The following is a 72089-nucleotide window of genomic DNA, read 5'->3' on the forward strand; positions in this document are numbered from 1 at the left end:
GCTGTTCGTATGGCTGGTAATGCATCTCTTTCCACTGCCTTATCTGTTCTACCTGGTAAGTCTCAAACTTGATTTTTTGATTCTGCCTGCTGCAATCACATGACACCTCACTCATCCCTATTCTCCAAACTTGACCCTGCACCACATCCTCTAAATATTCATATAGCTGATGGTTCCACCATGCATGGGAATAGTCTAGGTTTTGTTTCAACCTCTAATCTTTCTGTTCCTGGAGTCTTCCATGTTCCTGACCTATCCTATAATTTGTGCTTTGTGGGACAATTAGCTGAACTAGGTTATCGCCTTATTTTTTACTATTCTGGGTGTATTGTGCAGGATCCGAGGACGGGGCAGGAGCTTGGGACCGGTCCTAGAGTTGGGCGTATGTTTCCCGTGAGCAATCTTCATCTTCCACCTGTTGCTCCTGTTTCTATTGCTACTACAGCTGCTGCAGTTTCTTCCTTACCTTCTCTTGCACTTTGGCATTCTCGTCTTGGTCATGCATCATCTTCTCGGGTACAACAGTTAGTGTCTAGGGGTCTGTTGGGTTCTGTGTCTAAAGACATTTTTTATTGTACTTCTTGTCAGTTAGGAAAACAGCCAGCTTTGCCTTTTAATAACAGTGAATCCATTTCTAATAGTATTTTTGAGTTAATTCATTCTGATGTTTGGGGACCTTCTCCTGTTGCTAGTATTGGTGGATCTCGATATTTTGTTGTTTTTATTGATGATTATTCTCGTTATAGTTGGATTTTCCCTATGAAATCTCGTTCCGAAATTTTACCAATATATAGCAATTTTGCAAAAATGGTTGAAACACAATTCTCCAAACGTATCAAAACCTTTCGATCTGATAATGCTCTTGAATATACTCAACATGTGTTTCGAGCTCTGTTACATTCCTATGGCACTGTACATCATCTAACTTGTCCAGGTACCTCTCAGCAAAATGGTCGAGTCGAAAGAAAACTTCGTCATATTCTTGACACTGTTCGTGCTCTGCTTCTTTCTGCCAAAATTCCTGCCCCATTTTGGGGTGAAGCGGCTCTTCATGCTGTTCATGCAATTAACCGTATTCCAAGTGTTGTCATCCATAATCAGACTCCGTATGAGCGTCTCTTTGGGTCACCCCCTGTCTATCATCACCTTCGCTCATTTGGATCTGCTTGTTTTGTTCTTCTTCAGTCTCATGAGCACAACAAACTTGAGCCTCGCTCTAGACTCTATTGTTTCCTTGGCTATGGTGAAACTCAAAAGGGGTATAGGTGTTATGATCTTATCTCTCATCGTCTTCGTGTTTCTCGTAATGTTGTCTTTTGGGAACATCGATTGTTTGTTGAACTCTCTCACTTTCGTTCTTCCTTGACTAACTCCTCTGTTTTAGAAATCTTTCCAGATGAGTCTCTTGTTCCTTCTACAAATACTTTGATCCTCCTTTGGACTTCTCTCCAGATATTTTTGATGCTTCTCCTAGACAGGTTGCAGATGAACAGATTGATGACGAGCTACCCCACTTTGAGACTGGGTCCCCTGCTCCTACTCTGCCTGAAGATCCTCCACAAGACATTCCACCTCGCCACTCAACCCGGGTAAGATCCATTCCTCCACACCTACTTGACTATCATTGTTACACTGCCCTTGCTACACTTCACGAGCCTCAAACCTATCGTGAGGCCTCTATTGACCCTTTATGGCAGATTGCTATGAAAGAGGAACTTGATGCATTAACCAAAAACCATACTTGGGACCTAGTTCCTCTCCCTCCTGGACAGTCTGTGGTTGGTTGTAAGTGGATCTATAAGATCAAGACTTGCTCTAATGGATCCGTTGAGCGCTACAAGGCTCGTCTTGTTGCCAAAGGCTTTACACAAGAGTATGGGATTGATTATGAAGAGACTTTTGCTCCAGTTGCTCGTATCTCATCTGTTCGTGCTCTCTTAGCTGTTGCTGCTGCTCGTCAATGGGACCTTTTTCAGATGGATGTTAAAAATGCCTTCCTTAATGGGGATCTGAGTGAAGCAGTCTATATGCAACCTCCTCCTGGTCTCTCTGTTGAATCAAACAAGGTTTGTCATCTTCGACGTGCACTTTATGGTCTTAAACAAGCCCCACGAGCTTGGTTTGCCAAGTTCAGCTCCACTATTTTTCGCTTGGGTTACACTGCCAGTCCGTATGATTCTGCCTTATTTCTTCGTCGTACTGATAAAGGCACTATTTTGCTTCTTCTATATGTGGATGATATGATCATAACTGGTAATGACCTTAGTGGCATTCAAGAACTCAAGGATTTTCTCAGTCAGCAGTTTGAGATGAAAGATCTTGGACATCTCAGCTATTTCCTAGGTCTTGAAATTACTCATTCCACAGATGGTCTTTATATTACTCAAGCCAAGTATGCTTCTGATCTGCTGTCTCAAGCCGGACTCACTGATAGTAAGAATGTTGACACTCCAGTTGAACTTAATGCGCATCTGACACCTTCCGGGGGGAAACCATTGTCTAATCCTTCTCTTTACAGACGATTGGTTGGCAGCTTAGTTTATCTCACAGTTACTCGTCCAGACATCTCCTATGCTGTTCATCAGGTGAGCCAGTATCTGTCTGCTCCACGATCAACTCACTATGTTGTTGGTCTGCGCATTCTTCGATACCTGAAGGGTACCATTTTTCATGGCCTTTTCTACTCAGCTCAATCTCCTCTTGTACTCCGTGCATTCTCTGATGCTGATTGGGCAGGAGATCCTACTGATCGCAGGTCCACTACAGGTTACTGCTTCCTTCTTGGTTCTTCTTTGATTTCTTGGAGAAGTAAGAAACAAACTTTTGTGGCCCGCTCCAGTACTGAAGCAGAATATCGTGCCCTTGCTGATACCACATCTGAGCTCCTTTGGCTAAGATGGCTTCTTAAGGATTTGGATGTGTCCACCTCCTCTGCTACTCCCCTTTATTGTGACAACCAGAGTGCCATTCATATTGCTCACAATGATGTCTTTCATGAACGGACTAAACACATTGAGATTGATTGTCATTTTATCCATTATCATCTTGTCCATGGTGCTCTTAAGCTTTTCTCCGTCTCCTCCAAAGATCAACTTGCAGATATCTTCACCAAGTCACTTCCTACAAGACGCACTCGTGATTTAATTGACAACCTCAAGTTGGTCTCACATCCACCTTGAGTTTGAGGGGGGTTGTTAATGTATATTATGGGTATTTATGTTATGGGCTTTAGGCCCAGTTAGGTTACTTGTACCGCACACATATGCCTCCTATATAAAGGCACTGATGTATATTCTTTCATTCAGGAAATACAATACAATCATTCAGTATTTCTAACAAGGTGATAGTGGGTATGAAAATGTAGAGAGAGAAAAGGGTGGTAAGAAAACAGGTACATGCATGGCGATATGGAGGAATGGGCATAAGAGTGGGAAGAAATGGGTTTTGTGGGTTTGCATGTATTGAATGGGGTTGGGGGTAGTAAAGGTTACCATGCATATGGGAGAGTATGAGATGTGGGTATGAAAAATATGAATGATTTTGGATGAGCATGAAGGGTATAAACGTTATGGATGAAGTGAGTAGTGTGAGGAGTGAACGGTGGTGGATATAGTGGTGGCAGTATGATTCCGATGTATGCATGGGCAAGAAATGAATGTGGTGGGCATGAAAGTGACCATGCGCATGGAGTGGGGTATGAAGGATGGGTATGTGTTGAGTCGAGGGAGATACGCGCATGGGGTGGTGAAGGGTGACCATACAGGTTGAGCTTAGGTGCATATGGAGAATGGAAGGGAAATGAATTAGACTAAGTGCGGGTCAGCGAGGTAATGGATGTATTGTGGCATTCAGATTTGATAAACATGAAGGATGGCAACTTATGGGTGTTTGAAAAGCATGGGTCATGATATGTAGTGAAGCGATAGGCACGTGGGGGGTATTAGTGGGTCTGAAAATGGGTTAGGATGGGAAAGGGATGAGTTGAAGACTTTACAAAAGCTTGGTAGGGTCATGCATGCATAGAGATGGGCGTTGAGAGGAATCCAGAGAGAATAAAACCCAGAGTGCCATTGCATCTTTTCTACTAACAGTCCATCTTCCACTGAACTGGGGCTGGCTATCCAATGTGCTGCACCAACAATTGATTGGAATTATTCCCAAGCACCTTTCAAACGCTTTCTCTGTAGGCCCCATACGTCCCATGAGACTAAAATGGGCAACGGGAGTCTTGGCATTAACTGCGCTGGGGTTAAACTCAGGTGATACAGCCTTGGAATATGTTATATCCATCTCTCAAGGCATTTTGTGTACGCGTTCCAAACTATTCTCTGCTCAAGCATCTTCAACATTCCTCACTGCAGGTTCATATTCAGCTGGATTAGACGGAAACGTATTCATTTCTGCTGGTGTTTTCTCCAGCAAACCTTTACCATTAGCTGAGTTTCTTTCCACATGACCTTGCCCAAACAGCTTCCAAACCTGATTTGAACCCATACATTAGAACCTTAACTCAAACATTGTGATAGGCTCTCAAACAGGACACCATGGAAGCTTCTGCATGGTGATGGCTACGGCACTTTGCTGGCTAGATGAACTTTAGCTCACCGAATAGACGACAGGACACATGATTCCCGGAGGCTTTGCTACTGAACTCTTTCAAGAGCATCCCAATGCAGGCAACCAACTCAAAGATGATACTCACTCTAAAAATATCGGAGACATGCAAAACAGTGCATGCGGAAAAGAAAGTAATATGGTCAAATTTGACTCTCTTCCATGAAAATCAATGAGAGTTAAGGACTGGTGGGAGGTTTTCAAATCATTTTAACACTCAAACAAATAGCATAATCGTAATGCAACTCATATAGGGGACAATAGAGACCAAGCAAACAGAAGCTGAGAAACAATTTTAACACATTAGATAGCCAAGACAAACATCCAAATATCAGAAAGAAGCATGGTGTGACCGAAGATAAAATGAAATAAGATAAGAGTGGAGAACCTAAAGTGTGAAATGATCGAATCTGAGCAATTCCTCCCCTATTCCTTTCTTGCCGTCTTTAAAATGCTCACTCTGTTGTTTCCTCTCAAATGTTCTTTCCTCTCAAAGCAACAGCCACCAAAGATCCTCCTTAGTCCTTCCTCCTTGAGCTATCTCTCCAACAGGCAACGAAAATCCTCTCCCTCCCTCAAGCTAAAGGAAGAAAAAAAAAACCAACCTCCATAAATCCGTCTGCCTCTCCTTCCAACCCAAAACTGCTTCCTCAGAAAGATGAACCTCAAAACTCAAGAAAACTTCCTCTGTATATACAGGGTACCCTCATTTCTCAGGCCACCATTCCGTCCCCCTCTCTAGCTTGCTACCCAACCTAAAAACTCTCTCAAAAATATCTCCCTCCTAAAACTTGACCCCCCAAGCCAGAGGATCTCCTCTGATATTTTTCTGAAAGATGGCAATGAAGACCTCACCACCTCTGCAAATCTCCTTGAAAAACAGCCCCTGGAGACCTCCCTCTAGCTTGATGCCCAAGCTAGAAACTCTCTAAAAAATATCTCCCTCCTAAAACTTGACCCCCCAAGCCAGAGGATCTCCTCTAATATTTTTCTGAAAGATGGCAATGAAGACCTCACCACCTCTGCAAATCTCCCTGAAAAACAGCCCCTGGAGACCTCTCTCTAGCTTGATGCCCAAGCTAGAAACTCTCTAAAAAATCCTTCACAATCGTCAATGGAGACCTCTGCTCTCCAAAATATCTCGCTGAAGAACCCCCCCTCAAAAAATGTCTCACCACAAATGGCAATGAAAAACCTGCCCTCCTAGCTCTCTCTGGCTTGCTTCCCCAGCTCAAAACTACCCTCACAAAAAAATCCTCCTCCCAGACGGCCACTCTCAAAAAGCACCTCACCCCCCTCCTCTGGAAGCTTGTTCCTCAAGCTAAAAAGAAGAAAAACCTCCCAAAATATCTCCTGCAGCTGACTAGAAGACGCTCCTCCCCCAACTCACTAACGGCCCGCAGTTTTTGCTGGAATATTCTTGACACGTGTTGAGCTTCCATTGGTTCCTCAAAGCAACTACTCTGATTCTTCAGCAGCCAATCAGGAGGCACCACGTGGCCTCCCATAGCTGCTCCACCTGGCCAAATAAGCTGCAGCAAATGTGAGAAAAAACAAACGAGCCCCCAAAATGGGAATCTACAAATATATTTTGTAAATATATAGTTGAAAATAGAATACCAACACCTTGTATGTTGTTAATCGCTTAAAACATCTATTGGGACTCCTAGTATATTTTTTTTCTCAATAAAAAGCAATTTAGTAATAATAATAATAATAGTAATAATAATAATAATAATAATAATAATAATAATAATAATAATTATAGATTTAAAAAAAATGTTTTTAAAAAAATGCAGTTTATAATTTATTTGTTTGTATGATATGTATATCTTGATTAAAATGGTTTTAGTTGGCTTACAAAAACTATCATCTAAAAAAAAGGAAAATAAGAAATAATTCAAACTTCTGGTTTATTGTATCATATACAAAGAAAAATCATTATATAAAAAAATTATGGAAAGATTTATATATTTTAAAATTATTTATAAACATAAAAAATGATGAATAAATTTTAAGTCGTGTAAAATTTGATCAAGTTAATTCAAACTTTTTTTTTTTTAACTTTTTTATCACATTTTCTTTTAAAATTTTGGAATAAATTCCCTACTATTTGTGGAGCTTTAATATAATTTTTTTCTCCGTATGATACATATTTAAGCAATATTTGGTTCAATTATTTTGAATGTATATTTTTACCTTAACAAGAAACTTTTCTTGAAAATGAAGATTATTTTTTCCTTATTTTCAAAATTGTGTTTCTATTTTTTAAATATGAAAATTACTATTTTGATTTCAAAACAACGAGCAATTTATAAAAGATATTTTAGAAAATAGTTTTTCAAATATATTAATTGTGACACTCGAATATCAAAGACGCCATGATCATTTCACTTGTCAAACCCAAGAGTTCAACATGTGAATGACATTAACTAATAAACCCAACAAGTAATTAGTTCACAAGTTCCTCCAATTGATTCATAACAATGATTAGAGCATAAATAAATAAAAAATTATAAATTTCTAACCCAAAACTAATTAAAAATATCTAAATAATAAATTTAAAGATCATCCCAAAGAATTTAAAGAGTTTTAGAAATCAATACTAAGTTCAATCTTAATTTAAAACTCTTAAATAATTAATTGTAAAGCAAATTTCAAAAGAAACACCTTTCTTATCTCGATTTCCCCTCATTAATATCACTTGTACCTAAAAAGTGAAATAATAGAGAAGAGTGAACTTAAAACTCAGTTAGGAAAAATAGTTCAATAAGGAGGATCAAGTATAGTACAAACTTAAATCCTACGAGCTATCGCATCTTTATAAAAAAAAAATGGTAACTAGGAGTTCATTTAATTCAATAATTAAATTTACTTTCTTCAAAAAATTAGGCACTTTCAATTTAAAGATAGAACTAAATAATATACTTTGCATACTTAAATTATATTTTTTAAAAATATAAGCAAACATTTTACTTTGACTTATATAATAATAACATTGTGCCCAAATAGTAGAAATTGCTTTAGGTGGCTATATGATCAAACCAACTTTTATTATTCAGTAAAAAAAACTCTCAAATATTTTTTTTTAAATAAAAATAAAAAATATTTCAAAGCATGTATAGTTTGAGAGTTTTTTTTTTTAATGAAAATAAAAAATTATTTAAAGTTATGTGTATAGTTATTATTATCAATTTTATTTTCCATTCTCATTCTCATTATTACCTAAAATTGAAATGGAAACAAACATTCATTTTGACTTTACAGTCTTTGGTGCTTTCAAACATAAGAATTGGAATGGACATATTTATTACTAATCAAGGAAAAATAGGAATAAAAATAAAGGTCATGTTTGGTAATTGCTTTTAAAAATAATTTTGAAAAACAATTTTTGAGAATTTTTTTTTTTAAATTGTTCAATATCTTGTAAAAAAAAAAGTCTATTTAGGAACTTGAAATGTTTTTAACCTGCTTTATATGTTTTTACATATGTTTTAAATTTTTTTTATTTGTAGTGCTTTATTTTTTATCATTCCCCATATTTGTATAATTATTTTTTAAAATAGCCCTCAAAAAACAACTTAAAATAATTTTAAAATGTTATCTCAAGACATCCTACTAATAGTTTTTAAAAGCAAAAACTATTTTCTATTTTTTGATTGTCAAATATGGTTTCTTGTTTTTTTGTTTCGAAGAATAGGAAATTGTTTTAAAAAATGGTTACCAAAAATATCTATTCATTCTCATTCCCCATTCCTATGTATCAAACATGACCTTAATGACTTATATTTTAGTCAGTTATATATTGATATACAAAGAAAAATCAAGCTTCAACTAAATGCATATGAACTAATATTAGAAAAATCACTTTTAATAGGGTTGAAAGAAAATAATTTAATATTAAGTAGTTGTACATTTGCTCAGTTGAGAAATGTTCCTAAATTTCAAAAGTAATATTTGTAGGAAAACTTCGGATTACCTTTTTGGAATACCCAAGATCCGAAAAAATAGTTGTTTCACCGTTTAATTACTCCAAGTCATGAATGGAATCACACTAAAATCGAGAATCACTCTTCTCCACAACACAAAGTCTTTCACTTTTTTTTTTCAGAGAACTTTTTTTCCCTAGTTCTCTCGGTCATTAATTTCACTATCTTCATTTTATTTATGCTATTCTTCTTTATCCAATGGATTTAATTATTTGTTGTAAAATGAACAAGGACCTCTATAGTTATAATCTCACCTAAAAAGTTGGGGAAGCTATCTCTACATTTGTGGTTCATGCATGAAATAAACTGTTTTTGTACTTCCATCATCAAAGATGCATGTATGTCTAAGAATGGCAAAAGAATCTATGATGTTGGGAAAATAATGAAAAAAAAAATTTATGTTTTGTTTAATTCATTTCATTTATTTTTCCTATTCTATATAAAAATTCAATATATATAACTTTTTAACTAATTTTATTATATTTTTCTTTCCTATTTTTTATAATAAATAAAAAAACATTTTTTAATATTTCAACTATAACAAGGTGGGCATAATTAATTTATAATGCTAGGATATCTTAACAACCTAACCTTAAAATTTTCTTAAATAAATAATCACTTAACTAGTTATATATTTTCTTATTCCACCATATTGTGATTGACACCATGGTATTTGTTATACTTTGAAGCATTTTGGTATGATTCTCATCTCATAATAAGTCATTTTTGAAGTAAACCCAACATGCTTGAGTGTTCTAGTGCTCTAGAGAGTGCTTAAGTGCTCCTTGGAGCACTTAGGTGTGATAGAATTCTCTACAATTTCGAAGTTTTGATTTTTCAACTTTTAAAAGCTTTATTTTGGGAAAATTCTAAATCCGATCCACCAGGATCTTGACCTTATAAATACCTTGCCTAAAGAGGATTTTCTCTTTTTGATGCAAATGTTTAAAAAAACCTAATTTGCCTTCTTGTTCCCAAAACTTTGAAAAATGATTGTCTTCGCTTTTACTAGGTTGAGAGATTTTCATCTCCACAAACACTAAAGTAAGATTCACTAGGAGCACAAGCGGTGTTGTACTACAAATGTGAAGTATAGTAGAGGTGATGGGGAGTAAGACTTAGGGATGGCTTCCACTGAATAAAACTATGTACTATACTTTTGTATAGTGGATTTGTAATTAGATGTTTTTGACCCCATGGATTTTACATCCGCATGTTGTATATGTGGTTTTCCATATAAAAAATCTTGCATTCTTGTATTGAATATTTTTAGGCTCTCCTAAATCAAATAGATTAATTAAAAAAAATAAAAATTTGAGTGTAAGAGGGTCAAACACCTATTCACCCCTTTGAGATGTTACCTAAACTAGATCAACTAACTTTCAATGTGGAAAACTCAAATTACAGAATTTACACTTTCAGCCAACACAGCTAGGCTTAGACAAATTGAAGAGTAACTTCAAATCAATTAACTAGCCTTTCATCCATGGAGGCCTTCTCCAATTTAAAGATCTTGAAAACCTCTCAAAGCATATCTAAAGAAAAATAAGAGCATTGGCTCACCCTAAGGGTTCCTTGGAGAGGCTTTGATCTTAATATTCTCCATGAGTTGTTGAAAGGGTCTTTAACAACTTGGATTGGATGGAGCACTTATATGAACTAAAAATGATAAATATTATAACTACTCAAAAGACATTTTCACAAAATTGCCAACCTGCAGATCATTTTTAGTTAACCAAATCTTAAAACATTAGTCACATCCATGGCCAAAATTAAGTGAAGGCTAAGCACAGATAGAAGAGAATCATCGGGACGCCCTCCTTAGTTCTAGCAAGCTAGCTAACAACCTTGAACAGAATATTGCTCGAGCAGTCCATGACTACTATTAAAAGGAAAAACCTATAAAAAATATGAAGAACAAGAAGCATAAAATGAAAATATAGGCTAAAATAAAATGGTTCAATTTGGGAATCAACTGCTACGCAATATATGACTAAATTCTCAACTAGATTCTTACGAGTTCTAATCCCCAAAAGCATCAAATGCATAAGAAAACCCTGCAAAAGAGAAACCAGTAAGACAATAACAATATGATAGTTTCATCTCTACCTTTCAAGTTTGAGCATCTTGTGCCGATGCATCCTCTCAATGTAGAAGTGGCTTGCTTCATTATATCAATATTGTAAAAAGAAGAGGTGTAAGCTCACCATAATCTTTAATAGTGAAGAAACTTGAATTCTCATCGGTAGTGCTGCATTGAAATTCTGGTTGATTGTCTTCTTTCTCATCTTGTTAATATAGTAGATGAACCCCACACTTCTTCACCCCATAAGATGGGCCATAGACTTGGAATGAAGCCTGAATTTGACTCAGTTTATTTAGCCAATTGGTGTGGCCAATCCCAATTCAAGAAATTGGTTGATACCCAAGCCACATCTGATCTGATTTAATGAATCTGTGCCCTTCATCCGAAGAATTTCGGTGTTCTGGATTGATGGGAGCAAAAAGGTGACCAGTTTTACCTTGAGTCAAATTCAAATGACAATATATTACCAGGGCAATCATGGACAGCACCCTTAACTACAAAAATAGCGCTCACGGGCCAATCTCATTAGGAATGGCAACGGGGCGGGTTCAGGAGGGGTCGCCCCCATCCCAACCCCTCCCCGTTTATTTAAAATAATTCTCATCCCCGTCCCATCCCCGTCCCATCCCCGCCTGGTTTATTTAAAATAATTCTCATTCCCGTCCAATTTAAAAAATTAAATGGGACGGAGAGGGTATAATAAATTCCCATACCCGCCCCACCCTGCTTAACTTTTTTTTTTTTAATTTTAATTTTTTTTTAAAAAAATTACTTTTAAAATTTTTTACTTGGATATTCGGCGAATGTTTTCTCACTTTCCTCTGTTTTCCCTATGAAATTTGAATATGACGAATTGGTCCATTTTCCTTCGTCCCCACAACAGCTCGCCACTATTGCTTTTGCTCTATCACTGATCCATGTCCTAACGTTCATCTAATCTTTTGATTCCCAAACTGGCCCTCTATTTGAAGCTAATTTTTGGATTTTATCATGGGCAGAAACTTAATTTTTGGGGGCAAGATTGGGGTTCAGTTCGGTTTCTTCATCATCGTCATCACTGAAATTGAAGCAGTTGAGGACTGATCTCAAGGATGCTTCTGTGATGTAATTGGGGGATGAAGATGATATAAATGGGTATTGCAGCAGCTGATTGTAGCTCCACCTTTCAGTGGGCTCTCTCCTTAAGCATTTCTAGAGAAAATCGCAGCCCAAGTTCGATAACTGAGCTGGGGACTTCGACAGCTCATCGGAGAACCCAATTCGAAAGAGAGTATCAGCGCCGCAATCTTCCCACAATGGTTTTTCGGAGACCATCTCAATGACTGTGCAACCCAGACACTAGATCGACCAATGATCAGCCTCTTTATCTAACATAAAAGCTGCATAAGAGGAGGCTTTTTGCTCCTCAGAGCAATCTTTTACACCAAAGAATTTCTCCATCTTAAGGATCCAAGCCTTTGCCTCTATGGGATATGTAGCACCAGAAAAGTAAGGAGGACCCAATTTCTTGAAGTCATCAAAAGAGCTACCCCTAGAAGATGAAGACTGTCCCTGAACATTAGTCCCAGCAGCTCGAGCTTGGCGTTCAACTAAACCAGCTAATGTCCCAAGATACCTATAGATCCCTTCTGCACTCATAGGAGGCAAACCCTCAACTGGAGGTACATCATCATTAGCCTGACTGTTTTGTGAAGAAGCTGCTCTTCTTGGTGGCATGATGTCCTAAAATAATAAGGCATAACTAAATTAGTCACTAAAGAACCAATTAGAAAATTTCCAAATAAAGAAAGAATTGGAATTTATACTAAATGAAACTAAAACTTAAACAAATGCGTCACTCATCTATCCCCAATCTAAACCAATTCAAATTCCCATCAAGATCAAAACCTAGTGCTCTGATACCACTCTGTCACGCCCCAAGACCCACTCCAAGGGCGTGACGGTCAATTCACACTTTAAACGCGAAGGCTTACAGTGTAACCTGACCCAAACAATTATCTTGTAATTGGAAGTTACCAATTACGAAATACCTGTTCAGAGTAGCGGAACAAAATCTAAAATTCTCAAAATTCAATTTCAAAACTAAAACATCCACTATCCAAAATCCATTGTCGAAATATTTGCAAACTTAAACAATTCAAGTACTAGAACAAATTTCAAAATCTCCAAAACTCAACTTTGATCTAACATAAAATTTGAAGGATCAATATCCAAATAACTTCCAAATACTAAAGGATCCAAATGAACATAACTAACAGTTAAACAAAATCCAACATAAAATCCTAAGTCAAATCCTAATGATGACCATTCCTCAGCCTAGCCATCACTCCTTACCTGAACTAATAGTACTTGAAAAAATTTCAACAATTGGGAATGAGCTCACAGCCCAATAAGGAATATTAATGCAGTTCATGGATCAAATATTTCCATTTCAAATAGGAGATATCGTTTTTTTTTTTTTTTTTCTCATCAAATATCAGAGTTTCAAAAATACCAATATATTTAAATTTCAACCAACCATTTTCAGGTCAAATTCAAACACTTTCACATAAGATTCAATCAAATCCATTCAATTTTTTTCATTACTCTAGTTATCAAATATCAAATGCCCAGTTAGGTGAGACTTTTCAAATGGGTGGCTAGCCTCAAATTGTTCCTGGTGGAAGGAACCAAACACTACTAGTACTAGTAACCTCCAACCAAACCCCTAGAGGCTGGGGTCCAAATCAATTACATTCCCACCATGAAATGGAAAGCTCAACTATTATATCCCGTTGACAAGGCCGAATAGTCAACTATTATATCCCGTTGACAAGGGCCAAATAAACCAGAGTGATGTTTTTGTTCAAGTATTCAAATTTACACAACATAATATCCTCATATTTTGTGTCATAATTAAAACAAAATATTCCAACATAATATTTAGTGCAAAACAATTTGATCCATGCATGGTAACAAAATATCATTTTCTTTTCCACAATTCAAAATAACATATAAAATAATTTAATTTTATAAATATTGCATTAACTTCCCTTACCTCAAAATATGCAAAGACCTTGAAGGAAAAATAACCCTGAAAAGTCTACTCCTCACTTAACACAATAAAAAGACAACTATTACTATTTACCTTAAAATATAAATCTGATAATCCTAAAATTTCTAAATGTTAAGATTAATATTTCTGATTAACAAAGTAATAATTTAATTACTCTATTCCTTATTTAATTATAATAATTTTTTTTTTCTAATTTAAGTCAAAGAACACCTCATAACTTAACTATTTACTATTTATTTTACTAATTAAATTTTATTCTATTTATTAGCTTAATTTTACCAACTAATCTTGTACTTCACTTTATTTACATAAACCTGTATATATAAATATTATTATTATTGCACTTCCTAATTCTCTAAATTGCTACCTCATTTCTTAAAAAAAAAAAAAAAATCTGGTTTATTATTACTTAACAATTACTAGCAAGAACCTATACCTCATCAAAAGTTCCAACACCTAGTTCCATATTATACTAGTCTTCATACTCAGCATTACTACCCATTCCTAACACTTGTATCTCACTTTTTTTTTTCTTTTCTTTTCTACCCATTACTACTTTATTAATATAATATATATATGAAAAACATTTTTTTTACACTCTCTGCCACTCCAGCACACGAGAATTTATTTTTTATTAGTAAAATATTATTTTCTCACTCTCTCATTCCCACTGCACACGACATAACCAACAAGTCTTTTTATTTTATTTTATTTTATTTTTTTATTATTCTCTGGCTATCACCTGCCGCCACAACACGCCCAGAAATTTCCTTCATTTTTTTTTTTACTCAGATTTATTCTTCTAAATTTCAAAGTTTCTCAATTTCCAACAATAAACTGCCCCATGTTCATAATTTAATTTTTTTTTAAACATTTAGGAAATTCCTAATTTCTAAAACTTCCAGTTTTTTTTTTTTTTTTTTTTTTTTTTTTTTTTTTTTACCAATGAAATAATTCATGTTCATGAATTTTCAATGTTTTGATTTAAAAACTAAATAGACAAACCCTAATCTAGATTTGGGTTTTCCAAAAGATATCTAATGTGTTTGAAATTAATCAATGAATCTAAAATATTAAACTAGGGGTTAGAATCTTACCTATAGAGATCTATTCTTCAACCTTGAAATCTGACTCCAACTTACGTTCTCTAAAATTCTGCAAGCAGGAACTCTATTCAGAAAAGAACAGGAAGAAATAGAATTTCTAATTTATACCTAGGGTATTTATTCGTAAAATTACACTTTTACCCTTCTTCCACTTTATTAAATTAATTAATTAACTAATTTAATTATTATTAGTAATTTCCTAAATTATCCTTAAAAAATATTTGGGCGTTACACTTGAAGCTAGGCTACGAATTGAAACCCCAGCAGCATGGCATCCCTGCCAAAGTGGATTGTACATATTCACATTTTTGCAGCAGTATAACTTAGTCGTCATTTCATTAGCCATTTTGTTAGTGTGTCATTTCTTAATCATAATCAACTTTGTAGTTACAATTTATTTATTGTGTAATTTGGAATTCCAAGTATATATATTAAATGAAAGCTCCTTGAGGAGATTAATTGTAGTTGATACTCCCTGGTAGAGATGGCTTAATTGTTTTACTTGTTCTAAGAATCGCCCACTTCCAAACCTTTTCAGTTCCCGGTAGGCAAAAAGAGAAGTCTTATATTTAATTTAAACAAAATTTCTTGAAAATATTTGTTTTTTTTTTATCTTTTGGGTAAAAATATATTTATCTATGAGATTAATTTGAGGCCTATTTGATAATTGTTTTTATTTATTTTTTATTTTTTATTTTTATTTTTAATGTTTGATGATAAAAAATTGTTAGAACAAAAATTAAGATGTTTACAAAAAATATCTTTTAGGGTATATTTGGTAATTTTTTTAGAATAATTTTTTGTTTTTTAGAATAAAAAACAAAAAAATGCGTTGATGTTGTAAAATGAGAATAAATATGACTCAAATAAATTAGAGTTGACTATGTATTACTTTAATAATATATATATATATATATATATATATATATAGAGGATAAAGAAATCAAAGAAGAGAAATGTTGAAAGAAAGTAAGAAATTTCTTTCTTGCTTAGGGATACATATTACAGGGGATCAGAAACCTTTTATAGGCTTTTCAAATGACTTGCATTAATATTCTTATTAAAAAATATTAATGAAACTCATAAATAACATTAATGGTTTTCATTATTGAGTATTAATGGAAGTCATAGATAACACTTAATTAACATTTATTATAATTAATGTGGTGACATTCATTACTTCAGTTATAACACTCCCCTTGGATGTCCACCACATTGAAGAATATGCCTCATTAAAACCTTGCTAGTAAAAATCCCTATGGGAAAAACCTAGCGAAGGAAAAAGAGTGCAATATTCTTATAATTCTTTAAGTTGCTCTTGGTATGTTAGGACTGCCTCATTAAAAACCTTGCCAGTAAAACCCAGTAGGACAAAACCTGGACGAAGGAAAAACGAGTACAATACACTAACACCCTTTTACAAGCATACTTCCCCCCATGTCAATATCCTTGAGTTGACGCATTCCAATCCTGTGTATTAACTTCTTGAATATTGAGGTTGGCAACGATTTTGTGAATAAATCTGCTAGATGAGCATATTTGTTGCACATCAATTTCACCACTCTTCTAGAGTTCATGTGTATAAAAGAATTTTGGTGAAATGTGTTTAGTTCTATCTTCTTTAATATAACCCCCTATTATTTGTGCAATGCATGCAACATTATCTTCAAATAATATTGTCGGGTCACCTTTGATATAGGAGAGTCCACATGATTCCTGAATATGCTAGATCATAGATCTTAGCCATATACATTCACGACTTGCTTCATGAATTGCCAGTATTTTTGAATGATTTGATGATGTGACCACCATTGTTTGTTTGATAGATCTCCATGAAATAGCAATACCATTGCAATTAAACACATACCTTGTTTGTGACCTACTTTTATGTGGATCTAAAAGATATCTTGCATCTGCATATCCAAGCAACTGTTGCTTTAATTCCCTTGAGTAAAATAAACCCATATCAGTAGTTCCTCGAAGATAACGCAATATATGCTTGATACCATTCCAATGTCTTCGAGTTGGACTGGAACTATATCTTGCTAATAAATTGACAGAAAAAGCAATGTCTAGACATGTACAATTGGCAAGATACATAAGTGCACTAATAACACTAAGATATGGTACTTCAGGACCAAGTAGCTCTTCATTTTTTTTTGCAAGGACGAAATGAGTCATTTTTCACATTAAGTGATCAAACAACCATTGGAGAACTTAAAGGATGCACTTTATCCATATGAAAATGCTTCAAAACTTTCTTAATGTATGTTGATTGATGTACTAAAACTCCATTTGGAAAATGCTCGATTTGCAAGCCGAGACAAAATTTTGTTTTTCCAAGATCTTTCATCTCAAATTCCTTTTTCAAGTAATTTGTTGTTCTTGTGAACTCTTCAGGAGTTCTAACAAGATTTAAGTCATCAACATACACTGCAATAATTGTAAATCCGGTTTCTGATTTCTTAATGAAGATGCATGGACATATAGGGTTATTCACATACCCTTCTTTTAGCAAGTATTCGCTAAGGCGATTGTACCACATGAGTCCAGATTGCTTTAATCCATACAAGGATCGTTGTAACTTGATTGAGTACATGCTACGAGGCTTTGTACTATTTGCTTCAGGCAATTTAAATCCTTCAGGAATTTTCATGTATATATCATTATCCATGGATCCGTATAAATATGTTGTAATAACATCCATGAGATGCATATCCAGTCCTTCTGAGACTGCCAAACTAATTAAGAAATGAAATGTGATTGCGTCTATGACGGGAGAATATGTTTCCTTGTAGTCAATACCAAGTCTCTGCGAGAAACCTTGTGCTACTAATCGCGCTTTATATCTTATGATCTCATTATTCTCATTGTGCTTTCGTACAAATACCTATTTGTACCCATTAGGCCTTACATCTTCAGGTGTTTGGACTATAGGTCCAAAAACTTCTCGTTTTGTTAATGAGTTTAACTCTGCCTGTATAACTTCTTTTCATTTTGGCCAATCATTTCTATGTCGACATTCTTCCACATTTCGTGGTTCGGGATCTTCATCATTTCTTATGATATCAGAAGCCACTTGGAAAGCAAAAATATTGTTAATAACAATATTATTTCGATCGCTTTTTTCTCCCATGTGTACATAACTTACTGAGATCTCACAATTTTCAGGTACCTGTACCTCTTCAGGGGCTTCTCGTTCAATATGTGCCTCTTTAGGGGCTTCTTGTTTAATATGTGCCTCTTCAGGGGCTTTCTGCATTATTTGTGCGTCTTCTAGGGCTATAGATTTATCAATTTTAAATTGATCAGTCATTTTGATGGTCTCTTCTAGAGTGCCAAGTTTTTCTTGGGTTCTCCTCTTCCGGGGAGTTACATCCTTTGAGCCGACAGGTCTACCACGCTTCAGGCGTATCTTAGATTCATTTGTTAACTGTTTTACAGGGACATCAATCCGTGCTGGAGTATTTGCAGCCGGGATATGTGACTTTGTCACTTTCTTTGTATCAATGAATCCATCTGGTAATTGATTTGCAAGATTTTGTAAATTAATGATCCTTTAAACTTCTAGTTCACATTGATTTGTATGAGGATCAAGATGGGTCATAGTAGATGCCTTCCAACTAATTTCTCGTCATTCTTCAGGAATCGACTTTTCTCCCCCTAATGATAGGAAAACACTCTCATTAAAATGACAATCCGCAAAGCGGACTGTAAAAACATCGCATGTCAAAGGTTCAAGATATCTTGTGATAGATGGAGAATCAAAACCTACATAAATCCCAAGACTTCGTTGGGGACCCATTTTAGTGCGTTGTGTAGGTGCAATTGGTACATATACTGCACAACCAAAGATTCGTAAGTGAGAGATATTTGGTTGTTTTCCAAGCACAAGTTGTGAAGGGGAGTATTCATGGTAAGTTGTAGGTCGAATACGGACTAAAGTTGCAGCATGCATAATAGCATGTCCCCAGGCGGAAGCAGGTAATTTGGTTTTCATTAGTAATGGTCGAGCTATTAATTGGAGACGTTTGATGAAGGATTCTGCTAAACCATTTTGGGTATAAGTATGAGCAATGGGATGCTCAATATTTATCCCTACTGACATGCAATAGTTAATGAATGTTTGAGAAGTAAATTCATTAGCATTATCAAGACGTATTGTCTTAATTAGATAATGTGGAAATTGTGTTCGTAATCTGATTATTTATGCAAGGAGTCTAGCAAAGGCAATGTTACGTGTAGAAAGGAGACAAACATGCGACCACCTAGTAGAAACATCTATTAAGATCATAAAATAACAGAATGGTCCACATGGTTGATGAATAAGCCCACATATGTCCCCATGTATTCTTTCTAAAAAGACTGGTGACTTAGATATGACTTTAGTAAAAGATGGTCTGATTATCAATTTACCTTGTGAGCATGCAGCACATGAGTATTCATTAGGCTAAAGAATCTTTTGGTTCTTTAGTGGATGCCCATGTGAGTGTTCGATTATTCGACGCATCATTGAAGACCCTAGGTGACTTAGCGTGTCATACCAAAGGACAAAAACTTTTGGGTCATTGAACTTCTGGTTCATGACAACATATGATTCAATAGGCTTTATAGTGGTACGTATGATACAACCCAGAGGAGAAAGCTGGGATTTTTTCCATTATAAGCTTCTGGCCAGATATAATGGAAGTAATGTAAAGATATTCTACATTATCTTCATTCATAGTTTCAATATGATATCCATTTCTGCGGATATCTTTAAAACTGAGCAAATTTCTTCTGGATTTGGTAGAATATAAAGCGTCATTTATATGGAATCTAGTTCCATTTGGCAACGTTATGTTTGCTCTTCCAGAGCCTTCAACTAAGTTTCTAGTACCAGATATGGTACTTACATTAGCTTTTATTAATGTCAATTCAAGGAAATATCTTTTATCTCGAAGAATTGTGTGCGTGGTCGCACAGTTTGCGAGAGATAGATCATCCTCATTCATCTTGAGACCAAATAACACATGGATTTCAGATATAACAAAAAAAAAAAAAAAAAAACAAGGCATAATGTAAATAACAAAGAAAAGCATATGTAAATATAAGACATAATAATATATTATTTCATATATAAAATAACATCAATCAACGTTAATTTTCTCATCATTTATCAAATGGTCTGTTTTTTCATTGGGACCTCCAAAGAAATCAATGTCATAGTAGGTTAGGTCCAATCCATCACCATCGGTAAAGTTCATCTCTATCTATTTTCCTTTTACTTTTATTGATGCTTGGTAGAGGTCGACCAAATGTTTGGGCGTACGACAGGTACGCAACCAATGTCCTTCATACCACATCTATAACAATTATTCTCATGGTTCTTAGGAGGTTTATCTTGTAAACGCTTCCCATTTTCTTGTTTTGCCTTAGTATTGTTCCACTTCTGGTGGTGCAATGAGGCTTTCATTTTCTAAGAATTTGATGAATTATTATTATAAGAACCATGGTATCGAGGATTTCTTCTATGACCACAACCACGTTCTCATTCACGTCCACGAGTTTGGAACGATATTGCATTCACTTCAGGGAATGATTCAGATCTAGTTGGATGAGACTGGTGATTTCTTATCAAAAACTCATTTTTTTTTTAAACCTTCATGGAGATGATGATGAAGGAAAATCACTGTTTTTACGTGATCCTGTAGGGATGCTTGATTTCCTTCTTTGATCATAGCTCCAAGATTCATTGTATCAAGATGTATTTTAGCATCAAGGATCCAAGATATATAGATAGTTCATTCCCAAAATGTCAAGTGCCACAAATTCAAGTTTTGTGATATTCGACATTGTCAAATAACTTCATATATATGACAAAACAATATTATTAGAATCAATTATAATAACTTGATAGCATTGGTATAACTTTGATTATAAACAAAATCAAATAATTTGTTTATAACTTTTAACAATATGTAACAAAACAAATCAACAATAATATAAATATGTAAAATTTTATTCTATATAAATAACTTCAAGTTTAAGATACGAGAATTACCTTCAGAGCAATTCGAGCTGATAACGTGTTGTAAAATGAAAATGAATGTGACTCAAATAAAAGTATAGATGACTATGTATTACTTTAATAACATATATATAGAGGGGAGAAAGAAATCAAAGAAGAGAAATGTTAAGAGAAAGTAAGAAATTTCTTTCTTGCTTAAGGATACATATTACAGGGATGGGAAGCCCTTTTATAGGCTTTCTAAATGACTTCCATTAATATTCTCATTAATGAATATTAATGGAACTCATAAATAATATTAATGGTTATCATTAATGAGTATTAATGAAAGTCATAAATAACACTTAATTAACATTTATTATAATTTACGTGGTGACATTCATTACTTCAATTATAACAATTTAGTAATTAGAAATTGTTTATTTTTTAAAGAACATCTTTTAGTTGATTTATATTGTTTTTATTTTATTTATTTATATTTTTTATGGCTATTGTAGAAAATAACTATATAAGTATGTCGAATGATTAAAAATGAAGTATGACATATAAAAATTATTTTTAAAATATATTTAAAATAGATTAAAAACATTTTAAGTTCTTAAGTAGATTTTTGTTCTACAAAATATTATAAAATTTTTTTAAAAAACTATTTTCACAAAATAATTACTAAACAGAGCCTTAATTATATTTATTTCTAATGCTTGTTTTAAAAAATAATTATATAAATCTATTAAAAATAAAATACTATTGTAGACCCCTTTCCGGACGACTCAGGGAATGAAATTTTTTTTCCATTTCTTTGAAGTAGGGGGGGGACCTCTTTCTGAAAAAAAAAAAAAAAGAGAGAAACCGGCCGTATGGGACATGTGGCAAAGATGGCATGGTGGTTGCAGGGAGCAGGTGAAGACTTGTAGGGGAAGAAAGTTTTTCGGGGGAGGGTCCGAAACGGGGGGAAGAAAAAGAAAAGAAAGGAGGTTTTTAGGGGCGCGGAAGAGGATTCCGGATTTTTTTCGGGGGCTGGAGAGAGAAAGGAGCTGAACGAGAGAAAAACAGAGATTGAGAGGAGAAGGAAAACAGAGCAAAGAGTTTTTTGAGGGGAAAGCTTTTTCTTCAATGGCAGAAATGCCATGCCTCTTTCACCTCCACGAAGACGAAGAGGATCATGGCCACGCTCCCAAGCATATCGACACCTTCCATTCTCTTCCCTACTGGGGTCTCTATGACTTCGACAGCTTCAACGTTTTTGTTATCGGTCATCATCCCATCGCTGCCCATACCCGTGAACTGTTCCAGACCCGGCTGAAGTGTTCGCTTCATGTTCAAGCTGTAGACGACGTTTCCAAGCTCGATTCCATCACCACCTTGGATCTATTAGACCGCAAAAATCAGGTGCGTTTCGTTTTGAATCTATTTCATCAGCGTGTTGAGCAATTGCATGTAATGGATGTGACTGATCTGGTGTCGGAAACTCTAGATGATTCGGGTTTTTGGGGTTATTAAGGGAAAAGATATGAGAGTGGGTCTATGCTTCACTTTATCAACAAGGATACTGCCCAAATAGAAAATTCTTAAACATCTGCTCTTTTCTTATTTTTGTTTCCAGTCACATATCTTCCTAGCTTTTACAGAAACTAAAGTGAAGGAATTGAAAAAGAAGAGAAGAGATGGCTTCGCTATAAAATGGTGTTTCTTTTTTGCATTTGGTTGTTCCTACACTTTCTCACACGTTCTTGCCACTTGCCATTGGTGGCATTTTAGCCTTAAAAAAAAAAGAACAGACCCAACACCAGAAAGTTAATAGCAGCGCCACCACCACCAACAGTGCAATCCTAGCAGCATCCCGGGCCTCACTTCAGCATGGCTATGGCCACCTCTGCATGCTAACTCTAAAGGCACACGTGCCTCATTTTTTTAATTCATCTTCAAAACTCCATTTAGAAAAAATAATTTTTTTTTCCAATTTTCATATTTATTTATTTATTTATTTACTATTATTTTAGTTATTATTATTACTTTATTTATTTATTTATTAAAATTCCATCTCCAAACTTTTTTTCCCGATTCCTGAATTTAAATTTCCAACTTAAAAAAATTCAAATATTCGCATTCATTTATTTAATGATTATTCTATTTATCTATTTTTTATTTTAAAATTCCAAACTTTTTTTTAAATAAAAATTCCGATTCCTGAATTTAAATTTTCAACTTCAAAAATTCCAATAATTTAAATTTCTAATTTAAAAAATTCCAATATTCACGTTCTTTTCTTTAATTACTTATTTCATTATTATTATTCTATTTATTCATTCACTTATTTATTTTAAAATTCCATCTTTAAACAAATTTTCAAAATTCCGACCTCCAAATTTAATTTCCTATTTCAAAATTCAAATATTTATGTTCATTTCTTTAATTATTTTTTTTCGTTATTATTATTCTATTTATTTATTCATTTATTTATTTTAAACTTCCATCCTTAAACAATTTTTCAAAATCCCGATTCCCGAATTTAATTTCCCCTAAAAATTCTAATATTCATGTTCTTTTCTTTAATTATTTATTATGGTTATTATTATTCTATTTATTTATTCTAAAATTTCATCTTTAGATAATTTTTTGAAATCCCGACTTCTGAATTTAATTTTCCGTTACAAAAAAATTCTAATATTCACGTTATTTTCTTTAATTATTTATTCTTGTTATTTTTATTCTATTTATTTATTTTAAAATTTCATCTTTAAACAATTTTTTAAAATCCCGACTTCCAAATTTAATTTCCCATTTCAAAAATCCTAATATTCACATTCTTTTCTTTAATTACTTATTTCGTTGTTATTCTTCTATTTATTCATTCACTTATTTATTTTAAAATTCCATCTTTAAACAAAATTTCAAAATTCCGACCTCCAAATTTAATTTCCTATTTCAAAATTCTAATATTTATGTTCATTTCTTTAATTATTTATTTTTGTTATTATTATTCTATTTATTTATTCATTTATTTATTTTAAAATTCCATCCTTAAACAATTTTTCGAAATCTCGATTCCCGAATTTAATTTCCCCTAAAAATTCTAATATTTATGTTCTTTTCTTTAATTATTTATTATCGTTATTATTATTCTATTATTTATTCATTTATTTATTTTAAAATTTCATCTTTAAACAATTTTTCGAAATCCCGACTTCCGAATTTAATTTCCCGTTTCAAAAATTCTAATATTCACGTTCTTTTCTTTAATTATTTATTTTCATTATTATTATTTTATTTATTTATTTATTTGTTTATTTATTTCCTTTAAAAATTCCAATCATTAAAGTTCAATTCTTCAAAAATCTGACTTCTAAATTCAATTTTTAATCTAAAAAATTCTACTATTCACTTTCGTTCGTTTAAATATTATTTTGGTCATTATTATTATAATTTCATTTTTATTCATTTCTTTTAAAAATTCCAATCATTAAAGTTCAACTCTTCAAAAATCTAACTTCCAAATCTAATTTCCAATATAAAAAATTCCACTGTTCACATTTATTTGTTTAATAATTATTTTCGTTATTATTATTGTTTCATTCATTTATTCACTTGTTCATTTATTTAAAATTTCATCCCTAAACAAATCTTTAAATCTCCAATCCCTAAGTCCATTTTCCAATTCCCGAGATCCTAACTTCCGCAATTATTTATCCAATCATTATTACTTCATCATTATTATTATTCCATTCACTTATTCATTTACTTAAAATTCCGCCTTCAAATAATTCTTCAAAATTTCGATTTCCAAATTTAGCTCTCCGAAATTCCAATTTTCCAATTTCCGCACTTACTTTTTAATTCCTAATATTCTAATTCTCTCATTTATTCCGTTACTTACTTATTATTATCATTATTGTTATCATTTTATTCATTTATTTTTAAAAATTCTGCCTCTGAATGATTTCCAAGATTTCCAATTTTTATAGCTCGATTTTCATAATTTCTACTTCTCAAATAATTTTCAATTCTGATTTCTTTCAAAATTTAATTCTCAAAGTCTCAATTTTCGTAACTTAATTTTTCTTAAAAAAATCCCGAATTCTCAAATAATTTTCAAGGTCCCAATCTCTTTCAAATTTAATTTCTAAAAATCTCATTCTTACATTTAATTTCTAAAAATCCGATTTTCAAATAACCTCTAAAACTCCAATTTTCAAATAATCTCTAAGACTCCAATTTTCAAATAAACTTAAAAAATCCAGTTTTCCCTCAAACAGTTTTAATTTCTATTTGGTGATGTATGTGATAGGTTTTGTGCTTTTTTATTGTACACTAACCCCATTTTTATGATAGCGCATTGCTCGTTCATGGCCCAGGTATGCATCCACTCTCTTTCTGGTAATTCTTTATGCATGTTTTGATTCCCATATGTGCATGATCGATTTGAGTATCCATTGATTTTCCTATTGATTGCCACGTCAGCTTCATTTTATTAGTAGAGACCCGACTTTAGGGACTTAGAGGAGTGCTATGGTCTTTATCGTACCTTCCCAAAAAGTAACTTGACTCCCGAGCCAGACCCGGTTTTTCACAGACCACCTTTTCCAAAATAAGGAGTCACGCTTAGGGTTTTTTTTTCTTATTTTGTTTACCCTTTTAAAAATAAAACAAAAATAAGTGGCGACTCCAAGTCATTTTCTCACTAAATAAAAATCATTTTTCTAATAAAAATTGAGCTCGCCATCGAGTGGAAGCGCATGAGTCGAAATGCAAGGTCCACAACTATACATAAAAATCAAATATTAAAAATATATAAAAAATATTTTAGGTTTTCAAATAAATTTTTATTCTACCAAATACAATAAAACAATTTTAAAAAACAGTTTTTAAAAATTGTTCTTCAGAACTATTTTTAAAAAACCGAATAGGGCATAGATTTTTGGGTTATAAATTTTAGAAATATTTTTTTTGGAAAATATTTACTTATCTTATTATAACGCTAAATTCCACAAGTATTTTTGCAATACATTTTAGTAAGAGTTGACTTATGAAAGGTTATATATTTAATTGTAAATCATAATTTCTTGTGGGTTATTAAAGAAATGATTATGTGGAATAAGAAAAAATATTGTGACGGGATAAGTTCTGATAAATATAATTACTTGAGGAAAATTAGTAAGAGCAAATACCTCTGATTTGTGGTTTAAGTACGTAATTATATTTATAATATTAAAAAAAATGCAACGTGAAGTGTCATGATCAACTGATAGCATTGGCTGTCTGATAACATATGCAGCATTTGATTGGTGCATGTTATAGAATCCTTTTGGAATGATTATAGTAAAACTTTTCTAATCCGTAGCCGTTTTGTTAATAATAATTTATTTTTATGAAGATAATTTAGTAGTAAAACATAACAAAATAATTATTTTTGAAAAAACTTCTATGTTCAAGAATAGTTTCAAATGAATATTTAATTATTTAAAAGTGATTTTTTAAAGTACATTAACAGTGCGTTTGAGAGTGATTTAAAAAAATATTTTTAACATTTCTAATACTTAAATGATAAAAAATTTCAAGTGTTATATAAATTAAAAATGTTTTCAAGAATCATTATCAAACGGGCTCTAAGAGTGCATTTGACAGTGATTCTAAAAAGTGTTTTTAGTCTTTTTTAACACTTGAAAATTTTAATTTTTCATGTATTAGAAAGATTAGAAACACTTCTTAGAATCACGGTCAAATGCACTTTAAGAGTTCATTTAGTAATGACTTTAGGAAATACTTTTAGCCTAAAAATTGTTTTATTTATTTATTTTTTAAATTAGGTATTTGGAAAAATTTAGGAAATACTTTTAAAAATCTAAAAAATCACTTGTAGTGTTTTCTAGCCTAAAAACACTTCTAAAAAAAAAAATTAACTAAAAACACTTAGAATAGAAACATAGTCAATCATAATACTCTAAACATCTAATTTTTAAAAAATATTTTCAAGCATTAATGAACGTTTTTATCCTTAATAGAATCAATCTCATTCATATAAGCTCTTAAAGTGTTACTAGGTACATAAATTAAATAATTATTAGGTCCAAAATTATTTTATTAGGCACTTGTACTAGAATGTAGTAGGTATATGATGACTCAGAGTGTGTTTGTCAGTAATTGTAGCAAGTATTTCTAGCTTTTCTATCTTTCTAATAAAATTTTTAAGTGTTAGAAAATTTATAAATTTTAGAATCACTATCAAATGCACTTTTAACAGGGTTGTATAAAATAAGGATAAAAAATAATTTAATGAATGAATTTCACTTAAAACAAACATATAGGATATATTCCAATTTATTAATGAAAATAAGCTTAAGCTTGGAAGGAAATCACTTGGAACGTAAGTTAACCTTTGTACTTGTTTTGATAAAGGTTGAATATGTGAAGCAACACATGCTAGCTGACTTATTAATAAAATTGATTTTGAGGATTTAGATGTTGTTTGAAAGACTTTTTTAAAAGTTAAAGTCAACATTTGAAGGTTAATTATAATTTTTAAAATCAACATTTGATTGTTTAAATGTAATTTTTAGAAGTATTTGGTTCAAATTCACAATCATGAGCCCTACACCCCCAACTTAATTTATGAGCATCTTGGAAAAGCAAAGAGATCTATGTTATTTCTTAAATAATATGTTGGAGTCATATTTTTATTTAATTAAAATTTTTAAAAAGTCTCATATTTGATCTTATCTTTTAAAAACTATTTTAATACAAAGAAGGAATTATTAAAGGCAAGCTTGAAAATGGCATGTACAAATTTCAAGTCTCTGAATCAACCAATTCTCATTTAGATTGTCATTCTCATAAGCCTTTTAATCATCCTGCTGTTGCAGTTAATAATGCTACCTCTAAGACTTTTGACATTTTACATCCTTGTTTAGGTCACATTTATGTTGAGATTGTAAAGAAGATGATTTCACTCTCTGTTTTCTTGGTTGTATCCTTTGCATACAAAGGGTCAACCTTTGTCTATATTTGTTCACTTCAAAAATCTTGTAGAAAACCAATTTAACAATAAGATAAAATATAATCAATTTGATGGTAGGGGTGAGTTCAAGCCTTCTCATTCTTAGCCAATCATTGCATTAAACATTTGATTGTCTTGTCCTAAAACTCCACAATAGAAGGGCCAAGTAGTATCATTATGTTGTAGGTTAGCCTTGTTCACTCAAGCATCTCTGAAAATCATTATGTTGTAGGTTAGCCTTATTCACTCAAGCATCTATGCCTTTCAAATTTTGGGTGTATGCATTTTGTGCAACTATTTTTCTTATAAGCATAATGGCTTCTTATATGTTAAACTTTTAATTTCCTTATCAAGTTCTTTTTGGGTCAATTCTTGATGACTCTTCCTTTAAATCCTTTGGGTGTCTTTGTTATCCTTTTATTCGTCCTTTCAATAAATAGAAACTACAATATTGGTTTACATGTTGGTTATCACACTCGTCACAAATTGTATCTTTGTCTTGATTGGACCTTTGATAGAGTTTACATCACTTATCATGTTGTCTTTGATGAATCTTGTTTTCCTATGGTTGCAGGCACTCTCCCTAATGTTTCGACTCATCTTCTCCCCTTACTTTTCCACTTGCTTTTATTCCTATGCCCTTTTTTTCTCTTTCTCATTCTTCCTCTAATACTTTACATTCTACCCATCATTCTTCTTCAGTTTCCCTATTCCATCCCCCATTCAACCTGTGGTTTTGGACTCTAGGATGCATCTATTAGCTCCAACTATTAATACTCATGATTCGTTCCCAATTGGTGTCTCAGCTGATTCGTGTCCTCTTAATGGTCCCTGACAGTGGTGCCATTTGATTCGTGTCCAGTTGGTGTCTTGATTTCAGTCCTCAGACGAGAGCAATCAACAAAATTTATAACCTTTTACACCATGTACTAGGATAGCCTTAGCTAGCATAGCATAGTGGCTCTAGGGTCATTCACTGGGATGGGTTTTCACTTCAAAATTGATATTAATCCAAAGATGAATTGGTGCCTTTTCATTTCAAGGATAGCGTTAAAAGAAAACATAAAGATGTTTAAATGAAAAAGGTTTGGTTTTAAACTAACCAAAAATAGTAACTGATTTTACTTACAAAGAAAAGTGTTTCTTGGAGTTTAGATCACTAGGCTCAGGTTCCTCATACAAAAAAGAGAGTTCTGGTCACTTGTTTCTTTTCCTCGCATTAGAGAATTAACATATAGTTAATTCTCTAACCGGTGTGGTACAGATGCTTCCCTTTAATGGGTTCAAACACTAAATCCCTCTCACTTATGCAACTTGCAATGACTCGTGCCTCTCACCTAGCTTTTGCCATTCAAGGTGATCTTTAACCTTGGATTACCCGTCTCAAGCTCACAAGAGATAACTAATGGATGTCTCCGTGGAGTCCAAAAGCTTACCAAGTGTTGGCTATTCTAGAAAATCCTACCTTCAAACCACCTCCCAAAGGCTCGCAAGAGATAAACAAGTGCATCTCAATGGATGAAGATCACTATCCTTATCAAGTGTTGGCCCAGGTGAATTAAAGGTGTTTTAAGTTAACTAAAAAGATAAAAACCATTAACGGGTCACACTTTCTCTTCATTAAAAACTAAAACAACAAAACTTCCAATTTGTGCATGTGGAAACTTACCCGACTTTCTTCACTCCAAGAGACGAAGAGCCTAGCCTCTCATCCTCTGAGGAAAAATCCTCAGAGTTTGGTTGGCTAGAAATAAAAAGAACGAGATAACAAAAATATGAAAAACAGAGCAAGTGCTCTGTTCGTCTATTTCATATATATGATATATGATGGATCTCCCTCTTTACATTGATTCAAAGATATATATAGAGAAGATATTTTCTAAGAAATATCCCAATAATATCTTTGACTGATTACAAGGAGAAAATAGAAATTTACACAAAATATATTGAGAGAAAAAATCTAACTTAGTCGGTGGCAAATATCGGGAAGCTTCAGGAGAACACCGCGACACTGTGCAAAATCCGGGTAATCTGAAATGTCGGCCGCGGATGCTCTCCGGGTGAACGCTATAGAGGATCTGGACATGCCTGTCCGGGGAAGTTGAAACGTCTCCTCTCCCATCCGGCGTCAGATATCCGGATGTAAAATATCGGCGCACGGAATTCCTACCCGGGTGGACTGAGCTATGCCGCGTGTCGTTGTCCGGAGCAACTCCATCCGGATTCCCCCAGAGGACACGAAAAGAGAATCACACTCCGGATGATAGCATATCCTATCCGGATATGTTGTCCAAATCATTGACTACAATGAGCAAGCCTTACTACAACCCACATTCCTCCGCTCTCCAATGGTGTGTCCGGACGCCCTGTCCGGACATCTTTTGCCATGGATTCCAAAGAATCTCTCCTCAATCTCGGATTGCTTTGGTGATAAAAAAGCTATCAAAACACCAAAACTTAACACAATTTAATTAGAATTGATTGCAAGGGTCCTTAATATGTTAATTGGGTTAAAAGGTGATAACTACTACTCAAAAGTGTTTATAAGAGTTACTTGCAAGCTATGAAATAACACTTTTTGAGTAGTAATCAACTCATCCTATGCTTACCCATGCCAAAGCTAGTGTTTTTAAACGTAAGACTTATCAAGCTAATGCTTCCATTGAGTTGTCTACTTTTCAGCAATCTATCAAGGATCTGCATTAGCAAAAAGCTATGAAAACTGATTATGATGCCTTGATGAAGAATGATGCCTACACACTAGTTCCTTTACCTTTGAAAACCAATATTCTTGGTTGCAAGTGGGTTTATAAGTTCAAGTATAATCTTGATGGCAATGTTGAATGTTTTAAGTCATGCTTGATTGCCAAGGGATTTCATCAAACACATGGCATTGACTACTTTTAGTCCAATGGTAGTCAAAGTGGCTACTATTTGAATTGTTCTCATGATTACTCTCTCAGTTGGTTGGATACATGGTTTGCTTAGTTGGATATGCATAATACTTTTTAAAATGGTGATTTAAATGAGCAAGTATTTGTATTCCAACCACAAGGATTTTTTCATCTTAATATTCTGACTATGTTTGTAAGCTTAACAAGACTCTCTATGACCACCTCACGTAGGCTCCTCATGCTTGGTTCTCTAAATTAAGATCGGCATTAGGCAACTGGGGTTTTAGATGCTTAAGGGATGATAATTTAATGTTTGTTTATTATTTAGCCTCTTATCTTGTCATTATCCTGGTCTATGTTAACGACGTATTAGTTGTTGGTAGTAGCTCTACTCAAGTCTCTCAATTGATTGCTTTCCTTGATGCTTCCTTTCCCTATATGATCTTGGTGTTATCAATTATTTTTTTGGTGTTGAGGTCACTTATACATTTGAAGCCCTTCTTCTTAGTCAACACAAGTACATTACAAACTTGCTTACTTGCACAAATTCTTACTTGCAAACTAGCTGCTACTCCTACTCATGTTGGTCTAACCTTACCTCAATCTGATGGGGAGCCATTTCCTAATGCCCCTTCACAATATTGTCATTGCTCTGCAATATGTCACCATTACTTAACCAAACCTATATTTTGTTGTTAATAAGTTTGCTAGTTCATGTCTCAGCCTACTTTTGCCCTTTGGTTAGTTGTGAAACATATTTTGCGTTATTTAATAGGATTTTTTTTATCAGTATTCTTTTACAAATGGTTGATTCTATTCATCTTCAAGCTTATTCAGATGCAGTGCCTCTTGTCCCGATGACAAGAAAAGCCCCCATGGTTATTGTGTCTTCCTTAGGCTGAATTTGGTTTTTAGTTCTCTACTAGGTGATGGGTTATTTCAAGGAGTAGTGTTAAATTAGAATATTGTGGCATAGTTACTGAAATTGCTGAGCTCACTTGAATCTAATCTATGCTTTAGGAATTATTTATAGCATAGGTTACCCCTCCATTTTTGTGGTGTGATAATCAGAGTACTACTTACTACAAATCCTTTCTCTCATGCTTGCTCTAAACATATTGAACTTAATCTCCATTTCATTTGTGGCAAAATGTTATATAATGATCTTTTTATTGAATATATTCCCTTTATTGATCAACTTGCTGATGTGCTTACAAAGCATTTTCCAAGCACATTGTTGTTGACCTTTTGTAGTAAGCGTTATGTTGTTCCTAAATTGATTAGCTTGCGAGGGGATGATAAATAGTTTTGTTCATCTGGTGAATTACACATGAAAAACTGATATAAATATTTAACATCACAAGCTCTCATGAGTAGGGCAGTTTTTTAGTTTATTCTTTAGAATTTTCAATTCACTTCCTAAGCCTATAAATAACAAAATTGTTGAAACATTTTTACTGACATATTTTTTTTTCCTCAAAACCTAAAAATTACAAAATTTTGAAATATTGGACTGACTTTTTTTCCTTCACACTTTCGTATTTGATTTCATAATTTTAGCAATAAAAAGGAACCGATTGCTTACGTTATTGATTTTGAAATGTCTGTATTTGATTTTGGTTTATTAAATTACAATTAAATTGCTTTGGTTTATGAAACAATTCCAATAAATTCTAAATTCATCCCAACATAGAAAAAAAAAAAAGAAATATTTTGACTAGAGTTAATTATGCTGATTTGAGATTAGGGATGATTTTATATGAATTTATTGCATTTTCAAGATGTTTCCATCAAGAATTAATATTTATCAATGAGTATTGATACAAAAATATTGAGAAAAAACTTTGAAAGAATGATCTTTCTATATTTCATAATATAACAAGTTTACATCTTAGCCTATTTATAGTAGAACTAAGGAAAGAAGGTCACATCAAATGGAAGAAAATCAAGGAGTCTACAATTAAGGAGCTAATGGTGAATACAATTAAGGAGCAAATGGTGAAGCTAAGAGTAAAAGGTGGAGCTAATAATACTAACAAGTATGATTTTTAAATTTTGTGGAGGAAAGAAAGGACTGATGCCATTGAAGGACCAGTTATTCCCCTCCATGTAATAAAGGTTATGCTTTTTATATTATATTATTTCTTGATGCAATTTATTTTTTATTTTTTATTTTTCGTGGATAACTTAGAGTTTACTATTATTTTTGGAATATAAAATTTAGTTCAGAGAATCAGAAAATGCAACGAAATTGAGAATATACAATTGAATTTAAACTAGAATTTTAATTTAAATTTGGGGCCAGAATAATTAGCCCTAACATTAATTTCATCAGGCTCTTCCGCTAGTAACTTTTTCTCCTATAGATTCTAACCATTCCAATATCATTTGACACCATGTCTTGAAAGTGTTTTCCACATTTTCATTGATGTATTTGGGCTCATACCTGCCAACTATAAATCATAATAAAACATATGGGGAGTCAAATGAGCTACATGTCAATGACAAGAGCAGCATGAGGAAAGTTTTATAATGCTTTTTGCAGGCAAATGGTAGTAAATTTTATACTCGAAGCACATTATCACTATATACTTAGGTATCCATGTAAATAAAGCAATATCTTAGTGAGGGCTTCCAAGCTCCACACTAAGTATTATTATCATGGAAAAGATGATGTAAGGATGGTAATTCTTCATAAAATCAGCCAATAAATAGGATTCCAAAATGAGATGAAGCTAGTGAGTTTCAATTGATGTCAATCATATTCTAGTTTGATGATAAAATTGACAACCTAAATTCATATGCTTAGAAGGTTATGTCATTTTTGGGATTTGGACTATAGGTCAGTATTGTTGGAAGTTGTTAACATATTTGGTTACTATATTTAGTTACTATATATCTATTTATTTAGTTACAATATCTCTTATTTATTTAATATATTAGATTATTTAGTCTTTTTAAAAGATTGCTATAAGACTAGAAATTTAATCATTTTTAATTACTTCATTTCAATAAAAAAAAAACCAAACATTTTTATTTAACAACTAATACTTAAAAAAAAAAAAATTGATTGCCACAAATTATATAAATACTTATTAAAATAACTATTAAGTTAAATTATAAGAACACCCTTATGGTAGTAATAATTAATTATGCTTTGATTATTCTTTTATATATATATATATATATTATGCCCGTGGCTATTATTAATAGCCTTCAATGGTCCTTAATAAATAGTTAAAATGTCAAAATGTTTAAACACAAAACAACTCATTTTTGTTTTGTTTCTTGTGTTTTATTGTTTTGATAATCAATCTATATTACTTTGTGTTTTATTCCTATTTTCATCATTTTGCAAATTATGTTTTAAAAAAATGTATAATTGAGTCACCATTCTTCATGGGTTTGTGGTAGATTATCATATCCCCTCAAAGTATTAAGGAATCCATTAAGGAGCACAAAAGTTTTATGTCATGGATGTGAGGTTAAAGTGTAGGTATTATAGTGTAAATCTCAAGGAGTAGCCACTATGGGATAAATCTGTATATATATAATTCTTAATATCAAGTCGATTATAGTTCTATAGTCTCTAGACTTGAGGTTTTTGACATTTGAAAAAGTCTTTGAGAGACCTTGTGGGTAGTTTTTTTTACGAATATCTTGTGTTTCCATGTATGATTAGAATTCTTGAAGTTAATCAATAATTATCAATCTACTTAAAGAATTCATAAAAAAAAAATCTAAAAATTTATAATTTTTAGGCTAATGTCCAAGGATTACCTATTCAACCTCCTTGGTAATTTCATGGTATAAGATTTTAAATTTTGATTTCAAATTCGATTTAACTAATTCTCAAAAATATAAAACAATCGTGATAATTTTTTAATAAGTTTATATATATATATATATATATATATATATATATATATATATATATATATATTGTATAGTACTTAAATATAAAGAAATTTATAAAATTATCCATATATTAATGTTTTTATATCTGTGAATACATCCAAACTAGATAAATCATCATTTTAATATTAAATATGTTTTCAAGTTTTGTAAATATTATCAAATATCACAAATGTTATCAAACATATATTGTTTCCTTTAGAAAAATAACTTCAATAAGTGCATTATTGCTTATTTTATCATTTCTTATAATGTTTCTCAATATTTATATAAGTTTTGATAAATACCCAATATTTCTATAAAAGATTCAATAGTAATGTGTATCGGCTTTGGTATAGACAAGTTCAAGAGTATGCCTTTAATATTTGAAGAGCAAAATACATACAAGTCATATTTGTAACCTAAACAAAAATGATATTATTGAAGCTTATATATTCTAAATATCATTCAAGTTTGAAAGTAGGCTCATTTGCAGTTTGCTCTTACCATTTTTCTTGTTAATACACGACTTACAACATCAAGATAGCACAATCTACTCCATTTTCTAGGTTCTTCAGGAAATTCTTGTCCAATAATGTCTTGCCCCATTTGTTGTAACAAATCATGCATCCATATGTTGTTGTCTACAATACCTATGAGGCACTTATCACCAAGGACTCGTATTCCACTCTGTACATAGAAGTTACAAGCCTCTAGGATTCTAATAACAGAATCTTTATCCTCTCCATTAAAGAAGCAAGCAACATCTAGGAATATCTGTTGTTGTGTGCAATCTAATTCATCATAACTTCTCTTAAGCACACATTGAATTTCTTGGTTAGGTTCCCGTTCTAGTTTATGCAATTCACTTTCCCATTGACATACTATCTTGCCATATAGGAAACAACCCAAAACTTTAAGACCTAATGGCAAACCATTAACATAATGTACCATAAAATTTGAAAGTGTTTCATAATCTTCCTTGGGGTGGTTCTGTTTAAACGCATTCCAACAAAAGAGTTCAATAACTTCCTTGTGATCTAATTTCTTAGCCTCATATAATGTATCCACTTCATGCACCTCCATCAAATGCTTATCTCTAGTTGTTACAATAATTCTACTACCTTGACCAAACCTATTATGATCACCAGCTAAGGCTTCCAATTGGTTCAAATCATCAACATCATCAAGCACAAGAAGAACCTTTTCAAAGCAGAGCCTGTCTTTAATCATATAGATCCCTTCATCAATAGTGCTTATAAAGTTCTTCCGTCTTGGCAAGATATCATGAAGGAGTTGCTTTTGTAAATGAAGTAGACCTTGACTTTTTGAATCCTCTTTAACATTTGCAATAAAGGTAGTAATCATGAATTGAGCAGCAATTTGATTATATAAAACTTTGACAATGGTTGTCTTACCAATTCCTCCAAGTCCATAGATCCCAACCATGCGAACATCATTTGATATTGAATCCATCATCTGTGGAAAAATTTCTTCCATTTCTTCCAAATGATAATCCATCCCAATGAGGTTCTTGTCAACATGTAAGAGTTTATGACTAAACCTCAGCAAAATAACACGAGTAATATCTTTAATATAATCCGCCTCAGACCTGCCACCAGCAAGGCATATACATGGATGAGCCAATAGAGTAACGGATAGTAGAAAACATGAACTAAAATTGATTATGCTTAGTTTCATTTATAAACCTAATGTAGACCCCCATTAGGGGCTCACTTTTAGGCAGCCTGTTTTGCCAAGTGTCACAATCTCATAGGGCCACGTGTCGCCTCGTGGTTGGTGGTCATAGAATCAAATAGTGCTTTTGAAGAAGCAACCAAAAGGTGACACCTGGCATGGAATCTGCAGGAGGTTTTCTTTTTGTTATGAGAGGGAGAGGTGAGATTCGGCGGGGGGGTTTTTTTCTGCCAGCTGCAGGGTAGTGGAGGGGGAGGCTGCCGTTGGAAAAGATTTTTTTTTTAGGGGGGAGCGTATTCTGGACGGGAGGGGTAGCAGAGAGCTTTTGAGGGAGCTTTAGAGGGAGAGTTTTTTTCGGTGAGGTATCCATTGTCGTTTGACAGAGAGGTTGAGACTGAGGGTAGTGGAGAGAGGCAGCTGCTGGAGGTCTTGAGGGCTGCGGTTAGAGATATTTAGAAAAAAGGCTGCAGTGAGAGAGAGAGAGGATTTAGAGAACAGAGGATATTTTTTAGGGAAGACTACTAAGGGAGAGAGAGAGCTGAGGGAAGGTGAGAGAAGAGGAGATTCTGTTAGCTGGAGGGGGAGCGGCGTTTCTATTACAGAGCAAAGAGGAGAAGGAGCTCAGGAGTTTCTTGTTCATTTCTGCTAGAGAGGAATTTCACCAGGTGCAGGTATGGTCAATTTTTAGTTCATATTTTCCTATCATATTGTCTTTCATGTGTTTTTTTCTGTTTGTTTAACTTTCGTCCATTGTTTGGAAATGCTTGCCCTGCTAATGACTCGTTCTTTTGAGCTCCGTTTGAGGTCATCTTATACATGGGTTCACATGGTTTGATTTAATCTTCTCTCTCACTCCCCTGTTCGTAGCCCATGGATTCACATCTGAAATGAGGCTAAATATGCTTGCTACTTGGCATTTCTTGTTTGTTTCTTGGGATTTAATTTGTTTTAACCTGTGATCCTTCCTCTTTCATAGACGTTTTCTTCCCTAAATTTGTGAATCACCTTTTGGAGTTGTGTGAGGTTGGAGAGGAAATGAAGGTCACTACACTGAAATCACACCTTGGAGTCATCAATATTTCACGAAGTGGGTTTCCTGAAAAAGAGAATCTCCCGCATATAGATGGGTTTATGGGGCTTTTGAACATGGCCAGGTAAGAAACTGAGTAGCATCACCTGCTGGATTTCAGCAAGTCATCACCACCACTAAGTCATGTTGTCTTGAAGCGTGGAGAGTAATGGGTATATCGATCATAATGGCTCATGAAAGCAATCATCTGCTTTCTGAATAACAGTCTACCATGTAGCCGAGCTCTGAAACCATGTCTCACATCAATGTGGATCAACAACCATCTCTTTGCCCCTCTTTCATTGTCTCCGAATGACACTGATCAAAGTTTGAGGGTGTCATGTTTGACTTAGAAAATGTGGTTTAGTTGCTGCAATTGAAAGCTTTGCCAAGACAAGCTGCAGGCCTGATGATGTTGAGCTCTTGAGAAGACTAAAGACACTTTCCTCAATCGAATGCATCTGGAAATGAAAGAGATAGAAGAGGAACTCAACGAGAAATTGACTTTTCACGCTGGGAAGAAGGCAGAATCTGGCTATAAGACCCACCATTTTTCTTTCATGAAATACATGGCCACCTTTGGTGAGCCACTTTTGAAACATCATGCCCACAACCACTCCCGTTCCACTCAGTTTTCAATCTCCACACCCGTCACCCTTACCCAGACACTTCCTTCACACCCCCATGCATGGCCATAATTCTTTTCATCATCATTCCACCTTCATTATTTTATTCCTATACGTACCATCAAGTCTTCCAAACCCATTCTTTATTCATTTATTTTTTTTCCTTTCTCTCACCATTTCATCCACTCAATTTTTTTTCCTACCTTCTTTCATATGGGTAGCTCTCATTCCCATTTTAAATTCTTCATTTTTTTATTCCTATTTTAATTCTTTTTTTTTTTTTTTAAATATCAAAGTTTAATTTTCTCAAATTACAATCTCCAATTTCATTAGTAAAAACTCCAAACTTTAACTTTTAAATATAAGTTCCCAACTCCAATTCTCAATTAATTTCTAAAATTTTAATTTATTTCAAATTTAATTTCCAAAATTCTAATTTTTATATTTATTTATTTAATCATTATTATTTTCATCACTATTTATTTATCTATTCATTTGCTTATTATTATTATTATTATTATTATTATTATTATTATTTTTAAGTTTTAATTCTTCAAAATTCAATTCCCGAAATAATTTTTCTAATGTTCTAATTTTAAATTTAATTTTCCAAGATCCGAATTTTTTAAATTTAATTTTCTAAAAATCCCACAATTCCAAATTTAATTTTTAAAATGTCGCCTCCAAATAAATCTTCGAAACTCTATTTCCTTTCAAATCAAATCTTCAAAAATTCAATTCTCTAACAATTCTTCAAAATTTCATTTTCTTAAATTTAATTTTCAAATTTCCATTTTCACATAATTTTTCGAAATTCCGATCCTCAAATTTAATTTTTTAAAACCTCTATCTTTAAATAATTTTACCAAATTCCATTTTTTTAAAAGTAATTTTAACTCTTGATTTTTTTAAAAGTAATTTACCTGAGCACCAAACATCCCCATTTCAATAAAATTCGCTGCCATTTTCTCTTCGGCGAGTGTCTTTCACATTTTCCTTGATTTAAAAAAAAAAATGTATTTTAAAATAAGCAAGAGTTTAATTCCGTAATTCCGAATAATGGAATTTATAGAATTAATTCATGCAAAAATAAACGGGCTTTGGTGGGGGCCCCACATACATGATTTTATGATTGATTGATTGACTGATTGATTGATTGATTTAATTGTCATGCATGATTGATGTTATTCTACTCTATGACATGCTCGAAATTATTCCTTAATTGTGCACTAACCTCCTCTCTTGATAGCGCATGGTGGCTCGTTGGTCAGGTACGCGCCTATTCTCACTCTGGTCACTCTATATACATGTATTGATTCTCATATGTGCATGATCGCTCTGAGTATTCATTGATTTTCTTATTGATTGCCACGTCAACTTCATTTTATTAGTAGAGACCCGACTTTAGGGACTTAGAGGGGTGCTACGGTCTTTTACCGTACCTTCCCGACAAGTAACCTGACCCCCGAACTCGATCCGGTTTTTCGCAGATCACCTTTTTCCAAAACAAGGAGTCACACTTAGGGTTTTTCTTTCTTATTTTGTTTACCCTTTAAAAATAAAACAAAAATAAGTGGCGACTCCAAGTCATTTTCTTAATAAATAAAAATCAATTTTTCGAAAATAAAATTGAGCTCGCCATCGAGTGGGAAATGCATGAGCACGAAATGCGGGGTCCACACCTAACTTATGGGCAAATAGAATGCATTAGGGGTAAAAGAATGAATACATTATATCGCATACTCAAGTGTTTTCATTATGTTGAGTATACATTACAACAAAGATCAATAAGTTGAAAGCATGAAATCTATTTAGCTAGCATGAACTACATGATTGACAATCCTTAGACAACCAGAGATATTATACTTAGATGATCTTTAGCCATTTTTTCAAGCACCCCATTAGAATCGTAGAAAAAGGGCTTTTAAATATAGTCCTTTAATGATCTCTGATAACCTCTATCCATACCGGAAGAGCACTCACGTCCCTTCCTAGATGATGTCAGCCTTTATTTGATACTTTACACACTTTCTTTTATAAGCTTCTTTTTCATTAGTCCTATCAATTAATGGTATTTGTATGTATCAGAAAACTCTAAAAAAATAAAAATAAATTAAGAAGAGAAGCTTGTGCATACCAATATATTAACCCTTTAAAGAAATGCAAAGAAATAGGAAACCGATTAAATATTAATGCAAGGACAAGAAGATATAATATTGTTTTAAATTCAGACCAACTAATTTTAATCAAAGAAAAATATATCTTTAGAAAAAAAACAATTTTAAAAAATAAATAAATCATTTGTTAAATATTCACTTATATTGTGTATGATATCTCAAGAAAGAAATAAATGATGAAGAAAAAAGAGATGATTTTACTGAAAATCAACTTATTCCATGTCATATTGATTACAACGAAATCCTGCTTCAGACAATTATCTGTGATTATCGAATCAATAAAAGCAATGTATCTTAATCACACATGCAATTTAAAATAAAACATCATCATTTTCATATACAACCAAAACAATCGCCATTTCCCATAACAAAATGAAAAAACAGGAAACAAAAGCCCACCCAAAAAAATCATATGTCAATGAGACACCTTATTGAAATCTACAGTTTTGCGTGTGTGAACAAATTTAAAAAGGGGTTCTTTTCTGGCATTTCAAGGATAAGGACTAAGTTTGAAAGACTTGGTTTTGAACAAAAACAAAGTAGATGACATTTTAAAAGTATCATACTTTAAAGTCTCATCAAGAAACTTTGGCCTTCTATCTTGAGTCTCATCTGCATGACTTTGAGTCTTGAGACCTTTTATATGCAACTTATATTTTGAAAGAGTAACGCTATATCACTAAAAAAAAAAAAGTAAAGGAAAAAGGAAAAAGAAAGAAAGAAAGAAAGAAAGATAGAAGAAGAAGAAAAAACTCCTCCAAATTGGCTCTCTGTTGAGAAAAACATCATGTTTGTCCCTTACATTTCAAATAGTCACAGGGCCTATGAGAACCAATTCAGGGAAATAATTTAGAAAATCTATGATTTTTCTATTTTAGTTGATGAAGCAGATTTTAACACTATATATGGGCCATGAACCTGGGTAATCTGTTAATAACCAGAATGAAGCCTTGAATCGAATAATGAATAATAAAGTAGACATGCGGTTATTTTGATTTTTTAGGAAAGATACATATGTCGAATATATCGTTCAATAGATTTATGTTTTGTCATTATTTATGTAAAAAAAATAAAGGATACTCGCAAAAGATTGTATGGAACAAGCTATATTTACCAATGGTTTATTTTGGGGTTTTGTGGGAAATTTTGATTTTGTGGGAGTGGGTTTGATGGGTTTACAGGTTCAACGAATTTTGTGGTAGGAGGAAGGTTGATAGCGGGGGTTGGCGGAGAGATGTTGGACCATGCTGATGGAGGTGGGCATGTGGTGGGGCCACCGCAACAGCAGCATGAAGTGGCAGCGGTGTTGGAGAGAGGGGGTGAGGTTTCATCTGCTTGTCCAATGGGTTGGTGTTGATGGGGATCAATGAGATTTGGCTATGGATGGCGGACACTGGAAACTGAGAGGAGATCACCGTTACTAAAATTAATAGTTTTATTGTTGGAAAGTAGATGGAATGCCGTGAAAATCATTTTGTTGGAAAATCATTTAATTTAATTTACATCATTAATGATTGATGTGGGAATGGAGGACGAAATTTCATGTCACTATAAATGAATTCTTTGAAAATCTCTAGAAATTGTATTATGATATTTGAAATAATATAATTTTTCTAACAAATTATTTTGTGCATTTCTTATGTATCATTTTCGCATATCCTTATAATTTGCCTTTGCATTATTCCATCTACTTGTATTATTCTTTTTTTCACCATCCTTGATTAATTAATTAATTATCATAATGTCCTTTTACGTGCTTAGTAAAAACATTTTTAAGGCTTAAAAGGATGTTACTATGGTACCTTACCAATAGGTAACCTAACCTTTGGATTCAAACTTTGTTTTTGCTAACACGTATTTTCTTTAAAAATTGAGTTACACTAGGGCTTTATTTCTTATTTTGTTTTCTTTTAAAGATAAAAAAAAATAAGCGACAACTCCAACTTTTCAAAAAAATCAGTTTTTTACAATAAAAACAAGTCTCATTGTCAAGTAGGGACGCACATAAAAAATACAGGTTCACAATTGTATTTTTTAGACTTAAAATATAAAACAATTACTAAATCAACAAATGTTATTAGTTTTAAAATCTTTGATCATAAAAGATTCAAAGTACAATGGAACAAATAGTTTATTTGAAACTTAACACACATTCATCACATCTATCATAAGATGATATTTGTATCATAAAAATATAAATTATATACAATTATTTTAACTTCAGTAACCGATTTAGTAAGCTAGGCATGCTCTGTTTCACGTGAATTTTAGGAGAACAGTATTTTTGTTGTGAAGAACATTCTACGGAGTCCAATTTCAGTTTTAACGGTTAGATTTTTCGGTTTGTGGTAGGGGTATTTTTGTCAGTTCTTCCAAACACCACCTAGAACGGGCATAGTTTTCCGACAGAATTACGAGGGAAATCCTTGACTCTTCAATAGCTTTTAAAAGTTCTGCTGCAATCTCTTCTCCTCTTGGAAGCTCTTCATCATCCCTAAACAAAAATAGAATTATAAAATTCTTGTAAAAAATAACATTTTTATGACTTCTATATGAAACCTTTTTTAAAAGTTATAAGGGTTTTTTTTTTTTAAAAAAAATAATAATTAAATAGATATAAAAACTTTTATTCAACTTAATTTTATTTTTTTAACTCTTAAAAATCAATCCAAATAAAATTTAAATATATTTGAAAATCACTTTTAAAAATTTAAAAAGTCACTTAAAAATAATTTATGAACATTTTTTTTTAATTTACGTTTAAATACTAAGTGATTCTTTTTAAAATCATTTATAATGTAAAAATATTTTTTATGGATAAAAATATTACAAATAAAAAACATTTTAATCACAATTAATTTATTTTTTAATTCATAAAATTTCATTTATTGTTAATTATTTTTTGGGATTTAATTCTTTACAATTATTTTTGAGTGTTTATAAAGTATAATTAGGTCATGCCCAAATTTATTCCTTTTAACTCTATCTATTAGGTATAGGTAGCGTGAAATTTTGGCCTCTCTCCACCTTTCTTCGCTTCTGACATTCTCATGCATTGCTTCGTCAACTCCAACCACATAGCATTGGAATGTCAGCCGGAATATTCCAAGTCCATAAAACCAAAGTTTATTATTTAATATTTTTTAGCGCACCACTCATGACTCTACAACTTTCCTGCCAACTTAATTTATTGACTTGGATTTGGGGGGTTTGGTCAAATGCAGCAACTTAGTTAACTGGTGAGTGTCTTTTCTCTAAACCATAAATTCAAATGATCAAGTCCTACGTTTTAATTTACAAAAACCAGTGATTTGTTTTACTAGTTATTTTAATTTAAGGAAGCAGAAAAGGGTTAGGCTCAAATTTGGAGTTCTTTCAGTGTGGGTTAGGCTCAATTTGTGCCCATGCAATGGAAATGGGTGATTTGTTTTTTTTTCCTTTTCCTTTATCTTGGTGTAGATCTTGTGATATTGTTATTAAAATAGAAGGTAAAAATATAAATTATATACCAATTATTTTAACTTTAGGAAATAATGTTTATTTTAATTTAAAATAAATAAATAAAAAAGAACTGACTTTATCTCAACTGTATAAGACTTTAGAAAAATTATCTTATTTGCAAAATACTTTTAGATGTAAAAGTAAAAAAATAAACAAACCATTTCATGACCTTTTTCACAAGTATCCATTTAGATCATAGTTTAATTTTAAAATATAACAATAAGTCAATTACTCTAAACTATATCATTTATAATTTTTTTTAATTATTAATATGATACCTAACCTTCTATGAATCGGAATAAAATATGGAGAAGTAAAAAATTGTCAAATCAAGATAATTTTTAACTATGCCATTTCAAACTTTTCTAATACAACATGATATTTTATCATATCCAAAGAAATTGGAATAGCCAAAAGTTGTCAAATCAAGATATATCTATTGTGGACATAGCATTGGGAGGCATCTTAGCATTGTATTTATTGAACAGAAAATAAATCATGAAAGCTGAATAATACAAATATTCAATGAAATCTTTGGCATGTTATTTCTTTGCAGCTTCAACATGGTGGCATGTCAAATGGAGGAGGCAACATTTGAGCTTCTGGGTGTTTACCATTTTTCACTATGAACACAGTTTCCATGCCCCAAGTCAGATGGCGTTCTACATGGCAATGCATGAACCACACTCCTGCAATACAGAAAATACACAACATTACACCTATGTTGGCTGTTTCAAGGATTATTTTTTTTTTCATAGAGGACATGAGTGCTTGCAACATACCAGGGTTGGATGCCTGGAATCTGATTGCAACCCAACCATTCTTAGGAACAGAGATGGTATTCTGATGGGGAGGATCCACCAGATTGTAGTGCAAAGGATCCCAATTTTCATCGAAATTCCCTAATCCCCATCCAACAACATAGAAACTATGTCCATGGAGATGCATGGGGTGGGTTACCCCTGCAACCAAGTTTGTCCCTTGCAAAACAATCTCCACTGTGGAGTTATAATCGAGCACCCTTACTTCTGTTCCGGCACTCGGTAGCTGATAGATTAATGGAAGATAATATGCTGTAAAATCAAACACCACTGGTGGAACGCTAGGAAATTTATCCCCATATACACCACTGATGTTATAATAGTAAGCTTCTAGTATGTCAATTGTAGGGGTATGGAAGCTTATGTTGTTTATACTTGCGGCAGACCGCGTCCCATTGCCCCCTGAACATGAATTATTAACGCATGGGTACGAGTTTATAGAAATAGTGTAAATCAATTTAGTGCTCGTGCTCAATGGGACATTGCAAGGATGTTCTGCATCTGCTAAGCTTCGGAGGGTGGCCATGACTTGAAGCGATGCAATTGTGTCATTGAATGCAGGTAAATGAGGCAAGAAGGGAGGTGAAGATGGAGTGTAGTATCCCCTGTACTGTACAATAGCTGTGGTGGTTGTGTTGTCAAAAATATTACGACTTGCCGGGGCATCGGAATAAGTTTTAGCCGCCATGTAATAGTGATCCGGGTGTTGGTTAGCTTCTAGTAAGACATCGAAGGTTTGGCCAGGAAATATTGTGATATAATCTCGTGTCAATGGTTTAGTGTAGCTACCATCTGTCCCAACCACTGTCATTTTATGCTTGGCAATGGAGAAGAAGAGAGGCTCATGCAAGGCAGCATTGATTATGCGAAGTAGATAGGTCTTTTCATGATCCACTGTTAGTTTGAATGTGCCTGCAATTAGAAAGGGAAAGTTGTATACTTATGACTAACCAAAAGAAAAAGAAAAAGTTTCCATGAGGATCCACCAATTATGAAGTGATTGATTGATTAGGTGTGTAAATTTGGCTCCATTTTTCAAAATTATATTTGGACTAGCCTTTTCTCATGTGTTAAATCATGGCTCTACCATTCTCATAACTATATTCCTCTTTCTTAGCATTAAGCCTTAGATATGTTGATGTTAATAAGAAAAAGTACTATGGTCAACATACAAGCAAATGAAATTGTGTACAATTTTAAAATGGGAAGTTAAACTTAATTTGTACTTGATTTTGAGCATGGAAGTAGATCACCGGGTTGTCCATTTATCAATAAAGAATCAGAGGCGTTGGCATCAGCTCCGCTTGCAAGCCCTTTATCTCGAATCGCATTCACATCAATCTTCCACCATTGTCCTGCATTTCAACAACTCCAATAATTTTAGATTTTGCTATGCTGATTAATTCATAATATGTAAATTAACATTTAAAAGTAACAACACTTATACCTAATATGATGAGAACTTCTGCATTAGGTTTGTGAAAAGGATACTTGGTTCCATGCTTGGGATAGACGATTATAGCTCCATGAATGGTGGCTCGGGTCCAGTCACTGTGAGCATGCCACCATAAAGTGCCTTCCTCAGAGGAAAGGATGATCTTCTGACTAAACTTTGACCCGGGCTGAATGGGGCATTGTGTGATATACTCGGGACCATCTGTCCATGGATATCTAGGCATGTTCACCCCATGCCTGCAAAACAATAACTATACATTAAAACTAGTACTTATTTTTGAACTAACAAAAGATGGCATGTAACAACATATTATCTTAGTAACAAGCGGCATCTACTGTATTTCAATGGAACTAAAGCAAATAACCTTAAAGTATTGTTTTAAATTTGACTTTATTTGCAAAGCAATATATTGCAACCCCCTCTTAGAAATAAAAGAATGTATGCCATGTAGGCATGTTGTCGACGCTCTTTCTCTGAGAGACGCTCTTTCTCTGAGACACGCTCAAGACCTACCAATGAATGGTGACGTTTTCTTTTCCCTTGTTATAAACGTCGACAATGATCGTCTCTCCTTTCATAGCATATATAGTTGGTCCCGGAAATTGTCCATTTACTGTTAACATTTTCTTGGTGCTACAAAGCCTTGTATATGAAGCTTCCCTCACCTGCAACCAATTAAAAGTTAACCATGCAACCTCATCCCAAAAGAAATATTACATGCATGAATAGTTGCATCAATCCATTCATGCAAGTGTATAACCACTTAAAAATTGATAGCATGCATGAACGACTCAACGACACCAGAGTAAAGGGTCCTACGGTGGAAAATGAGAGTCATATTGCTCCCTAAATATTATAATCAAAAGGTGACGTTAAGGCCAGAATCATATATAGTATTTACCACAAAAGTATGCCGGCGGGTTGAAGCTTGGCAATGGATGCCACCACCAAAAAGTTGAAACACTAAAATTTGTAAGAGGAAAACCTTCATGATCAGCCACATCTTCTTTGGAATAAAAGCCTCTTCTCTTTTCCTAAACACAACTCCAATTTTCTTACTACTTTTGTTGTATGTCTTTCATGTATGATTCATTATATAGTCATGATAATTCTCTCGGGATACAATACTTCCTCTCCACGTGTCAATATAAGAGGAAGTGATTTGAATGTGTATTGGTTTTTAATGTTCTTTGACCACTTCAATGAGCTGGACCACTAAATATAATAATGATATTTGATCACTTACCAAATTAAAATAAACCAAATGCGTGAAGAAAGCTAACAATTGTGAAAATTTCTTACAGGTTACTTACACGTTATTTTAGAATAAATTTAAAATATTCTTTCACAAGTCTTTTATTGATTATTTCAAGAAATGTTAATTAAGCCATGAAAATTTTGGCCTCGCATATAAACTGTTTTTCATAGACAACTCCTTTTAAGAATTATTTTAAAATTATTTTTTAAGATAATCAATAGTGTTGAACCGATGATTTTGGCAAACATGATTATTGTTTTCGTCTGGATGGGACAAAGTTGTTTCGCAATTTGGTATTTCAGAACCTTCCATAAAAAAAACACAAAAATATATTTTGTAAATAGTTGAAAATAGAATACCAACCCCTTGTATGTTGTGAATCACTTAAAACATCTATTGGGGAGTCATAGTATCTTTTTTCTCAACAAAAAGCAATTTAATAATAATAATAATAATAATAATAATAATAATAATAATAAATAATTATAGATTAAAAATAAACGTTTTTCAAAACAAATGCAATCTATAATTTATTTGTTCGTATGATATGTATATCTTGATTAAAATGGTTTTAGTTGGCTTACACAAACTATCTAAAAAAAAAGGTAAATTAAGAAATAATTCAAACTTACTTGTTTAGTTCATTGTATCATATACAAAGAAAAATCATTATATAAATAAATTATGGAAAGATTTATATATTTTTAAATTATTTTTAAACATAAAAAATGATGAATAAATTTTAAGATGTGTAAAAATTTGATCAAGTTAATTTAGACTTTTTTTTTTTTTCACTTTTTTCTCACATTTTCTTTTAAAATTTTGGAATAAATTCCCTACTATTTGTGGAGCTTTAATATAAATTTTTTCTCCGTATGATACATATTTATTCAATATTTGGTTAAATTATTTTGAATGTATATTTTTACCTTAACAAGAAACTTTACTTGAAAATGAAAATAGTTTAGTTGTTAATTGTGACACTCGAAGATCAAAGATACCGTGGTCATTTCACTTGTCAAACCCAAGAGTCCAACATGTGAATGACCTTAACTAACAAATCCAACAAGTAATTAGTTGACAACTTCCTTAAATTGATTCATAACAATGATTATAGCATAAATAAATAAAAAATATAACCCAAAACTAATTAAAAATATCTAAATCATAAATTCAAAGATCATCCAAAGAATTCAAAGAGTTTTAGAAATCAATACTAAGTTCAATCTTAATTTAAAACTCCTAAATAATTAATTGTAAAGTAGATTTCAAAAGAAACACCCTTCTTAACTCGATTTCTCCTCATTAATATCAATTGTACCTAAAAAGTGAAATAATAGAGAAGAGTGAACTTAAAACTCAGTTATGAAAAATAGTTCAATAAGGAGGATCAAGTATGGTACAAAGTTAAATCTTAGGAGCTATCGCATCTTTATAAAAAAAATTGATAAGTAGGAGTTCATTTAATTCAATAATTAAATTCGCTTTCTTAAAAAATTTAGACACTTTCAATTTAAAGATAAAACTAAATAATATACTTTGCATACTTAAATTATATTTAAAAAAAATTATAAACAAACATTTTACTTTGACTTATTAATAATAACATTGTGTCCAAATAGTAGAAATTGCTTTAGGTGGTTATATGATCAAACCAACTTTTATTATTTAGTAAAGAAACTCTCAAAGATTTTTTTTAATTAATAAAAAATTTATTTGAAGTTATGTGTATAGTTATTATTATCAATTTTATTTTCCATTCTCATTCTCATTATTACCTAAAATTGAAATGGAAACAAACATTCATTTCGACTTTACACTCTTTGGTGCTTTCAAACATAAGAATTGGAATTGACATATTTATTACTAATCAAGGAAAAATAGGCATTGAAATAAAGGTCATGTTTGGTAATTGCCTTTAAAAGTAATTTTGAAAAACAATTTTCGAGATTTTTTTAAAAAAATTGTTCAATATCTTGTAAAAAATCTATTTAGGAACTTGAAATGTTTTTAACCCACTTTATATGTTTTTACATATATTTATTTGTAGTGCTTTATTTTTTATCATTCCCCATATTTGTATAATTATTTTTTAAAATAGCCCTCAAAAAATAACTTAAAATAATTTTAAAAATGTTATGTGAAGACATCCTATTCTTAATTTTTAAAAGCAAAAAACTATTTTCTATTTTTGATTGTCAAATATGGTTTCCTGTTTTTTTGTTTTAGAGAATAGGAAATTTTTTTAAAAAATGGTTACCGAAAATATCTATTCATTCTCATTCCCCATTCCAATGTGCCAAATATGACCTTAATGACTTATATTTTAGTCGGTTTTATATTGATATACAAAGAAAAATCATGCTTCAACTAAATGCATATGAACTAATATTAAAAAAATCACTTTTAATAGGGTTGAAAGAAAATAAGTTAATATTAAGTAGTTGAACATTTGCTCAGTTGAGAACTGTTCCTAAATTTCAAAAGTAATATTTGTAGGAAAATTTTGTATTACTTTTTGGAATACCCAAGATCTGAAAAAAAAAAAAAAAAAAAAAAAAAAAAAACAATAAGTTGTTTCACCATTTAATTCTTTACCCCAAGTCATGAATGGAACCATCCTAAAATCGAGAATCACTCTGTTCCACAACACAAAGTCTTTCACCTTCTTTTTTCAAGGAACTTTTCTTCTAGAGTTCTCTCAATCTTTCTTTTCCAGAGAAAAGTTTATTAGGGGTGATTTTTGGGTAATTTCTAGTAGTTTCAACTCCTAGAAAATGTTCCACCCTTATCTCTTATTTGGTTGGATCGGGTTAGGTCACACTGACTTGGGCACCCACCCAACTCCAACAATATTTAAGTATTTAATAAAGTAAATGATTGAATTACTATGAACAAGTATAATGATCAAAACAAAAATTTTACTCTTTTGTTTTAATATAAAATCCAACCTCTAATTGAACAAATCATTTACCATTTAAAAAATATTCTTAATATCTTCATTTTCTTTTTGTGTTTTTGAAAGTTCATTTTTATTTTAACTAGATCAAATAATATTTGTATAATAATGCCTTTAATCTACATTTTTATGAGTAATACCAAATAAACATCTCAACAAATATTATATAAGATGATCATTAATTTCACTATCTTCATTTTATTTATGTTATTCTTCTTTATCCAATGGATTTAATTATTTGTTGTAAAATGAACAAGGACCTCTATAGTTATAATATTATTTGTTCTAAAGGTACGAATCCCTTTCTGATACAAAGCTGCATAGAGATGATCTGTGAAATTGTATCTGGTATCTTCACCCTTAAAGCTCAAGAAAACTTCATAATCCCATGAACCAATAGAAGTACAAGTAGAAGATGCCCTTCGTCGATCCATCCCAACAAGGTTCTTCTCAACATGTAAGAATTCCCTATTTAAACTCTTCCAAACAGTGGAAGTAATCTCCTCAATAACATGAGCCTCAGGCCTGTAAGTGGTAAAGCATGACACAAGTGGTGAGTCAACAGTTACAAACACCAGCAAACATGAAGTACACTGGATTATATATGCTTTCAACTTTATTTAGAAAACCAGAATTATGGGGAAATAGAATGCAGTGAAGGAATAAGGTTGGAATACTTGGATCACATATTCAGGTGTTTTCATAGAGGATCAATAGTATGAAAACATGTAATCTTTTTAGCTGGCATGAGCTACATGTTTTTCAATCCTTCAACAACAAGGGATATTATACTTGGGCAATCCTTTGTCATTTGTTCAAGCTCCATTAGAATACCATAAATAAAGAGGTCTTCTATGGAAACTGTTCTCTTATTCATCTTTTCTGACCTCCATCCCGCACAGGAAGGGCAATCATCTTCACCCATAAAGCTCAAGAAAACATCGTAATTCCAATCAGGAGTAGAAATAGAAGAAAAAGACGCTCTTTGACTTTGAGGGTTTGCAAAAGCCATCCACTCTTTACTATGAGACGTCACTCAACTTAGCTTAAATTGCAGGCAATTTCTTCATAAAAGCGGCAAGAAATTGTAGGAAAACGCTGGTGGGTAGAAAAGACAGGGATGAAGTCTGCCTTGGAAGGTGGGGATGCTGTGTGCTAAAATTCTTGTGAAGGTCTCCAGTGGATGTATCATGTATCAAATATAAAAATGGATTTCAATATTTTTAATTATTATCTTATTTTAAATGTAAGAACGAAGTTTGATTCCAGCTACCGCCCATCCACCTTCATGAGATGCCTACGAAAAAAATTGGCTTTAGCATGCAAGGATCTTTGACTTTTTATTTATTTATTTATAATTAGGAGAAGAACCTACAAAGTAGAATACCTTTCAATATTTTTAATTATCATTTTATTTTAAATGTAAGAAAGAAGTTTGATTTGAACTACTGTCCATCCACCTTCATGAGATTGCTTACGAAAAAAACAAGCTTTAGCATAATATAAGGCTTTGACTCTTTTTATTTTATTAGGAGAAGAGCCTACAAAGTAGAGTACCCTTCAATATTTTTAATTATCATTTTATTTTAAACGTAAGAAAGAAGTTTGATTCGAGCTACTGCCCATCCACCTTCGTGAGATGCTTATGAAAAAAATTTGGCTTTAGAATAATACAAGGCTTTGACTCTTTGTTTTTATTTTTTATTTTTTATTTTTATTAGGAGAAGAGCCTACAAAGTAGAATACCCTTCAATATTTTTAATTATCATTTTATTTTAAATTTAAAAGAGAAGTTTGTTTTAATTTGAGCTACTGCCCATCCACCTTCACGAGATGCTTACGAAAAAAATTGGCTTTAGAATGATACAAGCCTTTGACTTTTTTTTATTTTATTAGGATAAGAGCCTACAAAGTTAGAATACCCTTCAATATTTTTAATTATCATTTATTTTAAATGTAAGAAATAGGTTTGATTCGAGCTACCGCCCATCCAATTTCATGAGATGCTTACAAAAAAACTGGCTTTAGCATAATAGAAGGGTTTGACTTTTTTTTATTTTATTAAAAGTGCCTAAAAGTAGAATACCCTTTAATATGTTTAATTATCATTTTATTTTAAATGTAAGAAATAATTTTGATTCGAGCTTCCGCCATCCAATTTCATGAGATGCTTACCAAAAAAACTGGCTTTAACATAATACAAGGCTTTGACTTCTTTTTTTTCTTTTAATTTTTTTATTAGGAGAAGTGCCTACAAAGTAGAATACCCTTTAATGTGTTTAATTATCATTTTATTTTAAATGTAGAAAAGAAGTTTGATACGAGCTACCGCCCATCCACCTTCATGAGATGCTTATGAAAAAAACTGGCTTTAGCATAATACATGGCTTTGACTTTTTTATTTATTTTATTTTTTTATTAGGAGAAGAGCCTAAAAAGTAGAATACCCTACAATATTTTTAATTATCATTTTATTTTAAATGTAAGAAAGAATTTTGATTCCAGCTACCGCCCATCCACCTTCATGGGATGCCTACGAAAAAAGCTTGCTTTAGAATAATACAAGGCTTTGACTTTTTGTTTTTTTTTTATTTATTAGGAGAAGAGCCTACAAAGTAGAATACCCTTCAATGTTTTTAATTATCATTTTATTTTAAATGTAAAATAGAAGTTTGATTTAATTTGAGCTACCGCCCATCCACCTTCACGAGATGCGTACGAAAAAAATTGGCTTTAGAATGATACAAGCCTTTGACTTTTTTTTTTATATTAGGAGAAGAGCCTACAAAGTAGAATACCCTTCAATATTTTTAATTATTATTTTATTTTAAATGTAAGAAATAAGTTTGATTCGAGCTACTGCCCATCCAATTTCGTGAGATGCTTACCAAAAAAACTGGCTTTAGCATAATACAAGGCTTTGACTTTATTTTTTTTATTTTTTATTAGGAGAAGTGCCTACAAAGTAGAATACCCTTTAATATGTTTAATTTTCATTTTATTTTAAATGTGAAAAGGAAGTTTGATTCGAGCTACCGTCCATCCACTTTCATGAGATGCTTATGAAAAAAAATGGCTCTAGCATAATACAAGACTTTGACTTTTTTATTTTTTTTTATTTTTTTATTAGGAGAAGAGCCTACAAAGTAGAACACCCTACAATATTTTTAATTATCATTTTATTTTAAATGTAAGAAAGAATTTTGATTCTAGCTACCGCCCATCCACCTTCATGAGATGCCTATGAAAAAAACTGGCTTTAGCATGACATATGACTTTGACCAAATTGGGTTTTTTTAGGAGAAGAGCTCTACAAATTCGATTGAAAGATGACTCGTAACAATCTTTAAAACCAAATTTTGTAACATCTTTAGAAAAATTTGATCACAACCTGATCAACTTTATATTATAAATACATTTTTTAACTAGACAATCTTCTATTTTATTTCTTTCCTATAAATATGATGACAATAGTAAATATTTAAATTTTAAGATAACTTCCAAATATCCTTCATTAATAATGTAAAAGAATTAGAAATATTACTTTTTTTTATTATAACAATCTATTACTATTTTTGAGTCACCTTCAAACCCATTATTCTTATTAGCTAATACACTATATCTTAAAATCATACATTCCGCAATAATTATTGAAGAGTTGCTTATATGCCTACTTGCAATCATTTTTATAGTTCTATTAGTGTTTCTAATAACCTATATATCCTAATGCACTTTTATTCTTTATCCTTGAACCATCAAAATTTAATTTGAATCTTTCATTAATTAGAGAAATCCAACAAATCCCTTTTTCAACTATTTAAGGAACATTGCGTCCTTTGTTTTAAAGATAGGAATCAACCATTCCACCAAACTGGCTTTAACATACAGGTTCTCATGCCCATATATCTATTGTCTCCAAGAAAGAAAGAAAGCTATGAAATCCTATAAAATTCATTTGATATTTTTTAAACAGATTAACCCACCGATCAAATAGTAACATATATTTATATAAAAAATTTAATTTTTAAAACATAAAATTTATTTTTAAAAAATAATTAAATATACTTATCTAAAATCTTTTTTATCTAAACTTTTTTTTTTTAAAAAAAAAAATTATAACTTGCGAAGATTTTATTTTACTAATGGACCGATTGCATAAACCTGATAGTGAATTATACCTTAAGGCCTATGAATTTTTAGCAAACAGAAATAGGGGACCTTCTAAAGATACATTTTTCATACCTAGATACATTTTTCATACTCTCGTCATATTCTTAGTATCTGGGACACATTTTCAATAAAATCTATTACTATTCTAGAACACGTGGATGAATAGCATATTTATGTAATCAAAATAAAAATTTTACAAAAACAAATAAAAAATTTAAATTTAATTTATTCAAAGGAATGAAAAATAGATTATGATAAAAAAATGAATAATAAATAAAAATATTAAATAGATTTTATAAAATATTTTATGTGAATTTAGATAATAAAAATTTCATTACACATTATTTTTTATTTATTTATAAATTTAACTTAAGATTTATACTTTTTTTTTTAGGCAAATTCTCTGTTTTTTACTAGATTTTTTTAAAAAAAATATTAGTAAAACAAATTAGTAAATATAGCTTTATTTTTTTAATTAAAATTTGAGTGGGACCATGGGCTTACTCAGGAGAGAGAAGAAAAAAGGAAGATAAGAAGAGGTACAAACAGTTGTACCATTAGTAGGTTTCTTTTACCCTATAGGAACCATAGAATTCTCCTCATTGTTAACCATAAAATGTAAAGTTTGTAACATAAAATAATATTTATGGAAACATGCTAGTTTTTACTATAAAATAAAATTTGTGATACCATATAGTTTTGGTACAAAATAACTTTATAGAAAAAGTCAATTTTTTCTATTAAAAAAAAAAAAGAGTTATGGGAATAGGTCTCTTTTTATCATGAAAACCACCTTTAACCATAATATGAAATTTTTAGTGAAGTCAACGATCTCATTCTAAAAACAAGAAACCTAAAATAAAAAAAGATTATTACCATTAACCTTCTCCATGTAGTTCTTGGAAAACATTTTATATACATGCCCATAGTAATGAAAAAAACATTTAGAGTACATATCAACAAGGGTTATCTTTAAACCAAGAAAAATGGATGCACTATGTCAAGATTGATAAACAAAATGATTCAATAAGAGGAAAGAAATATTATAACAAAACATTACGAAAAAAAAAAACTCACATTGCCACTACCCATTAAGGAATGATTATATTGGGAATCAAAGTAGTAATTCTAAGATTATGTTTGGTTTCCGAAAAATAATAAGGAAAGAAAAAAAATGATAAGAAAAATTATTTTCTCATGTTTGGTTGTTTCATGAAAAATTCTAAAAAAAATAAAATCAAATATAATTAAAACTAGTTAGCAAATTATACATTTTAAAATTATTTAATCTTTATATCGATAAGTTAAAACATATAACACGAGTTTGAAGCAATAAAAATAATTTATTAAGTTTTAATCTATTTTTTATTTTCCTTTATTTTTTTATTTCCTTCCACTATTTCTTTGTGTTTTCTTTCTATTGCATTTTCCTTAATTTTTTCAGAAACTAAACATAGTCAAAAAGTCAAAATATAATGTTGAAAGCCCAACAAAATGGCTTTAGTTGCATCACACCAAAATAGACTATTGGCCAATGTTTAGCTCATATTGTAGTGTATCTTATTACATCTTTGATGTTATAAATTGCAATATCAATTTGTTAAGATTGGATAATTCAAATTTCAATGATGTATCAGTGTATTGATTTTCATTAGTATTCTCATCTAACCGTCAAGCGTGCCCCTCCAATTTATGAGCTTGCTCATCCAATTGCCTATATTAGTATTTAGCTTGATTTTGTAATTGCCCAATCCTCTATTTAGTTGTAATGACCTTTATATAAGTTGTGTTGAGTAAAGGTGTTAATCACCTCACTATGATCAAGTCCTTGAACATAACCAAACTTATTACCAAGAACATCAAAACAAATATCATCTATAGTTATTTGAACTCATCGTGATGAAGGACTCAGAGCCTTAAGTATGCAAATGTTAAATCATCTTTCTCTATAATTCATATGAGCATTATCTCTTAGCAAAATTAAAAAGAGAGATTATTTTTATAATTGGATAATTATTTTTATTCATAGTCTAAATAAACCTTTATCCTAATGATTGGAAGCTCATTCCCCTAAATTCTTAGGAAAGTAAGATAAAACCATAAAAATTTCTTTGACACATAAAAGGCAATTTATTGTTGAAAAAATATCCATGATGTTTTAATCATTTATCAACTCTATTATCAATTAAATATTTACTAAAAATCATAGTTGAAAGTTAATTATAAGTAAGATTTGACATAAGTAAATATAATTAAATTAAGAAAAATTTATCTGATACCGATCAAAGGTGAAAAAAAAAAAATCAGATCATTACATTTGGGGAAGAAAAACAAAACCTTTTCTAGATAGGTGAGAAAGTTATAAAAAGACCAAGTCTAAACCCCCCTCCCCCACCTTCAATTATTATCTCAGTATTTGTTCTTGATCTATGTAGTCCACTCACTTGTGTGAATGCTTTCATGAAAATTCTACTGCTCTGACATTAAATGTCATTGACTGCTGAGCATGCAAGGAAACTAAATAGTTGGCAAGACTACAAATAAGCAATGATGGGACCACGAAGACACCACGGTGCATGGAAAACCAAGTGACAATACCACTATTCTACTGATAATATTAACAATGGACCAAGACTATAAACATTTAGAGTAGGTTTAAGCAATGATGGGACCACAAAGACACCACACGGCACATGGAAAATGAGTGACAATACCACTCTTCTATTGATAATACAAACAATATACCAAGACTATAAACATTTAGAGTAGGTTTAGCCATTATTTTAGGAAATGTTTCTAATCTTTTTAATACTTAAAATTTTTTATCTTTCAAGTATTACAAATTCTAAAATCACTTCCTAAAATCACTATCAAATGTATGAGATTGTGTGAGTCTGAATGAGGTTGTGTGTGAGATCTCCATGTTTCGTTAGATGACAAGTGAGATGCATGTAGCAATTCCTTGACAATAACAACTTTGACTCAAGTGTTCTTGGAAGAATTGTTCACATTCATTGCCATTTTCTTATTATTTCATGCTTTTAGGCCAAAAGTGTACTCAATAAGGTTTGATTATGTGATGATTCATTTATAACATAATAAATGGATATTCTATTTCATAATGACAAAGGAAAAAAAAATAAAATATCAATGTATTCAATTTTTCTTTTTTTGAAAATGAAGGCATTTGTAATTTGAAACTTGTTATGATTAATTAAGAGGATTGTCTTTTCTTTTAAATGATTTGTGAAATGTTTCTTTACTTTGTCTTTGTTGTGATAGTGGAAGCTTTCATGCAAATAAGGTTAATTAAAAAACACAAAGATAAAACGATCACACATATGGTACACAAGGTTTTAACGTGGTTTGGCCAATCATGCCCAGTAATGAAAAAATCGAAAAATATCGCCAAAATATCAATAATATTTTGAATATCAGAGGTGGTCGAAATGAAATCGGCCATCGATTATCAATCAGGGGATTTTCGGCAAAAAATCGAAAATATCGGCAATATATTACCGATATTTCGCTAAAAACCCAAAATTTTGTCGAAAAATCATAAATGAGGAGCACATGCACATGGAGGAATTTTTCCTCAAAAAATTGGCAATTTTTAAAAAAATCATAGATTTTTTTCAAGATTTATCAAGGATTTTTTGGGTGATGTCATTTTTTCTACATTGTTTTTTATTTTTATTTTTTAATTATCCATTTTTAATTTATCTTTCATTTTAAATTTATATTATCATTTTATTTTATATTATCCTTTTATTTTTTACTACTTCCATATTTATCTCATTAATCCTATTTTTTAAAATTATTATTACTTCACTCTTAAATTTTTTTTATATTTATCATTTCAATTTTATTTAATTTTAATTTTTTATTTTAAAATATTAAAAATATAATTTTACCCAAAAAATTGCTACAATATAAAAATTAAGGAAGTTCTAATATTTTATAAATTAAAATTAATTTGATAAGATAAATTATTAATAATTTTAATTATTTAAATAAATTAATGTTAGTAGAAAAAGTTGTTACCACATATTTTTAATAAAATTTTAGAAATTAAATCTCAAATAAAATATTTTATATAAATTGATTTAATTTTTCATTTAAAATGTAATAAAACATGTTTTAATAAAAGTATTTTGAAAATTTTAAAATAAATGAATATAAATATATTAAAGGAATTTAAGTTTTTTTTTTTTTTATAAAAAATTGTCAAATATTATCTTTAATTGTACTTGTATCAATTACACTAAGTAAACAACTTTAATATGTGTATTATTCCTTAATTTATCATTTTTAAAAAAAGTTCACTAAGTATTTTCATTCATTTTGAGTCATTTATGTTCAATCGATATTTATGTAAAAATATCCACCGATATTTCCAATATATCTGCGTTTACCGACGTTTTAAACCTTGACTATGCCTACGTCCACGAATGAGAGAGAATCATTCCACTATACAATAGAGAATATTACAGAGAAGAGAACCAAATACAACCATTGGGTTGAGGAAACATCCCATGTTTCCCCACTCCTTGTATCCATACCCTACCATGAGCCCTCTCGTTCCTCTGGGTACCTCTCATTCTTCCTCACCTCTCTATCCACCTCGTATAGTCTCTATAGGCACATCTCCATGTCATGACTTTTCCCCCTTATGGCCTAGAATATTTATAGAGATATTTCCAACAAATTTCCTTATTCTATAAGGAAATCTAATATTACAATAATATATTAACTTACGAAATATTCTGTACAATATTCTTTATTAATTAGGAATTTGGGATAATTTCCAACGATCTCCACCTTGGACCAAATTCCATGAAGTCCATCTTCAATCTTTCCATGACACAAGTTTTTTGTATCATATCACCATGAGATAACAATCGACTCAATCTTCAACTAAAATTCCTTTTGTCTTTGTCTTGTGTGCTCTGTAATATTTTTCTATTTTAGAAATCTTCAACCCAAGCTCTGATACCAATTTGTTGTGACAGTGGAAGCTATCATGCAAACAAAGTTAATTCAAAAACACAAAGATAAAATGATCATACATAGGTTTTAACGTGGTTCGACCAACCATGCCTACGTCCACATATGAGAGAGAATCATTTCACTATACAATAGAGAACATTATAAAAGATAGAACAAGATTCAACTATTGGGTTCCCAAAACAATCCATTTTCCCCCACTCTTTATATCCATACCCTACTAGAAGCCCTCTCGCTCCACTGGGTGCCTCCCATTCTTCCTTACATCTCTATCCACCTCATATAGTCTTTACATGCCCATTTCCATTTCATAACTTTCCCCCCTCATGACCTAGAATATTTATAGGGATATTTCCAACAACTTTCCTTCTTCTATAAGGAAATCTAATATTACAATAATATATTAACTTAGGAAATATTCTATACAATATTCTTTACAAAAAGGAATCTTTACTAATTAGGAATTTGAGACAATTCTCAACAATCTCCACCTTGGACCAAATTCCATGAAGCCAATCTTCAATCTCTCCATGACACATGCTTTTTGTATCAGATCACCACGAGAGAGCAATCGACTCCACTTTCAACTAAAATTCCTTTTATCTTTGTCTTGTGTGCTTTTTAATCTTTTGCTCTTCCAAAAATCTTCAATCTGAAGCTCTCATACTTGTTTGTTGTGACAGGGGAAGCTTTCATGCAAACAAGGTTAATTCATGAACACAAAGATAAAATAATCAACACAAACAGTACCCGAGATTTTAACGTGGTTCACCCAACCATGCTTACGTCCATGGATGAGAGAGAATCATTTCACTATATATACATAAAGACCATTACAGAGGATAGAACCAAAACATTACAGAAGACATAACCAAATACAACTATTAGGTTCTCAAAACATCCCATGTTTCCCCCTCTTCGTATCCATACCCTACCATGAGCCCTATCGCTCCACTGGGTACCTCTCGTTCTTCCTTACATCTCTATCCACATCATATAGTCTCTACATGCCCATCTCCATCTCATAACTTTTTTCTCTCATGACCTAAAATATTTATAGGGATATTTCCAACAACTTTCCTTATTCTATAAGGAAATCTAATATAATAATAATATATTAACTTACAAAATATTCTATACAATATTCTTTAGAAAAAAAAATTCTTTACTAATTAGGAATTTGGGACAATTCCCAACAATCTTTATATGTTGATGACATTTTATTGGTCGATAATAACACCCATTCTTATGATGAATTGGTGGTTTTCCTCTGCCTTGTATGGACATAAAGAAACAAGTTTTGTGCTTAGAGTTAAGATCATAAGGGATTGATCAAAGGCTTTTCAATATGTCTTAAGAGACATACATTAAGAAGATTCTAAAAAGATTTGAGACACATGATTACAAACCCATGGAAGCTCTAACAAAAAAATGTTATACTTTAAGCCTTGAAGAATGCCTTATGTGATGTAAAGTGAAAAAAAAAAAAGACAAGAGTTTCCTATGTAACACTCAAAAGTCTTATGTATGTTATATTAGGTACTCAACTTGACATATGTTTTACAGTCAGATTGATCAATCATTATCAGAGTAAGCCAAGACTTGTTCAAGAACAAGCCATCAAGAGGATTTTTCATTGTCTCCTAGGCATGATAGATCTTGTTCTATAATATCAAGGTGGACACCTAATATTGATAGAATATTGTGATGTAGACACAACTAGTGACATAAATTCATGGTCTTGATACATGTCTACTAGCAATATGATGGTCGATTCTCTTACTAAAACTATTATGAGAGATGTTTTGTAGACTCATGTTAGAAGTTTAGAACTTCATAACTTTTGATGTATATTTGGATATCATTTTTTACTAACATTTTTAGATATGAGTATTGTTTGCATGTATGCATTATGAATATGAATTCCTTGGATAATTAATACCATATATGGCATAAACTATTTCTTTTTTTCTTTTTCATGAAGCTTACATTGGCCCCTTAAATGGTTATGTTCAAACAAGAAGCAAGATGATAATTCTTTTGTCACTCAAAAACCTAGCAAAATCAATCAAATTTAGAATGCTAATTGCCTTAGTTGGGCTAAGATGAACACTTGTAACAATCAAACATGAAATTATTCAGCAATTTCATAAACCATGAATGAAGTTGAAAGCAAGATCTTAGACATGATTTTGATAAGTGATTAGGCTAAAAATCTCAAGTTAACCTCTTTTGAGGCAACTAGACTAAGATTCATACAACTTATGAATGTGGTAAAGTCATCTTAGCTATGGGTCTGACATAATATATATATACACATATATATACTATATGTGCTATTTATGACTATTTAAGGGAGTGGTTGGATATGTCCTTGCTCCAACAATATGTGAACCCTAATGAACTATTAAATAGATGTTATACCCTTGAATTTAAAACTATGTCATGAAATATGGGTTAGATGTCTTTAACTTAGCATGTTATCCAATGGTTATGATAGATACAATCCAATGAGACATGTTTAAAAAGTTGTTAAGTTTTAATGGATTGCATGAGTGACTAAGGATTATTGTCACTAACGCATCTTTATTATAGCTTATAGTGTAAACAATTATATATAGAGGTTAAAAATGTTTGATCTAGTGTTTTTAGTAAGCTTTAGGTTTAGATGAGATATTTTTTTAGTTATGTGTTATGTTAGATGGGGATTTAACATAAACACTGATATTCTTCATCTTCTTATCATGTTGCACTTTTTTTTTATATATATATATGGGGAGAAGACTAGACATGAGATTTAGAGAAGAAAGTTCATTATATGGAAACCAATGTGAATGAGAGAATAAATTCTAAATCAATTTTGGACTTGATCTATATTCATTACCCATGTTTGGGTAAGGTTGTTTGAATTGAATTCAAAATGTGTTTTTGAATTCATATAATTAGAGAAAGATCTATCAATTGATTTAAATTCAAACATGCATTTATCTTACACTAGATTATATTCTATAAAAAAAGTCACCATTGGTGTAAGTTACTAATCAAATCATCAAACCTCTACTAAGAGGTATTTATTCAATACTATCTATATGTAAAAGCAAAATAGATGATAATCCAAAACTTTATTCATTCTCTAAATGAAATGACATATGAATCTTGGAAAATCACCAAAGAAAGTCAATAAACATGTAAAGTTATCACTAGGATGTACTAATAAAATAAGAACTTTAAGAATGAAAACACATTCAAATTGTGGCCTACCTTAAAACCTAACTCAATAGCTACATATGATACAAACTACATTGAAATCTAATTATAAAAGGCATTAAAAAACATTAAAAGATTTATGTAAAATTGATTTATATACTATTGGATCACTTTTCAGCAATTGGATTAAGGGTTCTCCTTCCTATTTAAATCCATATTTTCTTTTAGGTTGTGAAGAACACTAGTAGTCATTATCTCACTCCCTTGAGCTTTCTCTTCAATGCATGGTGGGTATATTTGGTTGACAAGAAAATCCTTTCCATTTTTTTTATCTTCAAATAAGTTTTCCTATTGGATTTTCTAAAAAAAAAATTATGGATTAGTTCATTAGGGTTCTACCATCCATTTCCTTTGTTCTCATTTGGTTTAGGTTTGAGTTAAAATCCATTTTCATTTGTGCGAGTTCAAGAAGAGGTTGAGATTGAGTTTGGTGTGAACTCCAAGTGTGCTTCGGAAGAAGAAGGTGGATAGTTGAAGTTGAAGGGGGCTAGTCAAGTGGTCTTGGAAGGATTAGTGGACTTGAATTATGTAAAACCTTGTGCTTAGTTGTTCTTCATAGTGAATGTTTTTGATCGCTTGTAGGCTCGTGATTTTTTAACTCTTTAGAGATTTCCCACATCAAATCTTGGTGTTATCTCCTTATTCTCTCTATTTCTTTATTAGTTAATTTTCTTGGTGCTTATCTTGGCTGAGAAATTTATCCTATTTTAATGAGTAGATTAGTAGGCAATTTGAGCTGAAATTTGATGGTTTTATCCTTGAAATTAATGGTTTTAGAATTTTCAACTTTTTTTTTAGTTCGAAGTAAAGGGTATTTGGAGTTGTGTTTAAAATAGTTGGAATTAATGAAAACTCTTATTGGGGAGTATAGTTAGATTTGTATATGAATTGCATTAATATACTTGTTTAGAGAGTGTTTGATGTATTCATTCTATTATGTGATTTGACTTGTTTATTGTAAAGAATTCAAGGAGAAAAATATTAACAGTAAAAAATGTGAGAAGGAAGAATCATTCTTAGGGGATGATTGCTATGCTCTACTATTTTGAATACTAAACATCAATTATGAAGCAACTTTGGCCAATAAAAAACTACAAATGGAGTTACTACGATTTTCATAGTACTTCGAGTATTGTCCTCAATGAACTGGCTAATGGAAGTTGTCAAAACTAAGTGATTTTTTTTATCTAATTCTTTAAATTGAGAATATATGAAATTGATTTGACTAAATTTGAATTCACTAAAATAAATCTAATTAAATTTCAAGAGCATTATTGATTTCCAACTCAAATGATTCAAGATGGGGTTTTCACAATCCAACTTTGAGCATAAGGTATTTAGAATGTATTATCAAACGTGATCAACCTGATTTCCATACCTCAAATTGTGTTTATATTTTTACTTTTAATGTTTTATTCCATTTTGAATCACTTAATGGATGAATGGATATGAAATCTGGGTTTAGGTCTACGATTTTTGAGCTTTTAACAATGAAAAAACCTCAAATAATTAGGGATCAAGAACTACCAAGAATACCTAGTATCAAGGAATGGATTGTACCATCCCCTAATCTCAACTAACATTAGAGGGTATTTTGATTTCAATGCCAATGTTTTAAACTTCATTTAATCCATTATTAAGTCTGATACACCATTATTTCCCTTTGGCACTAATCTTAGGCTTTCACGTTTCACATCCCAAAATGGATTTTTAGCTTTTCATGTGTGTGTTTTCACATAACAAATCATTAAAGAAAGATAAAGACCATTATTGAGTTTAAAGAAACTAGAAACCATAATTTTATTAATATGAAGAAAAGAAAAACCAACTAAGATCCTTCAATGTCTTCTTCTCTCCTAAGAATCTTCAAAGAATTCTCTATGTCTCTTTCCAAAACCTAAAATTAGGGTTTTTATAGCAAAAGCAAAAACTAACTTGTGACATACTTATTTCCCAAAATTACCTAAAAATAATTAAAAAATATAATAAAATTTTGATTTCTAGTTGTGTGGGGCCACTTAGATCTAATGTAGTGCCCAAGATGCAATTCTAAGGCAGAGAAGGTGAAATCTCAAAGTGGTAGTGGTCCATTTTGATTTAGCATGATTTCAAAATGGATTTCAAAATGGTAAGTTGTGATCCTTTGGCAGTTTGCGATTTCTAATTTGGGCCTATTTCAAAATGAATTTTGAAATCATAGGTTAAGATCTTCTATTGTTAGTGAGTGATTTTGAAATTTGGGTCATTTTAAAATCATAAGTTGAATTTCAAAATCACCATTTTGAATTCAAAATGGTCCTTTATTTCTACCTAATTTTCAAAATCATAAGTTGAATTTCAAAATCACCATTTCAAATTTGAAATGCTCATTCAGTTATGCCCAATTATCTTCAAATAGTCATAACTTCATCATTTTAGTCCTAATTGCACACTATTTGAAGATTTGGACTCCTAACTTCTTAAGCTTCAAAAATATAGATAGCTTGCCCAAAATTGATCATGAGAAGTGCTTCAAAATGTACCTTAAAGTGAAAGTATGTATAGTTGCTAGATCTTAAAATCTAATTCCCACGTTGAACTTCATCATTTGGCCTCCAACCTTCTTTCTCATGTTTTCTTGCCCTTCATCTTTCTCCATAACCTTCATTTATCATCTCACATACTATGCATTACACCATTTTCATTTGCCAAAGCTCTCATCAAGCTTCACAATCCTTGGAGCTCTGTTTATGTATATTTAGCCCCTTCACTACCATAGCTAAAAGTAGCTTTTTAACTTGCATCCTTTTCACCTCTTAAACCTAGAATTTAACTCAAGATATATATTAGACTTATGGCTAGGATCTTAGCAATAATTCGAGCTAAGTTGTGTGAGTTGAACCTTTATATTGAATAACTCATTCTTTATATATACCAATAAAGCACAATTTGTAGAATTAAGGTACCTTTTCAAATTGTTAAAAAACACTTCTTCACCACACCCCTACTTCCCTATAGGTGTAATTCATAGTTGAGATTTATCCACAATTAGTACTAGATTGGGTTTATGCTATAAAAATCATTTTCAGTAGTTAAATCTCAAATATGAAACCTCATCAAGAGGGTACTTCTATTGGGAGACCACTTTTTTTTTTTTTTAATTAGCAAAAATCATTCTCATTGGAAAGTAAGAATGCATTATTTTTTCAAAATACAAAGCAAAAAGGTTTGAAACACCATTAAATTTGGTTGGTCTCCATCTAAGGTGTTGGATAGAGAAGATAGACTAACAAATGTTGTCAAGCCTAATTTGAAATGGTATAGAAGTGAAAATGATGCTAATAATAAGAACAATGCAAGGGTCATGTATTTATTTTCAATGTCATTAGCATGGATGAATTTTGAAAGATTGCTACATGCACTTTGGCTAAGGGGCTTGGGATATTCTCCAAGTGACTCATGAAGGAAATAATGTTGTTAAAGTGTCCAAACTTCAAATGTTGACCTTAGGTTTGAGACCATTAAGAGATTTTCATACAAAATTGATGGATAGTATGCATTCTAGTTTTAATCTTGGAGAACCTATTCCTAACTTTAAAGTTAAAAAAAAAAAAAAAAAATTAAGTTCTCTCTCAAAGAGATTTAGAGCAAATGTGATCGCCATTGAGGAGTTTAAGGATGTGGAATTGTTAAAGATGAACCTTGAATCACCTAGGAAAGGGAAATTAGTTGCTTTAAATGCTATTAAAGAATAGTCTCTAAGTTCAAAAAGTGATGATGTGAGAAAATGTCAAAGCGAAAATTTACAAGGTTTGCTAAAAAAATTCAAAAAGTATATGAAATTAAGAAAATCCAAGAAAAAAAATTAAATAATGCTAAAAAAATAGAGAAGATCAATGTGAAAAGAGAAAAATATGGAGAAAGGCATGGAAAAAGAGCTTCAAATTGAATGTTTTAAATGTGGTGAAGAGGGTCATTTTGCATTTGAATGTCCCTCAAAGGATAAAAAAGTCATACAAACTTGAAGTGAATTCGAGTCTAATTAAACAAGTGAAAATAAATCAAATGAATGTTGTGAGTGCATTAACTTCATTGCCTTTGTGACAAATGTCAATAGATAACATCCCTTAAAATACCTTTAAGTGAGTTAAGTGACTTCAATGATAATGACATGAGTTTTCACATAGCTTATAAGATACTATGCAAGGAATGTTTAAGCCTAAAAAAGAAAAATGTGAAGAAAAATTCCTACTATGAGTGATTAATGAAGCCATCAATTTCATGCTTCTTCAACAGCTAGTCCTTTAGGCTACTCTCAGATTTATAGGTGAGCATCAACAACTTTTTATTAGAAAGGTATGTTAAGTGAAATAAATAAGTTTGTGGCATAATGTGCTGTATGTTAAAGAAATAAAGAAGCAAGAACCTTGAATCCATTAATCATTTCAAAATTAAGAGACTAGGAAAGTTTAACACTTTAGAAAAGTCATTTAGTAAAGTTATCTAATTAATGATCCATGTCTAACAAAATATGTGTCAATATGAAAGTTGTGAGCTCAATCATTCCTATGACTAAGTCAAACCTCATTATATAATATAGCAACCATGCATTGCAATGACTAGAAGAGATTGCTCACTTTCTTCTATCATTATATATATATATATATATATATATATATATATATATATATATATATATATATATATATATATATATATATATATATATTAATTTGAAAGGTATTAATAACCATAAACTCCAACGCCTTCCTAATGCCATGCAATTAATAAGGTTTGCTAAAACCATTGCTTATTCCTTCACAAGATGTTTTAATATCTCCATGGATTTTGCTAAAGGTCTACCACCTTTCAAAGGGAAACAAACTATAATGGTTGTTATATATTATCTCATACAATAAAATCACTTTTGTCCCTTATCATACCCTTATACAACCTCTACAATAGCTTGACTTTCATGGAAAAACGTTGTCAAGTTGCACTTATTATCAATACTTGCATATGTTATATTTAAGTAAATATCCATGCACACAATTAAATATTAAAATAAAACTTTGGTAAATAAATTAATTTTAATTATCTTTTTTTATACTCTACATTATTTTATTTAGATAAAATTGATTGTTTTATTCTACTTATCCTAGTTTAAGTTTATGCATACTTTCTTATGGCTTACATTGTTTGTGAAGACTCAAAGTTGTAATAGAATCAACTTGGGAAAATACAAGTATTGTGAGTTATGAAAAGGATAATGACTTTTAGGAAGGCATAAAGTTGAGATTAGGAAATTGAAAATTGAGTGTTTAGTTTAATTGAAAAATAGAATTCTAAAGTTGAGCATTTAAGCACCCTAATCAATCACTCAAGTATTTCTTAAGAGTGGACAAGCGTTGACAAGGGTCGCTCAAGCTTTACTTAAAAGGTGCTTGAGCATTCAAGCCCTAAATTACCCAGTTTGGACAATTTGCAAGTTTCGAATTTTAGTCATTTTACAAATTTGTGTTTGTTTGGAAATTATAATTTTGAAGTCTTGTCCTAGGTGCACTAGGTTTCACCCATGTGTGTGTGTTTATATATATATATATATATATATAAATTGTGATTTGTTATTTGATCGTGATGTACCCTAAGCCTACAGTCACTACTTTTGTCTTTTAACCCAAAACTCTCAAACTGATTTACCAATGTTCAAGGCTTTGTAGTAGACTCTTGCATCCTCCTTAAGGTATTGAGGAGTCCATTAAGGAGCACAAAAGTTTTACACCATTAACATGAAGTTAGGAGTAGGTACTAGAGTATAAGTCTCAAATAATAGCAACTATCAAATAAATTTATGTACTTAATTCTTCATGATTAAGGGATATTTTACCCCTGGAATCTCTAACCCCATGATTTTTTACATTCATAAAGTCTCTGGGAGACTTTGTGTGAGGTTTTCCATGTATATTGCATATTTCTTTATGTGAGTGGAGTTACTGAATTATTTAATAATTATCAATCTAATTAAAAAATTCATTAAAAAATTTGGTAATTTTTAGGCTAAAATCTAAGAACTACCTATACAACCCATTAGCTACCCCCACCATTGGTAGTTTCACGGTATGAGACATTAAACTTTCATTTTCAAATTTGATTTAACTGATTTTTAAAAATATAAAATCATCAAGATAATTTTTATATCTTTTGTTGTAAATAAAATAAGGAAAACATGATCGTCACTTTTAAGTTTTTAATAAAATTTATAATTAAATATGAGAAAAACATACATTATAAATATTTTTAAATAAAAAATAATTATATATTGCTATTTTTATATATATTACTATTTTTATATCCTTGAATATATCCAAATTAAATGGATTATCATTTTAATATTAAAGACGTCTTCAAGTTTAATTTTGAAAATTACTGTTACGTATCACAAATGTCATCATAAATATATTATTTTCTTCAATAAAATAACTTCAACAAATACGTTATTACTCATTTTATCATTCCTTAATGTTTTTTTCCGGCATTTATGTGTTTTGATCAATTTTTATCTCATTAATTTTTTTGACTAAATTTTTTTATAATAAATTTGATACTTCTAAAAATTCAACAATTGATATTTTTATAATTTATGATATTTTAATCTCTACAAGGCGAAATTTAAATAGGGAAATCAATGAATTACTATTTTTCCCTTGGCTTAAGTAATCTTATACAAAACTATTAGTGTTGGGTATCCTCTCAAAGTGATTATGTCTTTCTTCTCCCAATTTCCGTTTTTGAGGTCCTAACATGTGAATCAACTTCCAAGTAAGAAGATTAAGCTCAAAGTGATTCCAAAGTAATTCAATGCAACATCAAGCTATGGAAAATCAAGTTTGGGTCAAGTAGAGATCACAAGAAAGGAGGAGATGAGAGATTGAAATTAGAACTCACTTTTCATAAGATGGTTCACTTATATATTGATAATTGATTTAGTAGAGTTTGGTAGTCAGGAATGCTCCGACGGCTTTTCACCTTGAGACAAGGTTTTCCACATTAATGATTTGTGTTTAATTGTGTGATTGCTTTTCAACACTATAACATGATCATAACAAATAATGTGAAATTGAATTCAACTTTTATCTTTAAGCTTGAATCAAATTAATTGGTTTAGGTGAATCTCTTATTGATTGATTGAAGTGTTTCTTTACCTTAATAGAAGGATTTTTTGAAAAGTTTTTGGTAATAGCAAGGACACAACTTTACCTCAAGAATATGTCAATTGATGCATTGAAAAAGTGGAAAATTTAAAGGTGAAATAATAATGTCTCTTCTCAAGGTAAAATTTCTAGCTCATAAAATTTGATAATTAAATCCTAAAGCTAAAATCAATGTGTAGAGAGTACATGATTTATAATCGAATACAATAATTCATGGTTTGCCAACTTAACCATCTTTATTGGAGTTAGAAAGACTAATATTAGCTAATCAAGATGTTCAACTAAGCATATTAGCCGAAGTTCATCCAAAATTGAAGAGGGAGTTCTCTTTTCCAGAAAAAGCAAAATAAATAAATAAGTAAATAAAGATAGCAAAATGCTTTGAGACAAAAGAAAGAATAGAAAATGTAGTAAGAAAGAAGTTGACAGATAGAGTTCGAGAAGAAAAATATGAAATGCACTACAAAGAATTAAAATAGAACAATGTTGAATGCTTCCACTATGGTAAGAAAATGTTGGCCAAAGAAAAAAATCAACTAAAAGTAAACGTATATGCTAATCACGTAGTAAGACTATGTTTGGTTTCCAGAAAGTTCTAAGGAAAGAAAAAATGTGCTAAGAAAAATGGTTTTGTTTGTTAGTATTTAACGCGGAAATTAACACACAAATTCAAGATCATTGAATTCAACACATCTCAAGAAAATTAAAGAATTGATTATATACCGTTTGAAGAACACGCAACCATGTTAAATCGAGAGATCCCCTTCAATTTATAAACCTTAAATTCTTGATCTCTTCTTCTCCTTATCAAATTTTAATACACAGAATTATTTCCTTTAATTGATGGAAGAGAACTTACTTACAAAAGGGGTTTTGTATCTTTCTTTTATAGATAGGAGAAGAGGGCCAAGAATAACCGTTCAGAAAACTGTTCTGAACATGTTATTCTAATAACTGTTTTATTCTTATTTACCCACTCCATCAAAGGGTAAATATCCTTCCAACAGTTATTAAATATTTTGGGCATTCTTTTAATTGGCTAAAAAAACTTTTATAAGTGGATAAAAAAATTAAAACACTAGGTTAGTGGGCCACCCACTTAATTTTAATGTGGAAATAACATTCTCCCACTTGGCCCACTAAACCGATTATGAAAACTATAATATATATACTTTTATATATAAAATATATATTGGAAAATAAATTTGACATGTGATCACGATTTCAATAAACTTAGCCAATACGTCCAAAATCATATACCATAATACTGAATCAGTTTAGATCATAAACGCGAGTCATGGCGGTCACATAACCATAATGTCATGTTTCATTCCATGCACCACACATCAATAACCCTAACTAACCCAGTCCTTAATGCCAACCAAGCCCTGTAATTTGTCTTGTCAGGACAATTCTTGTTTATCAAACAATAAAACGTGCACCCATAATTGAAAACAAGAATAAATAGAAACAATCTTTAATGCGTAAATTGTCAATTACATAACCACCATTTACTATCATACATATTATGGATTCCTCAAAAGACGCATCCTCATAACATGTTCCAAATACGCCTCAAACTAGGTTTCCTACCAGTCCATAACTCAAAAGAAGTTTTTGGAACTGCCTTACTAGGAACTCTGTTCAAGATATACATTACGGTTTTTAAGGCTTCACCCCACAATGAAATAGGTATAAAAGAGTAATTCATCATACTCCTAACCATTTCCATTAATGTACGATTACGCCTTTCAGCAACTCCATTTTGTTGTGGCGTACCAAGCATTGTGTACTGAGCACAAATGCCACGTTTTTCAAGGAATTTAGCAAAATGACCAGGATTTTGTCTTGATTCATCATATCTGCCATAATATTCACCACCTCGATTTGATCTCACAATTTTAATCTTTTTATCTAATTGTCTCTCGACCTCTGTAATGAACATCTCGAATATGTCAATGGCCTGAGACTTTTCATGCATTAGATAAACATAACCATAACGAGATAGATCATCTATAAAGGTGATAAAATATTTCTCTCCTGTAAAACATGGAACAGAGAGTGGTCCACAAATATCCGTATGAATTATCTCATGAAGCTCATTACTTCTTGTGGCACCTTTCTTTGTATGTTTAGTTTTCTTTCCCTTTATGCAATCCAGGCATACCTGAAAATCAGTGAAGTCAAGATTTTGTGAAATTCCTTCCTTCACTAATCTCTCAATTCTTTCCCTAGAGATATGCCCTAATCT

At 31.5% G+C, this 72089-nt stretch overlaps 2 protein-coding genes across 2 annotated transcripts; both read right to left on the reverse strand.

Moving 5' to 3' along the window:
- Positions 1-42531: 42531 nt before the first annotated feature.
- On the reverse strand, positions 42532-51341 carry LOC117905613 (laccase-15-like). The gene is made up of 8 exons (XM_034818496.1): positions 51092-51341; positions 50465-50729; positions 46501-46652; positions 45979-46223; positions 45785-45886; positions 44493-45443; positions 44303-44399; positions 42532-42703 (listed from the first exon to the last, which is right to left on the reverse strand). The coding sequence occupies exons 1-8, from the start codon at positions 51214-51216 to the stop codon at positions 42532-42534; spliced, it is 2109 nt and encodes a 702-aa protein (XP_034674387.1). The 5' UTR covers positions 51217-51341.
- On the reverse strand, positions 44118-47037 carry LOC117907297 (laccase-15-like). Its single transcript, XM_034820797.1, has 6 exons — positions 46889-47037; positions 46501-46652; positions 45979-46223; positions 45758-45886; positions 44493-45443; positions 44118-44399 (listed from the first exon to the last, which is right to left on the reverse strand). The coding sequence occupies exons 1-6, from the start codon at positions 46988-46990 to the stop codon at positions 44269-44271; spliced, it is 1710 nt and encodes a 569-aa protein (XP_034676688.1). The 5' UTR covers positions 46991-47037; the 3' UTR covers positions 44118-44268.
- Positions 51342-72089: the final 20748 nt, after the last annotated feature.

The sequence above is a fragment of the Vitis riparia genome, chromosome 18 (genome assembly GCF_004353265.1).
Source record: "Vitis riparia cultivar Riparia Gloire de Montpellier isolate 1030 chromosome 18, EGFV_Vit.rip_1.0, whole genome shotgun sequence".
NCBI classification, from domain to species: Eukaryota; Viridiplantae; Streptophyta; class Magnoliopsida; order Vitales; family Vitaceae; genus Vitis; species Vitis riparia.

Excerpts from the sequence above, each read along its gene's own strand:
- LOC117907297 (XM_034820797.1), bottom strand. The coding sequence starts at position 46,990 with ATGTGGCTGATCATGAAGGTTTTCCTCTTACAAATTTTAGTGTTTCAA. Across the intron at positions 46,653-46,888 it reads CCCGCCGGCATACTTTTGTG|GTGAGGGAAGCTTCATATAC; the intron begins GTAAATACTATA and ends AATTGGTTGCAG. Across the intron at positions 45,887-45,978 it reads AGAAGTTCTCATCATATTAG|GACAATGGTGGAAGATTGAT; the intron begins GTATAAGTGTTG and ends GTTGAAATGCAG.
- LOC117905613 (XM_034818496.1), bottom strand. The coding sequence starts at position 51,216 with ATGGCTTTTGCAAACCCTCAAAGTCAAAGAGCGTCTTTTTCTTCTATT. Across the intron at positions 45,887-45,978 it reads AGAAGTTCTCATCATATTAG|GACAATGGTGGAAGATTGAT; the intron begins GTATAAGTGTTG and ends GTTGAAATGCAG. Across the intron at positions 42,704-44,302 it reads AAACACCCAGAAGCTCAAAT|GGATGATGAAGAGCTTCCAA; the intron begins GTTGCCTCCTCC and ends ATTTTTGTTTAG.